The sequence below is a fragment of the Acomys minous genome (assembly GCF_964271855.1).
Source record: "Acomys minous genome assembly, chromosome: 2".
Classification (NCBI taxonomy): Eukaryota; Metazoa; Chordata; class Mammalia; order Rodentia; family Muridae; genus Acomys; species Acomys minous.
In genome coordinates, this window is record NC_140484.1 from 45,886,887 (window position 1) to 45,951,201 (window position 64,315).

Sequence of the window (64,315 nt, forward strand, 5' to 3'; positions counted from 1 at the left end):
TTCATATTCTACATATGTCTAAATGAGAACCAGTAGAAAAATTATGTGACATGGTTTTAAATAATACTCTCCTAGTTAGCAGTTAAGGTCAACTTGACTCAGTCTGGCATCATCTTAAAAAAAATGTCTTCATCAAATTCTCTGGGGTTGAGTCTAGCAACCAAAGATTTGTGTTCCTAACAAGTTCCCAGGTAACACTGATGCTATTGGTCAGAAGCAAGCTATAAAAACCAGTAGCCTCACTTCCAGCTGTGTGCAGCTGCACTGCATTTTCTCACTGTGCAATGCAATTACCTGGGCCACATCTGCATATACAGAATCCATTCTGACCCAAGGATACAAGAGAACAAAAGTGTGCCAATGGCGTACTAATTCTGGCTCTGATATAAACCACCCCGCAATGCAGCTGATTCTGTGAAAGTAGTATTAATAACCTCTAACAGTTACTGATTAGCTGGTCTATGCCAAGAATATACCAAGTATCTAACCTAGATTGTTTTGAGGTGTACGTATTAATGTTATGCCTTTTTATAAATGTAGACTCTGAACCTCATTAGGCTAAACCTATGGTCACTTGACCAGAGATGGAGTAGTTAGCAATAAACTCATGCCTCTCTGATTTAAAAAAAAAAAAAATCATAAAAATGAAAGTCTCAAATGTTTAATTGTCTTTATTAAATTGGCCTGAGGGCATGTTTGTGAGGGATTGTGTCTTTATTATTGAAGAGTCTAGTTCACTATAGGTACTGTAGGCGATACCATTCCCTAGGCATGTGGTCACGGGTATGGAGAAAAGGAAGCTTGCAAAGCATGAGATTCAGAGAGAGTCAACAAGCAGTGTTTGCCTTGGCTTTTACTTCAAGTTCCTGCTCTGACTTTCCTCAGTGGATGGACTGTGCCCTGGATGCGCAAGCCAAATAACCTCTTTCATTCGCTAAGTTGCTTTTGTTTAGAGTGTTCATCATAGAAACAGAAAGAAAACTGGAACACATACCATAAAGAGAAAGACACTTCCTTTAGTAGAAACACAATGATATTGACTGACTGTATGTTTTAAACATTATTTTGGAAATGCAGACAGAGTCAATGGCCCAACTCTGCTAAGACAGGGTAAGCAAGTCCTCAACAGTTCCTGCCTCACAAATATGTCTGTCAGATATACTAGGCCAGAAGGCTGAAGATGATGCTCCAACGTTATAGAGAGTTTTTGGGTGACTATTGAGGCAGCAAACTGTCGCTGTCACTCTTTTTCACTTTGGAAGCTGCTAACCTGTACTTCCTGTCTACTCAGGTAATTAATTTTATTCCTTCTCAAGTCTCTGATGGGGTTGAAGACCAGATAATTTAGATTTACAATTAAGCTTAGTTGTTTGTTTAGGGGTTAAGATGTTTTTAGGTATAGATAGATGTCTTAAGTTGATAGAGATGAAATATGACATATATTGATTTACATTCAGAATTTTAGACTCACCAAGATAGGAAAGATGTTTACTTCAAAGCTGCCAAATACAAATAGCAAACCACCACGAATGTAACATATGTATAATTCCTGATTGTTTCATGGTTCTTCATGCTGTATGTAGTTTATTACACATAATATGTAGTATATATAAAATATGTGTGTGATAATATAATTGTATATGTAAAAAAAGAATTAATTTAAAAAATTAAAAAAACAAAAAGAAAAAAATTATTTGGGGTTTGGAGAAAGGTGAAGAAAAGGCATCAAGAAGAAAGAAGCTGAAAGGAAGAGTTTGGAAGAGTGATATGGAATAGAGCTCTGACCTTGGTGGCTTTAAGTCTTGTAAAAGGGAGCTAACCGCCCTGTCCCCTCTGTTTTTCCTGCAGACACCTATATATGTGATGCGGACAAAGATATCAAAGAGTAATTTAACCAGAATCATACCAGTTAAGATAGGTTGAGGTATTTGAGGAGCCTTTGAGTTAACCTCTCCATGATTCTTTTTCCTTCTGTGTTCACCCACCACCACCACCTACAGCATACCATATATAGGACAACACTGACTAAACCAAAGAAGCTAGAGAGGGAAAAAAAAAGTGGTTAACAGTAATTAACTGGCTGTTTCAGAATACCTAGCAAAGTGCACAAAGAAACAATCTGTCTGAGGAGATAGGCAGATCAGTTACTCGGCTGTGATCACCATATATTGTACACATGAAGAGGAATGTCACACAGTATCATGTAAGTATATGTAATTGTTAGGTGTTGGATAAAAATAAAAAATTTTTAAAAATAATCAAACCATTTCTTTTCTTTCTAAAGGCATCAGGAAATCCTGTTTCCTGGAGTCTCCTGGCCTTTGTTGTGATAATTCCCCTTAAAGATAAGTACTCATGGAGGTTAAAGAGATAACTCAGTTGCTACAGTGCTTGCCAACACACAAAAATAGGCTGCCTGTGATCGCATGCATTAGTAATCCCAGCATGGGAAAGGCAGAGACCTGAGGATCCATGGAGCTTACTAGATAACCAGCTCAGCCTTGTTGAGCTCAAGAGTATGATAGACCCTGACTCCAGGCATGACACCTGTGGTAGTGCTTGGGGCAATGTTTATGTGTACATAACACCCACATGTGCATGTGCACCCACAGGAACATACATTTACACTTGAGAAGATTAATCATAGGTCTAATTCACCTGATCTCGATCTCTCTCTTCTCTCTCTCTCTCTCTCTCTCTCTCTCTCTCTCTCTCTCTCTCTCTCTCACACACACACACACACACACACACACACACACACACACACACACGCACACGCACAAGCACATGCACAGATTGCTCATCGACTTACTGTTATTCCCACTGGGTAAGAATAAGACCACTATCATAGTAATTTTTTAGGCAAGTGTTATTCAAGATCCATGAACACTAGCCAAACTTGTACCCAGGATGCCCAGAGTATGGTGGTGAATTACATTAATCAGGGGCCTTATAAAGGCAAAACCCACAAGACTACAGACTTCGCACCTTCGTCCAATCAGGGATGAGTATACATCCTGATGTGCTTTCTGCCTATGTACCTCCTGCTTATATGTGATGAAGCACACATCCTGCGCAGTTTGTGGAATCAAACTTGTTAAGAGAAGAAAAAGCATTTGCCTTGATATCTTACTTGAATAGCCCCCAGCATTCCAGAAAGTTCTTTGTTCTTGGGCAGGTAGGGCTTATAGATTAGAAGCATTTTTTTAATAGCTCTCCTTTTTTTTTCTTTTGAGTTTTTTATTGCTTCTTTTTTAACATATACATTTATATTATTACATATGGATAAAATAAACTACATACATCAGGAAAAACCATGAGACAATCAGGAATTATATAAATGTTGCATTCATAGTGACTTGGCTATTTGCATTTTGCAAACTTAAAGTAAGCATCTTTCCTATCTTGTTGCGTCAATTTCTAAATAAAAAACAATATCTATCATATCTCATCTCTATTAACTTAAAACATCTATCTTGATCCAAAACATCTTTTTTAATTAAACATTTTTATTTCTTACATATACATTTATATTATTACACATATATTCAATAAACTGCCTATAGCAAGAAGAACCATGACACAATTTGGAATTATATAAATGTTACATTCTTAGTGTTTTGGCCATTTGCATTTGACAGCCTTGAGGAAAACATCTTTTCTATCTTGATGTGTCTGAAATTCTATATGTAAGTCAATATCCATTATATCTCATCAATATCAACTTAAAAACCTATCTCTTAAGCACAGTAATTTAAAGTTAAAACTTAATGCTAGCCCTCACATTACCTCGTCATCAACCAATACACATTTTCTCCATGGTTTAGCTTTGAGAAGACCATAGGTCATCAAAGTGAGAAGAGCTGGGAGAGAAGGAGTCAAAGGAGAGGCCTGACCAGCATGTCTGATTTAGTCTGTGCCCTGCAAAATCACATCTCATAGTATCACGGAGGATTATTAACATGGAGAACTATTTTTTTTTACACATTTTTATTGAAAATTAAAAATAATTCCTATTACATCTCATTTTCTATCCCATCCCATGCATCCTCCCATTCCTCCCTCCCTCCCACTTTCACCCCAATCCCCCTTCCCTATGACTGTGTCTGTGGGGGACCTCCTCCCCCTGAATATGATGCTAGGGTATCAAGTCTTTTCTTGGTAGTCCTCTATCCTTCTTCCGAGTGCCATTGGGCCTCCCCCACAAAGGGACATGGCCAAATATGGGGCACCAGAGATCCTGTGAAAGTCAGTCCCCAGTCTCCACTTAGCTGTGGAGAATGTTCTGTCCCTTGGCTAGATCTGGGTAGGGGTTTGATGATGACTGCCCGTTTTGTCCATGGTTGGTGCCTTAGATCAAGCAGAATCCCTGGGCTCAGATCTAGCCATCATAATGTTCTTCTTGTAGGTTTCTAGGACCCTCTGGGTCCCCCTACTTGCCTATCCTCTATATTTTCCTCATCTAGAGTCTCAATAGGATGTCCTCACCTCTATCCCCGTTTCCTGGTAGGTGCAGACTTTCATGGGACCTGTCCCTTGGGCTAGTGTCCGGTAATAAGTGAGTATATACCATTTGACTTTTTCTGCTTCTGGGTTAGCTCACTCATTATGATCATTTCTAGTTCAATCCATTTGTCCACAAATTTTGGAAAATCCTTGTTTTTAATAGCTGAGTAATATTCCATCGTGTATATGTACCACAGTTTCTTTATCCATTCTTCTACTGAGGAGCACTTAGGCTGTTTCCATGTTCTGGCGATTATGAATAAGGCTGCTATGAACATGGTTGAGCAAATTTTCTTGTTGTGTGCTGGAGCATCTTCTGGGTATACTCCTAGGAGTGGAATAGCTGGGTCTTGAGGAAGCCCTATTCCCATTTTTCTGAGATAGCACCAGATAGATTTCCAAAGTGGCTGTACTAGTTTGCATTCCCACCAGCAATGAAGGAGTGTTCCTCTCTCTCCACATCCTCGCCAGCATGTGTTGTCACTTGAATGTTTGATTTTAGCCATTCTGATGGGTGTAAGATGGAATCTCAGAGTTGTTTTGATTTGCATTTCTCTGATGACTAGAGATGTTGAGCATTTCTTTAAGTGTGTCTCAGCCATTTGATATTCCTCTGTTGAGAATTCTCCCCCCCCCCCCACCCCCCAGTCAGTGTCCCAGCCTGAGGGACATTTGGAATCTTGGCAACCCCAGAACAAAAACCTGCCTTGGATCCTTGCTGATGACATTGATTGTAAACTAAGCCTGTTCATAACACAGTTTCTTAGGCTTTCCTGAACTAAACCTTCAAAAACAAAATTGTGCCAACCAAACTAACCATGCCCAAAAGAGCTCAGGCCACAGACATCACTCTTCCATTTCACACCCACATATCATCAAACTCCCTTGCTTTCATAAGCCTACTAGTTCCTGAGAACAAAGAGAATATTGAAATTAAAAGTGTCTCTTGAGGTGTTACAGATAATTTTTCAGAAAAGGAATGGTCTGTAACTGCCAGTACCAAGACTTGAGGGAAATCAGGACTGAGGCCACTGGTTCTAAGAGATGGAAGCACTTGGGGAAGTGCAGTGTAACTCATTTCCACTGAATCTATACTGGCTTTTAGTCAAAAGGATAGGACAAGGCAGGCCTAGAAAAGCATCAGGGCAGGACAGTTCCCAGGCTTATTACTTCTGAGTTACTTGGTGTTTGCTTCATCTGAGTTACTTGATGTTTGCATCTAGGAAAATCACTGTGATTGGATCTGGTGGGACCAGAGGAGTTGACTCTGGAACTTGAGACAAGGCTTCAAAACACATTCAGGAGTGTGGAGCCAACTTGTTCACTAATGCTCCTGACCCTTTCCTTTCTCGACCTGCACCCTTTTGGCTTTGTAATTAAATAGGGACATCTAAACCTTTTCTTTTATCAAGCATCATTTCACAGTCACAAGAGACTCTCACCCAGCCAGTGTCTTGATACTCATTATAGGACCTTTCCAAAATATCCATCAAGTCATCAGCAGAAATCCCTGAGACAGCTTTTTCCCTAAGAGAATGTCAATTCCCTTAACTTGCTTTTTCCTCCAGCCTTAGACATCGATGTTGTGTTGTGCAATCAAAGCAAAGCCTTCTCTTTCTCTCCTGTCAGAATTGCCTTAAAGAGTTTCCAGTTCCCCATAATTTTTCATCCTTTGGGCTGAGACATTATCGAATCCCTGTTAAGGTGTGCTTTCCTGTCTCCAAACAGTTTCTATTCATGTCAGCCCCTAGGCACTGTCTGTAGTACAGTTAGATTTTAAAAAATACTGAATGAAGATAAACCAAGTTGCTGGGCCTGATGGTCAAGGTTCTTGGTGAACATGCGCTTACTTTCAGATCAGTTGCTCATCTATTTTCTTTTACAAGCCTGGTTCTTGAAACTATCCCAGTCTCTTAAATTTTATCTGCTTTGTACTTTTATCCATTCTTTATGCTTTATTGTCTTTAAAACTTTATTTGTTGAGAATGTCATACATATGTACAATGTATTTTAATTGTATCCATCCCACTCCTCCCCTTCTAATTTTCTCCAGATCTCCAATCCAACTTTATTCTCCTTCCATCTCTCTCTCTCTCTCCCTCTCCCTTTCTCTCTCTCTCTCTCTCTCTCTCTCTCTCTCTCTCTCTCTCTCTCTCTCTCTCTCTCTCTCTCTCTCTCTCACACACACACACACACACACACACACACAGAGAGAGAGAGAGAGAAGGAGGGAGAGGGAGAGGGAGAGGGAGAGAGAGAGAGAGAGAGAGAGAGAGAGAGAGAGAGAGAGAGAGTCCGATTAGTACTGTCTGCATGGCATGGGTATAGTGAAAGCCTCTGGAGCATGAGAAACCATCAAGAAAACCTATCCCCTCTCCCCCAGCAGCTACCAACTGCCAATATCTCTTCACTATGGGTGCAGCCTCATGATTCCCGTCCTCCATCTATGCTGGAATGTTGAGTGACTTGATCTTGTGCAGATCTCACGCAGGCAACCATCACTGTTGTGAATTCATGAGTACAATGGCTCTGTTGTATCCAGATGGCACAATTTTGCGACATTCCCCCTTGATCTATGACTCATAATCTTTCTGCCCCCTATTCCATGATATTTCCCGAACCTTCGGGAAAAGGGGTGATATTGATATTTAGTTTGGGAGTTATTGTGCTCTCTTCTTTCTTCTATAGCTAAACACATTTTACTTTTTTAAAAAATTTAAATTAGCTTTATCTATTTGTGCATACATGTGCTAGTGCCCACAGAGGCCAGAGTCATTGGATCCCCATGGAACTGGAATTATAGTTGACTGTCAGCTGCCTAATGTGTGTCCTGGGAATCTAGTCTTCTGGAAGAGCATTATGTGCTCTTGACACTAACCACACTGGTTTCCAAAACATCAACACCTTAGTCATCCTCTGTTCCACAACAAACCTTATCTGGTCCTGCAATTCACATTCACCAATTCAATATGGTAGACATGAAGCCATCTCTACACTTAAAAACATCTGGAAGCGTCTACTTCTGGGAAGCTGAGCCATCCAACTACTCCATGAGGAGGAAGAGATCATAGGTTATTTACAAAAGGGATCCCAGCTCTGCACATACCTAGCTTATCTCATCTCTCATACTTCCTTCACACAGGAATTCAACACATAAGGGCCATTTGGACACCTGGACCCAGCAGAGCTCCTGGCTAACACCACGGCTCAGAGTTGCTATCTAGGTGAATAGACTTAGACCATTGCATCATCAGCTTTTGATTGCTTGTCTATTCTTGTGCTCTGAGGATCATATTCAGGGCCTTGCACATGCTAAATACATGTTTATACTTGGTTATACTCTGAGACCCCAGCCAACCAAATTTTACCATGATCTAATAAGCAACAATAAATAGTTATCTTGTTACCCTGTCCCACTACCTCCCCACACTACAGCTGGAAGAAGAAATAGTTTAGTTCATCTCCTGCTTAAGTCACACTTACGTCATACTTCCTGACATGAAACCTTCTATCATTTCCTGGCCTCCTGGCAAACTCTCTATGAACTCAACATATGTGGCCAATAGACTTGTACAAGTCTGAATGAGATGTCTTCCATAGTCTGAGCATTTGAATACAAGGATCCCAACTGGTGTATGTTTGGGGAGGCTTAGTAGGTATGGCCTCACTGGAGGAATTATGTGACCATGGGTGGGTTTTGAGAGCATAAAGAACTTGTGTTCTTTTGAATTTCCTCTCTGCTTCCTTTTTATGGTTTGAGATAGGAGCTCTTGGCTTTCACCTTCCAGCTCCAGCACCCTGCCAGCTGCCACACTTCCTGGCCATAATGGTGGTGGACTCTGATCCCCCCACCCCTGGAACTATAGGTCTCAAATAAGTTCTTTCTTCTATAAGATGCCTTGGTCATGGTGTTTTATCACAGCAATAGAAAAGTAACTAACATGGGTGGTGAGAGCCCTTAGAAAGTCTTCTTTGTTGAGGATCAGAATTAGTGATGCAAAATTTCTGTCAGTGAAATGTGTCACATAGTTAGCTATGATTGCTATCTAGCCTTGTGTGGCTACCTGGATTGGACTTTATCTAGTAGAGACAAGGGTTGTAATTAAAAAAGGATTACTTTTCTCCCAGATAATCCAACTTCAGTTTACTGATGTCAGGACTCAGAGTTGCCTGTAACTTTAGCTCCAGGAAATATTTTAATATAAAACATTTAAAATAAGTCTTTTAAAAAGAGCATACAATAGTACCCGCATGAGTGAAACTTCATGAGAAGCCATTTAATCTTCTTGGCTTACGACAATTTTTAAAAAACTTTTTACCAAGTTATTACCCATAGCCACACTTACTGTCAGTTTTTCAAAACAATGAGGTCCTAGGAAAAAAGACTCCTCTCTTAGTGAGCAGTTCATTTTATTTTAGAGGCTTACAACATCCACTGTTGGCCTCACCCACCAGCAGAGGGCAGTGTCAACGAAAGCGTTATCAACCTAAAATACTTTCTCCTGGAAGCAATGTTTATTTGTTGGTTGGTTGGTTGGTTGGATGGATGTGTGTGTGTGTGTGTGTGTGTGTGTGTGTGTGTGTGTGTGTGTGTGTGTGTGTGTGTGTCTGTGTGTGTGTCAGTGTCTGCGTCTGTGTGTGTGTCTGTGTGTGTCTGTGTGTCTGTGTGTCTGTGTGTGTGTCTGTGTCTGTGTGTGGGTGTATGTAGAGGGCTGCCCACTAAGGCCAGGAGAAGGCATTAGATCCCCTGGAGCTGGAGTTAGAGTTTATGAACCCCCAGATGTGACTGCGGGAAACTGAATTTGAGTCCTCAGAAAGAACAGCAAGTGTTCTTAACTGCTGTGCCATCCATCCAGCTCCCCATCCAGAGAGGCATCACTATGTCAGCTGTTTTATAACCCAAGTTATTAGCTTCATATAGAAAATGATGATCAGAGCACTTCTTCTCACCACTCTCTGGCTTTTGTAATTAAAGTGAGGCATCTTAACCTGAGTATTTTATCAAGCATAACTCTACTGTCCCAAGAGACTCTTGCCCATATGTGGGTTTATAAGTGGTAGCATTCCTAAGTCCCTTCAGTTTCTTCTGGCACCTGCTGCATGTACATCTTTGAAGTTACAGCGTATTGTTTTATGCCTTGGGCTAATTAAAGAATGGGGGAGGAACACAGAAACTTCATTCACTGGGCAAAGTCCCCAAGAGGGGCAATTCAGCTGCCTATGAAAGAGTTTTGGCTATCAAGTCTCATCTTGGCAGCCTCCTTATTCTTTCTTTGAGTGCCATCAGGTCTCCCCACCAAGAGGAAGTGGTCAAATATGGGGCACCAGAGTTCATATCATAGTCAATTCCTGCTCTCCACATAACTTGATAGCCTATGACCATATAGTGGGGGACAAAGTCCCTCTCGGTCATAGACCTAGGGGAGGTGAATAGGGTGAAAGCAGGAGGGAAGGAGGAATGAGAGGATACAAGTGATGGGATAACAGTTGAGTTGTAATCTGAATAAAATAAAATAAAATAAAATAACAAAATTTAAAAAAGGAAGAAAGAACTTTAGCCATTCATGCTCTTCCTTCAATTAAATGTTGTTTTGTGTGGGAATCCTTCCACAAGACTGACTCACAGGACCTCCCAAGTTAAGTGTGGTACACTGTACACACCTCTGCAGGAAAGAGGAATGCAGTCAGTGCTCAGCTTCTAGCCACTCCCCAGCCAGCCTCTGTAAGACTTCCAAGAAACCTCAAAGGACATGGAGGCTTCTGACTATAATCCCAGCACCAGGGAGGCAGAGACCTATAGCAGCCCAATAGATAAGGAACATAAAAATACAGGAACAGGGTAGCAGAGCATTTTTTTTTTTAACAAATAAATCCAGACTTTCAGGAAGCTAGGACTAGAGAACAGACCCAATATGTCTACCACCAGCTGGTGTCCTCTTGGACATCTTGAGTAGAGAAAACTCTGTCTTCACAGGAAAATTAATCATAGAAAATATAAATCAGTCTCCATAACAACATAGGATCCTGGTAAAAATGGAGCTTGTGGTGGTTTGAATGAGAAATGTCTACATCAGTTCATATGTTTGAACACTTGGTTGCCCGTTATTTTTGTGTGTGCTTCAGGAGAAGGTGAAGGGACTTTTAAGAAGTGGAGCTTTGCTGGAGAATCTAGGTCACTAGGAGGTGCATTTTGTGGGTGCAGCCTGCCTCCTACTTCCCCTTCTCGCTTTGCTTCATGTTTGATTCCTGCTCCAACAACTATTTACTTCCGTGCTTTCCCTGCCATGACATACTCTGACCCTCTGGAAAAGTAAGCCAAAATAATCCCTTTCTTCCCTAAGCTATTTTTAGTCAAGGTGGTTTTCCCACACCAGGGAAAAGTAATACAGATCCATTTTCATCTGACAAGGTTTCAGGTAGTTGAATATCTAATCGCCATGTAAGAATTATAATTAATACTACAATAATTACTTGTTAACCAGTCTCTATTACATGTGAAATATTGCCATGTAGTTATGGTAGAATACAAGTTAATTTTTATAATCATGGGGGTGACAAGGGTCCCATTTTTCTCCTTTTAGAGTTGATGGCACTCAGGCAGAAAAAAAAAAAGATGAACTTTCTAGAAATTATTGGAACGAGAGTTCCACACAGATTTGTGCATTTTTCAACTTTGTACTCTTTCTACCACTGTCCTGCACCCCAGATCTAGGGTAGCTAAATTGAGTAAAAGTGGGACATGGTGGAGAAATATTGATGGAATGAAAGAGCACATACTAAGACTTTAAGTTGTAGAGAGTATGCAAGGTTGTTAAAAAACTGATTCTGTGAGGGCTCGAGACATAACTGTGATGGTGAAGTGTTTGCCTTGTAGGCATGAGGATTGAGTTCAATCCCCAGAAACCATGTTAAGGACCCCAGGCATGAAGAGCATTTTAGTTCCAGCACAGGGAAGCCAGAGACAGGCTGATTCCTGGGTGCTGTGGCCAGTAAGTCTATCCTTTTTTGCAGAGTTATAACAACAATTGTAGGCATTCATAATACAGAGGAATAAAAATGATCAATAATCAAGATAACAGAAGAGAACCATTACATAATATGGTACAAGCTTGAAGCTAGAAACTGTTATAAAATACTGAAGAATAAATTAAGAAAATTATATTTAAGGTTGAAGATGCACACACACACACACACACACACACACACACACACACACACACACACACACACACATCCAAAAACAGGAGAAAAGGATTTCTTTAAAGTAACCACCAATTATAAGCTTGTTTGAAAATATGAAAAACCAGGAAATAAAAGGAGCATTTAGTTGTGACAATACTTGTAATTAGAAGGAGCTGAACAAAGTTAAAAGAAATGTTACATCAGGAATCCCCAGTAATTTGACAATTCCCTATGAGAATCCACAGAGCAAATGTCCTGTCCATGATGATTACAGTGCAAGGACACAGGCTATTAAAATTAACAATAACAACAACAATGGTATACAGGCAACAGGACAATTCTGTTCTCCCAGGGATGTCACACAGTAGATGGTTCATTCCCCTGCCTTAAGTATGTGACAACACACCAGAACTGTAGTTGGGCAGAGACTCTCACCTGAAACTAGGCATCTAGAGTTTTTATTGGAGTCAGTCACAGAGGCGTAGAATGAACATATGACTAATATAAGTTCACCAGTTTCAGCTCCGCCCTACAAGTCAAAATAGTCTAGTATGACTCAAAGTCTTAGGTGATAGAAATGACAACTCAACCATAAATTGTATTGTTAGCATAAACCATCTGGTGAGGATCAACTTTTCAGGTCAATAAACACATTCTTCTCAGTCAGCGTATTCCAAGAATTTAGTGGGATGTGGTAGAGAGATGAGAATTATTTTTGCTTCATTCACTCTTTGCTCTGGTTGTGTTTTACCTGCCATGGAGTACAGAGGCTTGGAGTCCCCAAAGAGCTGCAGGTCTATAGATCCAAGAGAAGAGAATGTGTGGTCACTCTTGAAGAGATGGAATGAAGAGAACGTTTTAGCAATTAGAGGGAAACAGACTAAGGACACCACGGTTGAAACCTACATCATCAATTGGGCAAGACTTTACAGTATTGTAGTCATTCGATATGTACAAATGATAGTCAGTAAGAGCACAGTAAGAACTCACTTTAACTAGAATGATAAATCCCACAGTGGTTTGAATGAGAAAATCCCCCATCCTCCATAGGTTCGTATGTTTGAAAGTTTGGTCTCCAGCTGGTAGAACAGTTTGGGAAGGGTTAGTGTAGCAGAACTTTAACAGAACCATTACATCTGGCATGAATTCTGGGGTGAAGGTACCTCCTATGCCTTGAAACAGCCCTTTGTAAATAGCCAATGATTGTTATCTGATGTTTATGAAGTTGGTCTTCTGAAGGATTCACAGAGCCTTTGCATAATTTAGGACCAAGACATACCTGGCAAACCAGTAAGTCTGTTGTGGCTGAGAATTGCTTGAGTAATGGCTCATAGATCAGATAGGAGGTTTTGGCATGTGGAAATTGACTTGCTAAAAGTTCCTTTTTTGTAACAAAGAGGCTATGTGAAACAAGTTTGGAGTTCATCCCACTGCTTAGAAGCCTAATTCATCCTGAAGTATCTATAATTCTTTGATCAACACTCCTGCATAACCCAGAACACCAACACATTAGTTGTGGCCTTGATGGAGTAGGTGTGACCTTGGAGAACATAGGTCATTGGCACTGGGCTTTGGGGTTTCTGTGCTCATGAAAGGCCTGGTCTTTCTATGCAGATCATTATCTGAGAACTCATATCTTATTCAGAAGCAAGAGGCATCAGGGGAGAAAGAGAGAGAGAGAGAACAGCAGGTGTCAGCTTTTGAAACCTCAAATCCCACCCTTAGTGACACACATTATTGAAAATGAATAAATAATTTTAAATTGTACTAAAATTATGAATATTAAAACCAGTGAAATACAGATTTAGCTCCAATAAAGCACCAAGTATGAAAATAAGGTAGAAAGGATAACAAAAATGCAAATCTTGCTTCATCAGATGCATTGGAGAAATCATATTACAATAACAATCCAAAATCCTGTACTTGAATTTCATGGAATAGATGGACATGAGGTTGCATGAATTGTGTTGAGTTTCTGGCATTACGTGGAAGACTGGCTAGATATTCCAATTCTTACTTTGATAATAAAAACCACACCCTTAAATACATTTTTAAAATGTATCAGTGAATATACTCCAGCACAGCTAAGTTTCTGTCTATGAGAACCATCCCCAAGATAGACCCTGGACTGCATTTGAGTTAAAACTTATTAGGGTGAAGGATTTTTAGAAAGAAGCATGGTCCTGGGTAGGAGCAAGACAAGGGAGGAACAGATTTAAGTCTGAAGTAAGAAAGTATAGATATAAGTTAAGATGAAAGTCAGCTCCTCTAACCTGAGCTATACCTGCTTTATGCAAGCTAATATGAAAGAGCAGGTATATGCTGGGTGCCAGTATCTGGTCATGGAGCTACACATATTACTCAGCAATATTGTCTGTCTTTACTATGCTGGAAAACTATGTAAGCAAAATAGGTCATTGTGACTTGGGGTATTCATTGCATTTACAACTCAGCATGGCTGTAGGCATGCCAAGCAGAGTCCCTACAGAATATCAGTTACAAATTGAACTCTCTGTAACTTCCAAATTGCCTAAGGAAAAGAATTCTAGGGAAAAAGCACACTTAGCTTTATCTCATTTGCTGCAATTGCTAAAATTTTTAAAAATTATTTTATTATATTATATATGTAAATAATCATATATTTATTATATATGAATATACATATATTTATATCTCTGTGAGGTATACATACATGTGCATGCAGGTGCTTGTGGGGGTCAGTAGGGGATATCATAGCTTGTAGTTAGAGTTACAGGTGTTTGTGAGCCACCTCCAGTCTTTATGGCTTAGCAAAAAGCTCTCTACCAACCCATCTCTCTAGCCTGTGGTTTTATTGTTTGTTTTGTCCTGTCTTTGTGTGTGTGTGTGTGTGTGTGTGTGTGTGTGTGTGTGTGTGTGTGTGTGTGTGTGTGTACATGTGTGTGTGTGCATGTGTGTGTGTGTTGTACTTCTGAGTTCTGCTTTTTGTTTGTTTCCTTCCTGAGACTTTGTTGACATAATTTTAAACTAGCTACTTAACTCTTCCCTGGAAGTCTATTCAGAGTACTCTTTGGAAATCCAGTGAGGCTTCTGGACCCTGTTTCAGGATAAGGGATGGACTACTAAAACATATGGTTTATAGAGAGAACAAAATTGAGCTAAAATACAGCTAAAAAAGAAACACAACTCTAAATAGAAAATGTTGATTAACTTATTAGCTGACAAAGTCTAATGGCAAAGTTTAGTAGTGGGTGTGATTATTTCTTACATGACTGTAAGTTATTACTTTCAATATGGTAAGAAATGATGCTTCTTTTGAAATATCAAAAGAAATCAGACATAAAATTACCCAGTAACCACTCGCTGCACAGCCAGGCAGAATCATAATAGAATGCGAATGTGTGGCTAGGAGTTAATGAAAAAAAAATCTATCTATCTATCTATCTATCTATCTATCTATCTATCTATCTACTTTATTTATTTATTTATTTATTTATTTATTTATTTATTTCCCCTGAGTTTAAACAAACCTCTGGGAACTCTACTGACCCAGATCAAAAGTTCTCTTTCTGAAAAGTCTTTCAAAAGCCACAGCAGAGCTTCTTCCTGTCAAAACATGGCTTCTAACACCACCTCCTAAGAACTACAGAAACGTACATTCCTTCTAAAAATGGAAAGCACAACTCACTTCATCACCCTTTTTTTCCAGTCCAAGTCTTCACAGGATCAACCCTACTTGGTTTCCAAGATCAGAGAAGAACAGATGCCGTCAGGGTGGTGTGTCTAGACAGCGTGTTCTCTTCTCGATAGCAGATATTATTAAATGGATTGATACAAAGCTACGATAATGTATAAGTCTGGTGATTTGAGTGAGAAGGGCCTCTATAGGCTCATATATTTGAGTGTTTGATTGGGAATGACTTAGAAGCGTGGTTTAACGTTATTTATTTATTATTTTTTGAGAGGTGTGGTGTGCCATTGGAGCAGACTTTAAGATTTCAAAGCCTCAAGTCATTCCCAGGTTAGTTCTCTTTCTGCCTCCTACTTGCCAGTCAGGATGGAAGCCCTCACTGCTGCTCCAGCAGCATGCCTTGTTGTCCCTGAATCTACATCCTCTAACACGATGGATGCTCATAGACTGGCCCTCTGAAACTGGTAGCCTTAGAAAAAAACTCGCTTTTCTGTAATTTGCCTTAGTCATGGTGATTTGCCATGGCAATAAAAAAGTAACTAAAACAGTGGGGGAAAGCACGCCATTGCAGCTTTCTTTTTTCCTTTTTTTTTTTTTCCCTTTTTTCTTTTTTTTTCCTTTAAAAAAAAAAACCTTTTTTCATTATTATTCTCTCATATGTTGCATCCTGACCACAGTTTCCTCTCCCTCCCCTCCCCATAGCCTGCTCCCAAACTCCCCTCAATTTCCATTCTTATTCTTTTATTTTTAATTTTTATGGACATATATTTTACTTATTCTTTGATAATTTTATACGTGTATATAATATATTTTGATCACATCCACCATTCACTTCCTCTAGACCCGACTCATAATGTCTCTCTCAACTTCTTATGCCCCGTGCGTGTGTGTGTGTGTGTGTGTGTGTGTGTGTGTGTGCGCGCACGCGCACGCGCGCATGCAAAACCCATTGAGCTCAACTAGTGCTGCCCCCAGATGCACATGGATAGGAAGCCATCCTCTGGAGCATGAACACCTACCAGTGGTCCACCCTCCAAAGAAAATTGACTAAAGCCACCTGGAATTTATCCCAAGGACTTGACTACTGCTGTTGCTCCCTGCTGGCATACCAGAATCTGCAATGATCAGGCCATCTTTTTGGACTATCCTTCATCCTTTCTCAATCTGGTCAACTGAAAAATTGTCAGTTTCTGCTGAACTTATGTAAATGGCCATTCTCTTCTCTATAACTTCATATTCTTTAGTTTATTCACTTTAAACTGTTTAAGAAAAGTGTGGTTTCCCATGTCTTCAATTCCAGCACTTGAGAGGCAAAGGCAGCTAGATCTCTCGGGGTTCAAGGTCAGCCTGGTCAGCATAGTGAGACTTTGTCTCAAAAAGCATTCTTATTTGTTTGTTTGTTTGTTTGTTTGTTTGTTTAAAAGCCCTTTAATAGATTTTTTAATGAGTTTTACATTATTCACCCCAGTTACACTCATCTGCCTATGCTCTCATATCTGCCCTTTACCCTTTTAAAAATAACATACCAAGTCAAATTTGTGATGCTTGGATCCTCACGGGTGTGGTTCATCTGTTGGAGTGTGGTCAAAAGTGGCTTTCCCTCTCCTAAAGCCATCTATTGTCAATACCTCCCCAATAAAAGATGGAGGCTTGCAAATCCTATCCTGTCCCTATGCTAGAATGTTGTCTGGCTTAATCTTGTGTGGATCTTGTGACAGCTGGTGTGACCTCATAAGGACACTTTTCTTCGAGTGTCCAGAAGGTACTGTTTTGCTCCAGCATTTTGTATTTTTACAGTATTTCGCTCACCCTCCTGTGATTGCTCCTGAGTCTTGATGCAGAGGAGGGGGAAGTATACTATATATGTCGCATCTGTGACTTATTCTCTGCAGTTGAGTAGTTGTGAGTTTCTGTGTTAACTACCATCTAATGCACAAAGAAATGTCTCTGATAAGGTCTGAGAGCTACACTGATTCTATGTCTTACAAAAGTAGAAAAAAACGCATATTTGTAAGAGGTCTTACCATCACCTGTTAGTGAAACTGTTGATATCAGATATATAAAAACAGGTTTGCTATTTTATGTTACTTGGCCTTTCTCCCATGCTGCTTTAAATTTTTTTCTTTGTTCTGTACATTTAGTGTTTTGATTATTATGTGGCAGAAGGATTTTTTGTTTTTCTGGTCTACTCTATTTGGTGTTCTGTAGGCTTCTTGTATGTTTATAGGCATTTTTTTTTAATTTGAGAAAATTTCTATGATTTTTGTTGAAAATATTTTCTGGGCCTTGAAGCTGGATTAGCTGGGTGAAACACCTATTAGGTACCAACTTAAACAACTGCAGCAGGGCCTGGAGAGAAGAACTCAAAGTGAGGCGCCTTCTGTCTGTGGGAGCTATAAGTGTTTCTGGCAACATATTCTGGAAAACTTATTTGAGCTCAGCTCACTACAGTTGCAAACACAGCATTTATCCTTTCTACTCTACAGCCTAATCTCTCTCTCCTCTCCTTCCCCCCTCTCTCTCTTCCTCCCTCCCTCCCTCTCTCTCTCTCTCTCTCTCTCTCTCTCTCTCTCTCTCTCTCTCTCTCTTTCTCACCCCTCTCTTCCTACCCGCCTCTCTCCCTCTCCTTCTCTTCCTCTTTCCTCCCTCCTCTTCCTCCCAGTCCTCCAGTCCTGCTTCCTATCTTTCCTTCCTTTCCCATATCTTCCTCTCTCCTACATAATATAGGCATCCATTTTCTTGTTTTGTGTGCTGTTGTTTTCTCCTCTCCCTACAGCTCTTTGCCTTCTAGAGTTTAAGTCCCAATAAATTAAGAATGGATTTATTAAACATAAACATTAGAATGAAGTAATGAAGCTCAGCCTCTAGAACAATGTTTATTTCTCTTTCCTGGCCCTGGGACCTAATAGTGGAAACTCACTAAAAATACACAAAATTAGTCTCAAAGTTATTACCAGTCAGCCCTTTTAATTTTTTTAAAATTACATTTATTTATTTGTATGTGCATGTGTTGCAGTACACCTGTGGAGGTCAGAGGACAACTTGATGAAATTGATTATCTCCTTTTACAATGTGGGTCCCAGAAATTAAACTCAGGTTACCAGGCTTGGCTACAATCACCTTTACTTGCTGAGTCCTAGTCTTTGTCCTAATAATTCTTACAGTTACACTACACGTTATGCGTCTGTATGTGGGTATACAGTAGTTTTTACATATTAACAATACAATGCCTAGGAAGTGACCTGGGGAAGAATGATTTTTAATAGACCTTTTTTAGATGACAGACTACTTTTTCAGTCTGTCAAAGAAAAACTACAGAAAATCAGAGGAGGTATGCCTGTGCATAGAGGGGGCAGGTCACAGAACAAACCTACTGGCTAATGGGTATAGATTCATGAGCCAGCAAAACAAGTAGAAAATAATACAATGTAGCTAAATGTGTTAGAGGGATCCTGAGGTTTGGGGGCTGTAACAGAATTGGAGCAAGAGAAGGTAGCCTTGTGCATGCCAAGGAAACGGAGTTTAAGTACATGAGAATTGTGAGGGCGCAGTGTGCAGTTCTTTCATCCTAGAGACACACAGCCACCTACTCACAGTTTATTATTTCATTCAGCTCACTCAGCCATTTCTCCATCTACAAGCACAGACCCCTTATCTCTCTTCCAGCTTTATAGAGGTACACAGTTCCACTGGTTCCAGGTACAGGGCATGGGGACATGCCTCAGCAGGGCAACCATTCTCTGAATGGTGAAGTTAGCCTTATCCACATGTGCATACATGGGAAAGCCAAGATTTCCTAGAGTCTGGATCTGGTGACAAGCAAGATGGTAAATGAGACCCTGGCGCCGGTACTTAGGCAAGGTGCCTCCCATTCTTAGTTCTCCAGTGTGGTCCATCAGGCCCCAGGACACTGGGGTCCCCTCCGGCCCCATAATACAGGAGCTTGGGAAGGTGAGAATACAGCGCTCAATGAACTTCTGGCTTTTTTCATTGCCACCAAAATGCCAGACGCTATTCACCAATGCAGCATGTGTAACATCCAGGGAAGCAAATTTAAACAACTTGTGGTCACTATTGGGAACAAGAGAAAAGAGTAATCCTTAATTACATAGGCTGTGAATAATTTTCCTTATTCCCCACTAAACTGACCCAAGAGGCAAAAAAAAAAAAAAAAAAAAAAAAACCAGAATATCTAAGATTGCATGTTCTGTCATCAAACTACCTGGGTTCCCATCAACAGTGTGTGTTTGAGTCTGATTAGTTACTCTTCACTTGTTGAATTTCCTCATCTAGCGAGCATGTGTAATAAGCAATTTTCATTGTAGACTAAGAGCCAGTGAGGAAGGGGCTGAGATTCAGTGCCCACCAGGTAGTAACACTTGTCCAGGCAATACTTCCAGTTTTTATTTGCCTGTGACCATTGGCACAGAGAGTTCAAATATGATCAATATTGTTTTATGTAAAAGCAAAAAAAAAAAATTACAGGTGAACAAATTTCCTAAAGCACGTGTTCCAAACAGAAAAGACAAAAGTTTGTAATCATAGAATTTGGTCTTGAGGTCCTTAGGCACTATGATGAGCAAAAGAAAAACTCAAGTGCAAAGAAAGACAGAAATGTGGAAGGAAGATGGCCCTTGTCACTAAGTCCTGATGTCTGAAGACCCGTGCAATGGTGTGAAGGGGCTTCAGGGGCCATCTTGGAGCTCTGGAGGTAGAGCTAAACACTCTATTTCAACTCTAGCTACACATCCCATCACCCATGTGTTGAGCAAGCAAATACATCATCAGATTCTGCTTTCTGTCAAAAGATTATCCCGCTCTCCTGTCTCACAGCAGGATGAAACTTTGCAGTAGATTCTAGATGGGGATGATCTCTGGGTTGTCATGTGGTCCCGTGACTGAGCATCCTTCAATCACACACTCCGTGCCAACTTTCAGCTCTACTCAGCATCACATTAAACATAAATGGAGACAATGTGAAATGTGCTCAGGACCTTTTCAATAGAATCCAATTCTGTGCAGAGAATTCACTGGACACATTTGTTTAAAACCTACTGTGTTCCAGCTACTAAGGACTCCAGCTCTTGAGGGTTCACATTATTTTTGGAAGCTGACTCGCTCATTAAATCTGTAGAATAAATTAACTATCTTTAAATACTCAGGAGTGCTATGAGTAAAACAAAGCTAGGTCCTGTGTGGAGATGACTTTTATTGAGGTGCTTTACCCAGGACTCTGATGAGGTAATTCATGAGTAGATCTGGATAACAAAGTAAGTGGTTAGTGTAAAGGTTGATCTACATAGGAGAGAGATATTTTAGACAGAGAGGAGTTAATCTTAGAAGCCTGAGCTCTTTAAGATCAAGTAGAAATGGTAGTAAAATTACATTACATAAGCATAAATGTCCATTAATGTCTGCCCTTAGCTTCAACACTAGAAATAACATGAAATAATTCACACACATGCTTCAGGTCACTGGACCAATATTAGATTGTTAATTAACTTTCTGGGAGAGAAGAGAAAGCAAGAAAGTGAGTAAATGAAATTGAGAGATAATATGAATGAGATTCCCTCTGCTTTAATCCTTAACAAAATGATTAACTTCAAGTAACTTGATGTGAACCAATTTGTCAAATTCTAATGAGCATCTTCCTCTATTTTACATAGGAAATAACATTGAAATGGTTTGTTTGTTATTTTAGCCTTTCTCAGTCTATAAAGTCAACCTCCTCCTCTTCAGACTACCTCCACTGGAACACTTTGACTGAATGTCTCAATCTCTGAGTTTAGACTCATATGTAATAGACGGTTGATGTTTTAATTAATCACTTAATATTTTCCACAAAGGCTACAAGTTTTGGAGGGAAGAAATAAGAGAAAAAGCAAGGCTTGAGAGGTAGATAAAAATCCCCTCTTAAAGGGCTGAGGACTCCAGAAATATTCAAACGTGTGGCAGGAAGCCTTGAAATTTTGTAAGGAGGAGAAAGACATGGCCTTTATTTAGATTTTACTGTGAGTAGACGACTACTCTGCAGGATAATGGTTGGCTAGTTACCAGGACAAAAGCTAGCAGAGGCAGTGAGGACATGGCAGGTTAAATAGTGACCCACATTCAATTTGTATAGGCAATTACAATTTTAAATTGTATTTATATCTGTGGGTGTTACATGCTCCAATGTGAAGATCAGAGGAAAATTTTGGGGAGTTGATTCTCATCATTGTGTAGATCCAGGGATTGACTTTGGTAATCAAACTTGTGGGCATGTGCTTTTAGTAGCTGCATCATCTTGCCAGCCCTTTATGCTTTATTAGAAAAAGGACCTTTGAAGATATGCTTAGAACTTCAATATAAAGTCATTCCAATTATTTTGTGAGTCCCAGATCCATTGTCCTCACAACAACAACAACAGAAGAAAGAAAAAAAGACACAAACGAGAAAGAAAGTCATGTAAAAGTGTTTTTAGAAAGTGAAGCAATGCATCCCAAAGTGAAGGCACTCCTGGAACGTCACTAGGGGTGGAGGAGGTCAGAATGTACTCCGTCCGGCAGATTCCATTGCAACACAGCCCTGCCCACATTTTTATTTTTACCTCATAGACTACAAGGCAATGATAGATCACGTGTGTACTAATTTTAGGAAATCTACCAAAATAGGCATATCATTAATTAAGAGACTGATGATGCAGAGCAGCTTCTTTCACACTCACATGGGCTTGGGCTTGTCACTGCTGACTACGAAATTCTTCTCATCTGCCAAGGAAGGACTCAGTTTCTTTGCTGTTTGAAATATCATATAGAGAAAGCACTGCGTATGCTTGACTTTGCCCAAATTAATGGCTCCAAGATTTTCTATCACTTTGCCCAGGCTTGGCTGTGTACCTTGATAAGGAAAATGAAGAAGTAAACAATATACATTATTCATATTAAAGTTTGAGAAAGGCTACTCAGTAGGGTCAAAAGACTTTTGAACATAGAATCAGCAAGTCTTATGTTAAATCATGACAGACTTTATGTGATAAAGATTATATGCCTCCCATGTTTCTTCCTCCCATTTTTCTAAATTTAAGTTTTAGATAGTATCACAAATGCTGACTATGTACAAGTATAGTTATACCTACCAAAGAAGATGAGTTAGAGGCATAGTAACTGAAATTGAGTGGACAATTTCTATGTACTCCACCCATTAAATTGTTACTATATGATTCTCAATTCCTTTTTTTATTACACCAATATTATTCTATTCACCCTGAATGGCTTTTGTTCATTTATAAAATTTGCTTAGGACCATGGAAAATGTGATTTAGTAAATGTGTTTCAAAGAGTACACTGGGGTTAACTTTCACATTCTGTTCCTGATCCTGTGACATTTACATGTCACCCAATCTACTTCCAACCTTGTAGTTAAGAGCTGACAATGTTATTATGAAATGCCAGACTTGGGATCATGATGAGCCTAATCCTACTAGCCTACAGATAACCATCTGGATGACTGAGCCCATATGTGTGAACCTAGGTGATGCCTAGAGAGAAGCTTAGCTGAACCTGATCCAAATTTCCTACCCATACAATTGTAAGCTAAAATAATTGTCATTTTGAATTGATATTGAGAAGGTTTGAAATTCTAGAAAACTAAATAGAATATTCTTAAGATGTTTCCATTAAATGTCTCATTTTGTCCTTAAGGGTTCTATGTTTAGAATATGATTAAAATCATTTTCCCATTTTTTAATTTCCATAGCAGAAGTGACTTGCCCTTCACCACCCAGCTAATAACTCATTCATCCAGGTTTCAATACTCGATTATACAACTCCAGAAGGCATAGGCTTATTTACTAAAACATTCCTTTTGACAATGTAATAAATCAAAGATGAAATGGTAGGATACTCTGCTCCTATATTTAGATTCTTTAATAAAATATGGGCACACTAAAGAATAAGTTATAAGTCCTAAGGTAGTAAGAAATTACATCAGAACTTTCTGTGTAAATTTTATACACTGGGGCTCTTATGATTTCCCTTTGGAGGAGGTAGATGCTGAGCCAAGGAACAACCAGCAGCATGCTGTGTCTGTGGCCTGCAAAAAATGTGTGTGGGGTGTGAGGTGCTTGTTCAAAAGGAACAGTGATGTGTTCATGTGTACACAGGAGGTCACACCCAGTTTTCTTACTTTGAATCTGCAAATGTTGCTTCCAGTTAATGACTTCTGATGAGCCAAGGAATTCCTGACAGTGCTTGGGATCCTTGGAGTAGATTAGGTAAGTGTTGGTGTAATGGTCAAAGTCATCTGTCATGTCCTGTTTCAGAAAAGAAGAATCAAACAAAATGTTTGTGTGTAGTGTAGTGTTTGTTATATTGGTATTCAGTATTTAGCTCATTGTGATATTTAAAAATATCAAAATTAATAGTTCCTGTGGGTTTAAGTTGTAGTTATTTACAATGTGAAGTCAAGAGAAAAAGCTTCAGATCAATTCAAAGATAAAAGAAAACACTCTAAAAAGTATTATCCCAAACCCAAGAGAAAACTAGAGTATTATAAAAATTCATGTAGAAGAGTCAAAATAACAAATTAAGTCAAAACATTTATAAAAACAAATATTCCTTGCTCTGGGCTATGAATGCTTTGGTATTAAAATCTATACTGAAAACAGATTCAGAATATGCATCTACAAATAGATAACCAAAGATAAATCTAATCAACTAAATATTCCTTCAAAAAACAGCTTATCATTTTCAAGTGAATGACAACCTCTCAGAGCAAATAAATTGTGAGCTAGGGAGCTCTGAGCCCAAGAGGAGCTGGTTTGGAGGAAGAGTAAGGTAATGGCATGTCACAGTCCCGAAAATGTCATCTTGAGACTGACAGAAGTAGAACTGCTCCCTCCCTGCCCTAGGCCTGCATGTCTTGGTGCGTGTGGTCTTACATTCCCCATCTCTGTCGTCACCTTATCTTGTAGCCTAATGGCCAGGTTACAGGTTAAACTTCCTCTCTCCTTAGAAGTTCATGTTCAGCCCGCACCTAGAATTCCTCTTCATGCAGATAAAGCATTCCCAGACCTTGGCCTTGGCTAATGATGTATACTACCCACTCTACCCACTCCTCAAAGGTGTAAATAGACTTTATTTCCTCCAATTAAACAAGCTGTCTCCTTAGAAGGCTGCTTCTCAAGCACTTACCAACAACCAAGACTGAATTGCACCCACCTGCTCCGGCTAAGCCTCCCTCCCTACAGTCAGCTTGGTGTGTAATGAGCCTGGATACTCCACTGAGGAAGCAGACCAGGGGTGGCAATAAGTGTGTGCATGCACGCGCACATGTGCACGGGGGCACACACACACACACACACACACACACACACACACACACACACACGAATGCATGCCCATATATAATCATTCTTTATATTTTATCTGATTAATGCTCAAAATATGTTTTGTTAGAATAAGCAACTAGCACCAAAAACCATTTGAGAGATTCATTTACTACATTTTTTCAACAAAAATTTTATAATTTTATGAGAATTTACATATGTCCTTGTTAAATATGGTGCATTTTCCCATCTCTTTGTGTAGTGCTGACATTCCAATTAAGATACAAATTATATATATATATATATATATATATATATATATATATATATATATATATATGGAACAAGTTTACAAACCCTTTAATGGGACTATTTAATATGAAAGAACATATCACAGAAGCATGACTTCCATTAATGTATAATCTGAACGCTTTTATTACTCCAATTTTAATGAAATCTTTTTAAAATTGTATAACATACAATGATGCTGTTGAAAATAGTTTGAAAATCAGACTATTGATTTTCTTGCTCTGCCTTATAAAATATTGAAATCATCTTCAAAGTTTACGTTGGCAAAATTTTCCACTTGGAATGGAGAATAAACTGTTTGTCTTCCTGTAGCATCAACCGCCTGTACCTCTCTCTTTCTCCTGCCTTGTTTTACTGACTTTGTTGTAGATGACTGATGTAAAGGCAGTGCAACATCTAGGAGGAAAGCTGATAGTAAAATAAGTTTTGATAGAGTGAGAACGAGTTGGATTGTTTTAAGTCCAGTGATTTTTAAAGACAGGAAATACATTTTTCCTTAGGATAATAATAGTTGATCATGGAACTAAGAACCTGCTCATTACAATAGACAAGCCAAGCTCAGGAAAATGTCCTTTTCTCTAAGGACTTGTTTATTTTATTTTGTGGCTATGAAGATTTTGCCTGCATGTATGCATGTGTGTGACATGTGTGCAATGCCTGCAGAGACCAAAAGAGGGCACCAGATTCCACGTAACTGGAGTTACTGACAGTTGAGGGCAGCCACGTGAATGCTGGGAACCAAACTCTGCTCCTCTACAAGAGCAGGATGTGGTCTTAATCACTGAGCAATCTCTGCTGCCCTCAGGAACGCTGTTTTAACGTTTATAATAAAAGATCACACCATACTTACAGAAACATTCTAGGAATGCAACAAATGTAAAGATATAGACATATTTCTTCTATATTGTAACTTACCTGTTCCTGGGGTCGGATAACAACAGTATTAAAATCAGGCCACTTGTCCACCAGAGCCTTGAGATTGAATAGGTTTCCCTGGTTCATGTGGAAGACGGTCCCATAAACCTAAATATTTTAACATGATAGGAATATCAGCACATTACAGAGAGATGAAAAATATAATATATTTGACAAGAACAAGGATAATTCCTGTGAAATTTTTGTTGAAAATATGTAATAAATGAATCTTTCAAATGGTTCCTAGTGTCTAGTTGCTTATTCTAACAAAAATATCTTTTAAACATTAATAAGATAAAATATAAAGAATGACTCAATTTATAAATAAACTCATGCACTTCCCTGTTGTAGAATTTAATAGAACTTTTCATGGTTTTCAAATTTCTTTCTTTTCATGCCTCTAACAAATTTTGTGAAGCTGAAACATTCCAGAAATGGTTTCCACTCACTACAAGTGTTTTTCTTATTATTCCTTGTAGTATTTTTATGATTACTGCTTCAATATCCATATCATATAATTCTTATATCTACGTCATCTGGCTCTTGATCTGCTTATGATCTAAATTAAAATTTTTATCATCTAAGTTAAGATTTAGCCAGGCTTAGTGATACAGATCTGTTATTTCAGCTAATAGGGAGGCTGAGACAGTTGTGTTGAAAGTTCAAGGGACACCTGGGATATATAGTGAGTCCTAGGCCAACTTATAAATATTTGGCTTCAATGGCATATCTATATTTTATGACAGGTAATTTTGCCTCATCTCTTCTGGAAATATGTAATAGGTCAAATCCTAGTTCATAGCAAATTGTGTGTTAGGAGACCTAGAAATTCTTGTCCATTAAATCTTATTTCATTGAAATAATATGTGCTACAACAGCATCTGATGATATACATTTTAATGTATTTTATTCCTTAAAAAATCTTCTCCTAATACAGCCACATCAGGGACATAAATTTTAAAAACATCAGACTCCTTATTATTTAATATATAAAATGACTTCAACTAAGTAGTGATTTACTATTTAAGACTCAGGAAAATTCTTTTTCCCTTCTGCCAAAACTTAGAATCCTGCACATACTAGGCAAACACCCTATCACTGAATTTTCAACTTTATTTTGAGTTTTTATTTTGTGGCACAGTATTACAAAAATTGTGAAATATCCTTTGGAAGTAAATAGTAACATGTTTTAGACAGTGGGGAGCAGCACTTTGCTTTTTAAAATATTGGCAAATGGCATTGTTGAGACTTCTTTGTGCTTTGGGAACATAAGCACAGGTGAGAGAAATGCCATGGTGTCAGTCAGTTTTCTGTGGGTCTTGACTTCTTTCCCTCTTCTGCCATAGCAAGGTGCACCCCTTAGTTACTCTGAGAATGTTCTCATCTCACCTTTAGGGACTCTGGAAGGTGCTTCCTCAGGGAGTTCTCCAGAACATGCAGTGCTTGGGAACCCTGTAAGTAGAACATCTCTTCCAATACCTTAATGAAAAAGAGCAAAAACAACAGCAAGTTAGGGGTGAAGAGATTCTTGTTTGTTTGTTTTTAATTTTGTTAATTAACATTTTTATTTTTATATATACATTTATATTATTACATACACACACACATACACACACACACATGCGCGCGCACACATATATATATTAGACTACCTATAGAAAGAAGAACCATGACACAATCAAGAATTATATAAATGTTATGTTCTTAGGGTTTTTGCTATTTCTACTTGACAGCCTTGAAAAAACATCTCTTCTATCTTGTTGGGTTTAAAATTCTGAACATAACTCAATCCCTATCACATATTGTTCTTATCAAATTAAAACATCTTTCTAGACCTAAAAACATCTTAACCCCTAAACAACTAAGCTACCTGGTCTTCAACTCCATCAGAGATCTTAGGTGTGGCAGACAGATACGATTCTATAGAAAGATAAGCCAGGATAGTTAGATGAGGTCTTCAAAAACCTTGGAGACATGCAGAATATGGCATTTAAAAATGTTTTTACTATTTTAAATATTCACTGACAATGAGACAGGTTAACTCCTGGCAACACCAGCCTAACTCAAAGAGGATGATGAGCATCAAAGAACCTCCTTATGGAGATGGCTTCAAATGTGGCAAACAAGCCACTGGGCAAAATGTCCTCATTTCTACCACAGACAGAATTCTGTCCTCCCAAAAAAGGGCAAATTTGGATGTAGGCAGAGTCAATAGCCAAACTCTACCAAGACAGGGTAAGCAAGTCCTCAATAGTTCCTGCCTCACTAACATGATGGCTGAAGAAGATGCTCCAACGTTATAGAGAGTTTTGGGTGACTATTGAGGTAGCAAACTGTCTCTGTCATCTACTCATTTGGAAAGCCACTAAGCTACACTCCCAGCACACTCAGGTAATCAAGTTTATTCCTTCTTAAGGGGTGAAGAGATTCTTACACAGTGTGTCTGGACTGCCTCTGAAGATTATGAGCCATAGGATTATAGACAGCCATAGCCTTATAAGCACCCAGAATTTATTTCTCTCAGGTCTGGGAAGTCCATGATTAAGGGACTGGTGTGTGTCTTGTCTTAGGGAACTCTGCTTTTTATCTGTTGGGTACACCCTCTATTGCCTCAGCATGAAAGGAATAAGCTTTTGCTCTGGAACGTAATCTACAAAGGCACTCACAACATCCAAAAAGGGGATGCAACCATCTCCCAGGACCCCCAGGGGCCCCAGGCCCCATTTATTACCTGTCGTATTGGCAAAACTTCTACATGACTCTTGGAGATACACACAACCATAGCAATCTTGAGCCAGCTGGACCCACAAAAGCTTTTCCTCATATCATCTTTTAAAGTCTTATGACTTTGACTCCTATTGTGAGTTTCTAATAATGTTGATTTTTTTCTGCAACTGAAGAGCTAACTTTTCTTGTATTAGTATCTAGTTGCTCAATCAACAGTTATTGAAAAAGTCCTTCCTGCTTTATTAAACTTTGCTCAATAGCCATTGAAAACAAGTTGAATATAGTTTTCAAATTTTTCTTTGGCTTCATTCACATTTGTTTTTTCTTATGTAAATACTTTTTGATCTACACTAAATCCTCAGATCTGGTAGCGCCATAGTCTTTTTCCTATTGCCATGACAAAATGCTCTGACAAAAGCAGTTTAAGGGAGAAAGGATTTATTTTGGCGCAGAGGTGCCTGTTACAGGGCATCACGGTATCATGAGCTTGAAGCAGCCGGTGTCATCACCACTAGGGTGAAAGATATCAATGAAGCAATACACACTAGTGCTCATATCACTTTCTTCATTTTATACAATCCAGGATCTTGTCCAGGGAATGGAATGTCCTACCTGCAGCGAATCATGAGTTGGACTCTTCTAGCTGCCTTGACAAGCATGTATCATTGTGTTGTTTTTGAGGTTTGAGCCTATGGCTTCTGGGGTACTTTGTGTACCTGTCAGTTCCTGAGAACCCAAGGCACTCCCTTAGGCAGTGACATATACATGCACACGTTTGTCTCTGGATTTCTTAGAAGCTGGCAAAGCAAGCAGAACGTGGCTGAACACTTAACATTAGACATTATTGTACCTTGTCTGGCTTTCATATCCTATTAGACCCTATTATGAAGAGGTCCTAGATAGAATTTTTGGGTTCACTCATGTATACCATCATATCATCCTTGGATAGTGATAATTTGATTTCTTTCTTTCCAATTTGTATCCTTTTGATCTCCTTTAGTTGTCTTATTGCTCTAGCTAGGACTTTAAGTACTATATTGAAGAGATAACAAAGAGAGTAGACAGCCTTGTCTTATCCATGATTTCAGTGGAATTGATTTCAGTTTCTCTCCATTTAGTTTGATGTTGGATATGGCCTTACTGTATATTGCCTTTACTATGTTTAGTCATGTGCCTTGTATTCCTGCTCTCTCTAGGATTTTTTAACACAAATGGGTTTTGAATTTTGTCAAATGATTTTTTGGCATCTAGGGAGATGATCATGGTTTTTTTTCTCTGAGTGCCACCAGGCCTCCCCATCCAGGGGACATGGCCAAATATGGGGCACCAGAGTTCGTGTGAAAGTCAGATGCGACTCTCCACTCAACTGTGAAGAATGTCCTGTTCATTGGCTGGATCTGGGTAGAGGTTCGAAGTTTACTGCACGTGTTGTCCTTAGCTGGTGCCATAGTTTGAGTAGGACCCCTGGGCCCAGATCCGCCAATCATAATGTTCTTCTTGTAGGTTTCTAGGACCCTCTATGTCCTTCTATTTCCCCATTCTTCCATGCTTCTCTCACCTAAAGTCCCAATAGGATGTCCTCTCCTCTGTCCCAGTTTTCTGGTAAGTGAAGACTTTCATAGGACATGCCCCTTGGGCTGGTGTCCCGATATAAGTGAGTATATACCATTTGAGTCTTTCTGCTTCTGGGTTAACTCACTCAATATGATTATTTCTAGTTCAATCCATTTGACCACAAATTTTGGGAAATCCTTATTTTTAATAGCTGAATAGTATTCCATAGTGTATATGTACCACAGTTTCTTTATCTATTCTTCTACTGAGGGATACTTAGACTGTTTCCATGATCTGTCTATTATGAATAAGGCTGCTATGAACATGGTTGAGCAAGGTTTCTTGTTGTGTGCTGGAGCATCTTCTGGGTATATTCCAAGCAGTGGAATAGCTGGGTCTTGAGGAAGCCCTATTCCCAGTTTTCTGAGATAGCACCAGATAGATTTCCAAAGTGGCTGTACTAGTTTGCATTCCCACCAGCAATGAAGGAGTGTTCTTCTCTCTCCACATCCTTGCTAGCATGTGGTGTCGCTTGAATTTTTTATCTTAGCCATTCTGATGGGTGTAAGATGGAATCTCGGAGTTGTTTTGATTTGAATTTCTCTGATTACTAAGGAGGTTGAGCATTTCTTTAAGTGTTTCTCAGCCATTTGATATTCCTCTGTTGAGAATTTTCTGTTTAGTTCCAAGCCCCATTTCTCAATTGGGTTATTTGGTTTGGTGGTGTTTAATTTCTTGAGTTCTTTATATATTTTGGATATTAGACCTTTGTCAGATGTAGGGTTGGTGAAGATCCTTTCCCAGTCTGTAGGCTGTCACTTTGTTCTCTTGACAGTGTCTCCAGCCTTACAGAAGCTTCTCAGCCTCATGAGGTCCCATTTATTAATTGTTGACCTTAAGGCCTGGGCTGTTGGTGTTCTGTTCAGGAAGTTGTCTCCTGTGCCAATGTGTTCCAGGTTCTTCCCCACTTTTTCTTCTATCTGACTTAGTGTCTCTGGTTTTACATTGAGGTCTTTGATCCACTTAGATTTGAGTTTTGTGCAAGGTGACAAATATGGGTCCAGTTGCATTTTTTTTGCACATAGACATCCAGTTAGACCAGCACCATTTGTTGAAGATGCTATCCTTTTTCCATTGAATGGATTTGGCTTCTTTGTCAAAAATCAAGTGACCATATGTGTGTGGATTCATCTCTGGGTCTTCTATTCGATTCCACTGATCAACCAGCCAGTTGCTATGCCAGTCCCATGCTGTTTTAATTACTGTTGCTCTATAGTACAGCTTGAGATCAGGTATGGAGGTGCCTCCGGAGGATCTTTTATTGTACAAGATTGTTTTAGCTACTCTGGGTTTTTTGTTTTTCCATAAGAAGTTCAGAATTGAATTTTCAATGTCTTTAAAAAAAGTGTGTAGGTATTTTGATAGGGATTGCATTGAATCTGTAGATTGCTTTTGGTAGGATGGCCATTTTTACTATGTTAATTCTCCCGATCCATGAGCAAGGAAGATCATTCCATGTCATCTTCAATCTCTTTCTTCAGAGTTTTCAAATTTTTTCAAACAAGTCCTTCACTTGCTTGGTTAGAGTAATTCCTAAGTACTTTATATTGCTTGTGGCTAATGTGAAGGGTGTGGTTTTCCTAATTTCTTCCTCTGCAAGCTTGTCATTTGTGTATAGGAAGGCTACAGACTTTTTTGAGTTAATTTTGTATCCAGCCAATATGCTGAAGGTGTTTATCAGCTGTAGGAGTTCTCTGGTGGAATTTTGAGGGTCACTTATGTACACTGTCATATCATCTGCAAATAGGGATAATTTGACTTCCTCCTTTCCCATTTGGATACTCTTGATCTCCTTTTGTTGTCTAATTCTCTGGCTAGAACTTCGAGTACTATATTGAAGAGATATGGAGAGAGTGGGCAGCCTTGCCTTGTTCCCAATTTTAGAGGAATTTCTTGAGTATCTCACCATTTACTTTGATTTTGGCTATTGGCTTGCTGTATATAGCCTTTATTATGTTCAGGAAAGTGCCTTGTATCCCCAATCTCTCTAAAACTTTAAACATGAATGGGTGTTGGGTTTTATCAAATGCTTTCTCTGCATCTAAGGAGATGATCATGTGGTTTTTTTTTTTTTTCAGTTTGTTTATATGGTAGATTACATTCATGGATTTCCATATATTAAATCATCCCTACATGCCTAGAATTAAGCCTACCTGGTCATGGTGAATGATATATTTGGTGTGTTCTTGTATTTGTTTTGCAAGTATTTTATTGAGTATTTTTGCATTATTGTTCATAAGAGAAATTGGTCTAAAATTCTCTTTCTTTGTGGGGTTTTTGTGAGGTTTAGGTATCAATGTGACTATGGCCTCATAGAATGAATTTAGTAATGTTCCATCCATTTCTATCTTTTGGAGTAGCTTGAAGAGTACCAGTATTAGCACACCCTTGAAGGTCTGGTAGAATTCTGCACTGAAATAATCTGGCCCTGGGCTTTTTTTTAGTTGGAAGACTATCAATGATTCCTTCTATTTCTGTAGGGGAAATGGGACTATTTAGCTTGTTTATCTGTTCTTCACTCAATTTTGGCAAGTGAAATTGATCAAGAAAATCGTCCATTTCCCTTAGATTTTCAAATTTTGTGGCATATATGCTTTTCAAGTAGGATCTTATGATTCTTTGTATTTCTTCAGTGTCTGTTGTTATGTCTTCCTTCTCATTTCTGATTTTGTTGATTTGGATACTGTCTCTCTGTCTTTTAGTTAGTTTGGCTAATGGTCTGTCTATCTTGTTGATTTTCTCAAAGAACCAGCTCTTGGTTTTGTTGATTCTTTGGATTGTTTTCTTAGTTTCTAATTTATTAATTTCAGCCCTGAGTTTGATTATTTCCAGACATCTGCTTCTTTTGGGTGTTCTGCTTCTTTTTTTTTCTTTGGGGTTTTAGCTGTCATTAATTAAATTGCTTATGTGCGATGTTTCCAATTTCTTTTTTTTTTATTAACTTATTTTTGTTACATCTCAATGGTGATCCCATCCCTTTTATCCTCCCATTCTTTCCTCCCTCCTATTTTCCCCTTATTCCCCTCCCCTATGACTGTTCCTGAGGGGGATTTCCTCCCCCTGTATATGCTCATAGGATATCAAGTCTCTTCTTGGTAACCTGCTATTTTTCCTCTGAGTGCCACCAGGTCTCCCCCTCTAGGGGACTTGGTCAAATATGAGGCACCAGAGTTCGTGTGAAAGTCATACCTCACTCTCCACTCAACTGTGGAGAATGTTCTGTCCATTGGCTAGATCTGGGTAGGGGTTTAAAGTTTACCACCTGTATTGTCCTTGGCTGGTGCCTTAGTTTGAGCGGGACCCCTGGGCCCAAATCTGCCTATCATAATGTTCTTCTTGTAGTCCAATTTCTTTTTAAAGGCACTTAGTGCTATGAATTTTCCTCTTAGCACTGCTTTCAATGTATCCCACAAATTTGGGTATGTTGTTCCTTCATTTTCATTGAATTTCAGGAACTCCTTGAATTCTTTCTTTCTTTCTTCCCTGACCCAGGTGTCATTTAGCAGGGAGTTGTTTAGCTTCCACGTATGTGTAGGCTTTTTGTTATTTCTGTTGTAGTTGAATTGCAGCCTAAGACCATGGTGATCTGATAGGATACAAGGTATTATTTCAATCTTCTTGTATCTGTTGAGGCTTGCTTTATGACCTACTGTGTGATCAATTTTGGAGAAGGTTCTATGGGATGCAGAGAAGGTATATTCCTTCTTGTTTGGGTGAAAGGTTCTATAGATATCTGTTAGATCCATTTGATTCATGGCATTGGTTAATGATGTTATTTCCTGGCTTACCTTCTGTTTCAATGACCTATCCTTCCATGAGAGTGGGGTGCTGAAGTCTCCCACTATTATTGTATGGGGATCGATGTGTGATTTAAGCTTCATTAACAGCTCTTTTACAAATGTGGGTGTCCTTGTATTGGGAGCATAGATGTTCAGAATTGTGATGCTCAAATCCTGCCCAGAGTCCCCTCTCCCGAAGCAACTCCCACCAGCCACCACACCAGTCGCCTCCGCCAGAGGGCTGCGAGCTACAAACCTCAGCCACTGTTGCCGCTGCTACTGCTGCCACCGCTGCTGCCACCGCTGCCACTCCAGTCCGAGAAAATCTGTGCTCCTCCCATGTGCAGGGGCATGCAGGTCCTCTGCTCCCTGGTCCCTTTGAACTGTGGAGCACTCCTGCTGCAGTGGTGCGGGGACCTTGGTGTTTCTGGTTCAGAATTCTGTGCAGTTCCTTGAATTGTTTACTGGAGCTTCTAAGCATGGTCCACACTGCTCGCCGCCATCTTGGATCCCCAAAACTGCTTTCTTAAACCATTCTTGTGAACATGTAAAGCTGCAGTAAGAAGTGTATTGCCACACTTTGCCCCACAATCATCGTCAAATCTCTCTGTTCCATTTTATTAGTGTTTCCTTCAGAGAATAATTTTCAATCATGAGTTTTTAAGGTCACAGATTGTTCTTTTATTTGTAAATTGTAGTTATTGAATCTTGAGAAGACAACATACGTTCTACCTAAGTTGTTGAATGTATGGCACCAATTGTTAATGCTATTTTCTTATCATTCTTTTGTTGTCTGTAGTTTCTGTGTGGAATTCCATTCCTCATTCCAGATACTGCCTTCGAGTTTTATTTCTTGATACGTTTAGAGCAGAGATGCTCAAACTGGGTTATATTCTATTTTGATCAAGACAATTCTTTGTTTTTGAAGACAATCATGAATACGGCAAACTATATAATATAGTTGTATCTTGCCGTTAGTAGATGCCAATAGCAACACTTTGTATCTCAGTATAAGAAACAAAACTGTTTTTGACATTCACTCTACTAGTCTAGAGAGTATCAAAATAATGAGTGTCTAATATAGGCAATCTGATTTTTTTTCTCCAGAAACATTTTAAGAGTGTGTCACAAACACAAAAGACAAAACATATTTGATACAAAGTCGTAGGCATTGCTATAATGCCTGCAAACTGGATAACATGGGAGTGTTTGACAAATGTGAAGACAATGCACGCACACACATACAAACACACACATACACACACACACACACACACACAATTGAGCAACTATAATGATAACAACCACAAAAGCAAGATTTCCAGTTAATTAGGCATACTGAAACCTGAAGAGACTGAAAAAACTGTAAAGTTTCAGCATTGTTAATAGATAAGGTCCATCGTGGTTTTTAGGCGCTTGAGACTGATTTTTCAAATTTCTGAAAATATATGCAGGTACAACAATTCAGAGAAGGTGAATAAAAAGAATAATTTTTATAATGACTTTAAAGAATAAAAGAAAATACATGCAGTGTTTGTGGCTAAACTATGATATGATTATATTAGCATAATATACTACTGTCACTACTCTGAGGAACTATTAACATAAAGATTACAATACACGTGTAAAATGGAAAAGTACTAAGTTAAGAGGATAAAACATATAAAATAGAATATTACATTGGATTTTGATTGATATTTATTATGTATGATTTTATGCACATTTAATATGTAATATGCATAAGAATACGGAAAAATACAGAAAGGTAAGTTTGAAGGAAATGAAAATTTTAGAAATAAATCATCATGTGAGAAATATAAATCAAATCTCTTAAATTAGCTTTCTTTTTTAGGTGATTTCAATTAGAAGTGAAACCACTTAATATTCTTCTTCATATTTCTCAGCATATTCTATTTTGGATTTGTATGACACACTTCACTCAACTGGTAAGTATTTTCCCAATGAAAGAGCTGCCCCCCGAGGAACTAAAGAAATTATTAACAGTCTGGAACCCCTGTACTGAATTAATATTAACTGGAACAGCATGTTACTTTGCAAATATTGCTAACCAAATGTACTGGCCAGCTTTCACAATTTCTCCCTAGTTTATCTGTTTGTAATGGAAATTTGCCATAATTCTCTCAAAAGTTTTGATACCAATGAACACACTAAGCTGGGTGGAGAAAAGCCCACAAGACTTCAGAACTACACAGAGAACTAGAGGCAACAGAGAAAAGATGAGAACAGGAGAGGCTTCCTTCCCCAAGGAAGAGCACAACAACTGGTTGTTCAGTGCCATATGGTCAACCCTAAAACACACACATACAGGTAGCATTTTACAGATGAAACAGGCTATATTTAGGAATATGTATGTATATAAAATATATGTATACAATAACAGTTTTAAAAGAGGCCATGAATTTGAAAGAAAGCAGGGAGGGTGACATGGGAGGTTCGGAGTGAGGAAAATGAAGAGAGAAATATTGTAATCAAATTATAATCTTACAAACACAAAAGTATTTTTTTCTCATCATGCATATTAGTAGGTACACATGCTTCTCAAGTTAAATAAACTCCCCCTTTATCACTACTTCCTATCTAAAACCAACAACATTTGATTTTTCCCACAGGGAATCACCACTCTTCTAAGATGAGCCCTTACCTATAAACCCGTATCCACACAGAGAGCTTCCTCAGAACTAATGACAAGCAGCAGATCTTTCTTGAAATACCAGCCTTCACAGCATTTTGGTGAATGTTTTACAGAAATCTTTAGACTGAGGATGTACTGTGGACCTTGCTTTTTATTAAAAAGCAGGAAAACAAAATGTTGGCTACCTGATGGTGTCCACCCTCTTCATATTTTATTACATTATTTTCTCAGGCCACAGAAAAATATCAGACTAGGACAAGAAAGGATGTGTGATTGCCCAGAAAAAAATATATATATTTCCTCATTCCTCCTTTTCCAGTTGCTTGCTATAGTAGCAAGATGGAAGCCAGAGACAGTGGATGAGATCAGGTCTGTAAAAATTAGATTTGCTTATCTCTACACACATAGAGCAGGCATCCTCCTGTGTAGAGCACCTTGAAAATTTACTTCAAATCTCTGTCTCTCACCTGTATGTGCTACAAACATTCCATAGTGATGCCAACTAAACCATCATCAATAACACTCTTTCAACAAATATTAATTTTATTTTATGCGTTCAAGTGGTTTTGCCTACATGTATCTGTGTGATTCACATGAGTCCCTGACGCCTCTTGAAGCCACAGAGGTGTTGGATCTCCAAGAACTGAAGATGCTTGTGAGATGCTGTGTGGATGCTGCAAACTGGATCGGGGTCTTCTGGAAGAGCAGGAAGTACTCCTAACCTCTGAGCCATCCATATACCCTAGTAAAGGAAGTTTTAGCACAGAGAGACTGAATATCTCCCTGTTGATCATAGCCTATTAGATACTTAGATATTTAATATACTTATTAATCAAACTCTGGCCATCTTTTTCTCTTCTCAGCATACAAGTTGAATTTACAGTAAAAAAGTCCTCTGATGTAAACACTATCCTGCTATCCTGCTATCCTGCTTCTTATAAATGATTAACTGTACTGTTCACCTTCACTGATCCATCAAAATCAAGTTTCTGTTAACTAACTTGACCAACGTTAGGGCCAAATGAACTTTGAACCTCCCTCAGCCAGAGCCAAGAGGACAAGCAGAAAAGTATTCCCTTGTACATGAAAGACAAATGTACCTACTGATTTTTCTTCCCACTTTTCAAGTGTTGCAGATAATCTGTTCAGAAATGTCACCTTAGTAAAAGTCAACTCCCTCTAAGTTGTAATAGTTCCTCATTTCCCCATCTTTCAACAGCCATTTTAACAAGATATCTCCTTTTATAAATCTGTAAGTTGCTTTAATTTTAAAAATATTTAGCTTTAATTGTGGCTAACCTAACTCTCACAGTTATCCTGGAGCCAGATTACCAACCTACTCTTGTTACAGTTTTTTTAATGATTTTATTTTTTACTTAAAATATTTTAATTGATTGTTTAATTTTTACTCTATGCTTCTTTTTCAAAAAATATTTTTATTATGTTTCTTTTTAACACATACACATGAGTAAATTAAACCACATACAGCAGGAAGAACCATGAGACAATCAGGAATTATATAAATGTTATATTCATAGTGATTTGGCTATTTGTATTTGACAGCCTTGAAGTAAACATCTTTCCTATCTTGTTGGGTCTAAATTTTTGAATGGAGATTAATATCTATCATATCTCACCTCTACTAACTTAAAACATCTATTTTGATCTAAAAACATCTTAACCCCTAACCTACTAAGCTTAATTGAAAGACTAAACTATCTGGTCTTCAAACCCATCAGAGACTTGAGAAGAGATAAAACTTAAACACCTGAGTGAACCCGGAGTGCAGATTAGCAGCTTCCAAAATGAAAAAATGACTGAGGCAGTCACCCAACACTCTCTAACACGTTGGAGCATCATCTTCAGCCTTCTGGCCCATTATATCTGACGTACGTATTTGTGAGGCAGGAACTATTGAGGCCTTGCTTACTCTGTCTTAGCAGAGTTTGGCAATTGACTCTGCCTGCGTCTGAACTGGCCCACTTTTAGGCAGAATTCTGTCTGTGGCAGACATGAGGACATTCGCCCAGTGGCTTGTTTGTCACGTTTGAAGCCACCTCCGTAAGGAGGTTCTTTGATCCTCATCTTCTTTGAGAAATGGAGTGGAATTTCCCGGCGAAAAGACTGGCTTAACAAAACCCAAATGAACAATGTGCTATCCCCCAAGAAACCCCTCCAGCAAAAATATACAGATTGAAAGGAAAAATAAGAAAAGTTCATGCATGCAGAGATAGTTTAGTATAGTACAGAATTATAGTTATCCAAACAGGATGGTACTACAGCTAATACACAGTGCACCTTAGCTTTTGAGGGGTGGGAGTGGAAAGACCAAGAGTTTAAAGCAAGCCTTAATTTATAAAAAATCAAGAAAAAAGATTCTAGGTGCTAGAGAGATGGCTCAGAGGTTAAAGCCACTGACTGCTCTTTCAGAGGTTCTGAGTTCAACACCCAGCAACCACATGATGGCTTACAACCGTTTATAATGTGATCTGATGCTCTCTTCTGGCCTGCAGGTGTACATGCAGGGAAGCACTGTATACATAATAAATAAATGTTTTAAAAAAGAAAATATTTTTAAAACACTTTAGTGACTCAAGAATAAGTGTACACATATTCTACCAACTAATTACTGAAAAACAAACAAATAACAAGACAACAACAAAACCAGCCAAACAAAAGCCTCTTCAGGAAATGGTTCTGCAATACTGGATACATTTATGCAAAAGATAGAATTTAACTCCTATTTCTCATCCTATATGAAAATCAAGTAAAAATGGAGCAAAAAAACCCACCATAACTGTAAGATCTTAAGTAATTAAAGTCTTAGATAAAAATGTAAGTGACTTTAAACAACATAATGGTATTTTGTATATGAACACAACATACCAACAAAAGGAATCACACCCAACTAAAGAACTTATTCACAACATAAAAAAAAAAAAAAAGAAAGAAACTGAGTGAAAAGTCAACATGTAGAGTTGGAGAAAACATTAAAAACCCATTAATGTAATAAGTAATTAGTATCTAGAATATGTAAGGTTTCAAAAACTAAACAATAAAAATTAAATTAAAGTTTTGGGTTGATGAGGGGGCACAGTGGGTAGATATGCTTGGTTATAAGCCTGAAGTAGATGCCTAGGACATGTATATGTGCTCTCTTTATATATGTTACAGTTGTGTAGCTTGGTCCTCTTGTGGGACTTCTAGCAGTGGGATCAAGGGCTGTCTTGGACTCTTTTGCCTGCTCTAGGGACCACTTCCTCCTACTGGATTGCCTAGGGAAGCCTCAATATGGTGGAAGTTCTTTGTTTTATTGAAATTTTATTGGTTGATTGATACCCATGGAAGGCCTGTCCTTTTCTGAAGAGAAACAGAAAGGGATGGGGGAGCAGAAGAAGGTTGAGGAATAGCCTGGGGGGAAGAGAAGAAATGGGAAACTGGAATGGAAGAGAAGGAAGGAAGGAAGGAAGGAAGGAAGGAAGGAAGGAAGGAAGGAAAAAAGGAAGGAAGGAAGGAAGGAAGGAAGGAAGGAAATGTATATAAAAAGATTTATTTTATTTTTCTGTGTATTAGAGTTTTGCCTTTGTGTGTGTGTGTGTATGTGTGTGTGTGTGTGTGTGTGTGTGTGTGTGTGTGTGTGTGTGTGTGTACTGTCTGTGTTTTGTGCCTGGTGTCAGTGGTAGGCCAGAAGAAGATATCAGATACCCTGGTACTGGAGTTACAAATGGTTGTAGGCCACCATGTGGGTACTTGGACAAGGGGGGTTGCTGCCAGACAGGGCTGCATCATTGGTACCAGATCACAGATAGATGAAGGAATCAGTTCTAGTGCTCTACTGCAGTCTCAATCACTTTTCCACTGCTTCCAAACTTCCCTGGTATCAGGTAGGAACTCAGAGCCTCTGTGAGGCAGACTTGGTTTTCAGTTCACATCACCACTGGCCACCTTTTATAGCTTTGTTTTGTCTTTTGGTTGCTTTAGCTTTTTATTGGTTCTTTGTGAATTTCACATCATGCATCCCAATCCCACCCGTCTCCCCCTCCCCTGTACCAGCCCTCCACGCTTGCAACCTTTCCCCCACAGAGAAAAACAAAATCTCATTGTGGAAGCTGTAGTGTGTTCCGCCATATATCATTTTGTCCATATTCCTTTGTTGGCAAGTGTTTATTGCAAAGAGTCACTGGTCTGGTTCGAGGCTTCTGGGTTCTGCTACTCTACCAATAAAGTAACCCCACTGGGACTCAGTCTGATATCCTGTTGTTGCCCTGTGTCATGGATATCCTGTAGGTTTGGATCTTTAGGACCTGCCTTTCTGTACTCCAGCAGTTAGTTCATTCATCAATGGTTTAGATGTTGGGGCGAGCCAGTTCAAAGCCCTGCGTATGGGCCTGAGGGGGGGGTCTGATCTGGTCTTTGCACTGGCTTTCCTGCTGTCACATCATTAGGGCCAGCTACCAGCACACACACACACACACACACACACACACACACACACACACACACCTGAAACCAGGACAAACTCTATCCTGCCATCCAGGCAAGGTGCAGTTCCCAATCTCCCAAATGCTGCAGCAGATGAGAAACAGGGACACCTCTCCTGTTTTCATGATTCCAGGGCCAGCTCTTCAGCCTAGTGTAGACGGCAAGAAATAAGGAGTGGGGAGGGCATCTGTTCCTCACCCATGCTGCCACATGGCAGACAGTTGTGAGGAAAGCTCACCCACACTCCTGACATCAGGTTCAGCTCTACTGTGCAACTCAGGTGAGGTACAGGGCCTATTTTCCAGAACGTTGTGGCAGAGGAGGGGTAGGGACAGCTCTCCTGCACTCATGACCCCAATGGGGCCACCTCTCCCACCCATCAACAGTAGAGAAGGCAAAAGGGAGGGGACAAGATCTCTCTCTCACCTATGACATCACACAGGAGACAAGAGGCAGGACTGTCTCTCCAACACTCACGCATCCACAACCTCCACATGCAGGTGCCAGGCCATCTCTCCCACTCTGTTGACTTCAGAAAAAGTGAGCCTGAGATGACCACCAGTCTGGCACTACATGGGCTCAGATGAGCTTCCAGGGCAGGGAGCAAGCTGGAGTCCAGAAGAAGAGCCTTACCTGGGACTGCCAACCCCAGGTACAAGTGAGCCTGAGATAGGCAACCGTCTCATGGGGTCACTTGGATGGATCAGGAAAGAAATGAGCCTTAGATGACCACCAGACCAACACCATGAGGCCCAGACAGGGAGCTAACCGGAAATGACAACCAAACTAGTGCCATGCCGGCATGGGGGTAGGGAAGACTTTGCCTGAGATGACCTCTGCCCAAGTGCCATAATGCAAGAGTGCTGCACAGCATTCCTGAAACTACTCCATAGATGACTCCAGCCACTCAGAGACCCTGGGTGCCACAAAGAGGAGCATGGAAGTGTTGGAGAAATGGAAGAGAAACATAAACGGAAAGATTTGGGCACAGTGGAGATTGGCAGAACTGGAGACATTAAGGTAGTGAAGAGCAGCAGGCTGATGTGGGTAGCCAGTGATGCCACCTGGGACCACGATGGGGTTCGGTCCCGTGCTGCCACCAAGGGCCATGTCTGGAAAAATGGTCCTGCAGCAGCAGGGGTCTATTATCACCAAAGGCTAGGCAAATGTTCCTAGTCTGGGCTGCTGCCTGGGGATATGTCAATAGCGGAGGGCTACGCAGAGCTGACTTCACCTTTTACCTAGGCTTACTGGCCCTGGGGGAGTGAAAGCAGGACAGCTGACTCTATCTTTCCCAGCTGCAATACTCAGTAGGGTGGGCCTGCATGTTTCTGGAGTTGTGTGTAAGCTAGCCCTGAGTGTGGGAGAGCTGGCCCTACCGCTTGTCTCCTGTGTGGTGGCGTAGACAAGGGAGAGATACCCTCCTCCCTATCCTACCTCAACAACTGCAGCAGGATGGAGACCTGAAAGCAGGAGAGCTGTCCCTACCCTTCACAAGCTGCAACACTCAGGGGAGTGGTCCCTGTACCTCTTCTGGGCAGCACAGTAGAGCTGACCCTGGTGGTCAGATGTAGGTGAACTTCCCCAAAGGCATGAGTATGGGTGAGCTGGTCCTGCCACTCGTCTGCCACGTGGTGACATGGATGAGAAAGAGCTGAGCCAACCTCTCACCACTTTCCACATATGGCAGGCAGGAGAGTGCTATAATCTTTTGTTCTTGACAAAACACTAGCAGAAGGTAAGCCTCGATGACCTAAAGCTTTCAGGCTTTGGGTGTGCCTCAGCGTGGCAATATTCTCGGTGGCCACAGAGATTGCACACTTTACACCACCAATTCCATCAATAGGAGCATGAGGGTGCTGTAATAGTCACTGTGGAACCTGAGGTACTGAGCCTACAACAGTCTGTTCAGATCCCCAGATAGGCTTGCTCTTGAAGTGCACTGACAGATAAGTCCATTTCATAAAAATTGAAGTAAGTACCTACTTTTTTTTTTTATCTCTACAGATAGCAAAGCATGGTCTCAAAGTCAAGGACAATCAAGGAAGGAAGCCACCAACAGATACCCAAAATAAAGTAGCAGTCGCTTACCAGAAGTGTGACTTATAAAGGAGTGTATGAGATTCCAGGCAAGGAATTCAAAATATCTGCCTTAAGAAAGCTCAATGAACCTTTACAAAGTAGTAAAACTTCAAATAAGGTAGAAATACAATAATCGACCCAAAATGAAAGAAATTTAAAGACATATCAAAATAAAAACTTTCTTTAATTTTTAAAATGTATTTACTCATTCACTGCACATCCCAATAACATCCCTCCCTCCTCTTCTCCCAGCGCCATTCTCCCTCCCTCTTCCCCCATACCGCATTCCCTGTTCCTCAGAAAAGAGGAGCCCAAGCCACTGACCCCAACTCATCAAGTTGCATCAAGACTGAGCACCTCCTCTTCCTCTGTGGTGAGTGAGGCAGGCCCGCTCCTCCTCCGCAGCAGTGAGGACTGATTAAAAAAAGCAGGCAATAGAGTCCATGTCAGAGACAGCCCCTGCTCCCCTTACTAGAAGACCCACATGAAGCCTGAGCTGCTCATTGGCTGCATCTGTGTGTAGGGGGGTCTTAGTCTAGTTCATGCCTGATCCTTGGTTGGTGCTCCAGTCTCTGCAAGCCCCCTCTGGGCCCTGGTTAGTTGGCTCTGTTGGTCTTCTTGTGGAGTTCTTGTCCCTTCCGGGTCCTTCTATCTATCCTCCAACTTTTCCACAAGACTCCTTACACTTTGCCCAATATTTGGCTGCGAGTCTTAGCTAAGTTTCAATCCATGCTATGCTAGGACTGACAGGTGTCTGTGAGCACAGCAGAGTATTGTTAATAGTGTCGGAGCTTGGCTCTCTCTCATGGGCTGGGTCTCAGGGTGGGTCAGGCATGGGTTGGACATTCCCTCAATCTGCTCTATCTTTTTTTTTATTTTAATTTTGTTAATTTATTCAGATTACAACTCAATTGTTATCCCATCACTTGTATGTTCCCGTTCCTCCCTCCCTCCCGCTTTCATCCTATTCCCCCCCTCCCCCCAAGATGAGACTCTGCCCTATCTTTATCCCTGCACATCTTGTATGGAGGGTAAAAGGGTCTGCCAAGAGAAAAGAAACTGTGGGAGGAGGCATCTCTCTAACAAGATGGAGACCGAGGACAAGATAGCCTTCTGGGAGAATATACGGATAACTCTACCTGAGACGCCCTGTAGCAGGGGTCACGGAGACTAAAAAGGATACCCTCTAACTAGACAGGGTTCCTAATGGAGGAAGGGGAACACCAACCAATCCACAAAACCTTCAACCTGAAATTTAAAAAAAAAAAGCATTTTAAAATTTCATTTATTCACTTTACATCTTGGTCATAACCCCCTGCCTCCTTTCCTCTCAGCCCCCTCCCCCTCCTCTATTCCTCAGAAAATAGGAGTCCCACCCACCAACCCCAGATCACAAAATCACATCCTATTCTCCTGTGGCCTGGCACGTCAGTCCAGTCAGGGGGAAGTGACTGAAGTGCAGGCAACAGAGTCCATGTCGGAGACAGCCCTGACTCTCCTTAGTAGGTGGACCCACATGAAGCCTGCGCTGCCCATCAGCTACACCTATGTAGAGGACCTAGGTCCAATCCATGCACGGCCCTTGGTTGTTGCTTCAGACTCCACAGGATCCTCTGGGCCCTGGTTAGTTGGCTCTGCTGGTCTTCCTGTGGCACTCTCATCACCTTTAGGTCCTTTAATACATTTCCCCTAGACTCCTAACATTTTTAAATCAACCAAATCCTAAAGTTGAAACACAATAGATAGATTAAAAATATAATGGAGAACATTAACAGTAGAATAGATCAAGAAAAAAAAAAGAATCCCTACTCTTAAAGATAAAATGTTTAAAAATATCAATTTAAAGGAGGAAAAGAAAAAATGAATGAAATGGGGCAAAAGGGTTTTTTTAAGGGACAACATTATAAGCTCAAATGGTTCAAGTCATTGGAATTTTCTTACCCTCTTTTTGCCTTTCAGCCATGGATGACTCAGCATAAAGACCCTCCCCAGACTTTGATATTTTTATCATGGACTTTCTATTCTCCAGAACTATGAGACAAAAAAATTCTGTGGATTACAAATTAGTATCTTTGATATTCTGCTGTAGTGGCACAAACATATTGAGATAAAAATGTATTTTTCAATAAACTCCACTACCAGAGTTGAGTATCTATATCCAAAGAGTATAAATGTCACATATAAACTGAAACCACATATCCCACAAACAAATCTCCATGCAAACATGTCCAAAAGCATTGTATTGTTATTTTTACTGATTTTTATTGAAAAAATTCAGACAATATATTTTGATCACATTTTCTCCTACCCCAATTCCTTCCAGATTCTCTCTATCTAACGAGCCTTATGTTCTCTCTGTCTCTGTCTGCATCTGTGTCTAGCTAGCTAGACTAGCAGGTCTGCGTTCACTTGCCTATCACAATGAGTAATGTGGAGAACCATTGAGAAAGAAGTCCAGACTCTGGCCTTGACAGATATACCAACATCCACACATACACCCACACATATGAAAACACGCATACATACAAGCATACATACCACACAGATGCAAAAGAGCCAACAAATCCCAAAACATCCAAAAAGCAATATTCCTTTTATGCCTCAATATTTTTCTACCTCTGTGTATATGTGCCCATGTGTTTCGCAAGCAGACACTTCTTCTCATGGACTTTCCTTTACCTCTTGTTTTACATATATGTTACTAGTGGCATGTAGAAAATGCTTGTAGAAATGGTGAATAAACACTCTGATCCATGAATGTTTAGAAAAATATAACCAACACATGTTAAACTTCCCATTAACCGTTTAAAAATAGACATTGCATTTGCATCATTGTGTACCTTTTCCAAAATGAATAAACAAACATTTGATAATAGAAGGGTATTGTTTCTTCTACTTAACATCTTCTACTTAACATGTCACTTAGTCATATACAGAAGATCTGAGAGGCATGAAGCTTCATTACAGTGCACCATACAACATTAAACTCAAAATCCTAGGGAATATTTTGTTTTCTCCACAACTTTCTTGAATGCACTTTTCACCTCTTTGTTCCTCAGGCTGTAGACCACAGGGTTCAGCATGGGTATGACCATGGTGTAGAACACAGACACAATTTTGTCAGTATCCATGGAGTGGTTTGAGCTGGGTTGTAAGTACATGAAAATAAGAGTCCCATAGAAAATGGAGACAGCAGTGAAGTGAGAAACACAGGTGGACATGGCCTTCTGGTATCCTGCAGCTGAACGCATCTTGAAGATGGTGATGAAAATGAATATGTAGGATATCAAAATAACAAGGAGTGCAGAACAGATGACAAAGCTTGCTCCATAAAGAAGGATCATCTCGCTGATATGCCTATCAGAGCAGGAGAGAACCATGACTGCTGGGACATCACAGAAAAAGTGATGGACCACATTGGACTTACAGAAGTAGAGTCTGAATGTGTCCCCAGTGTGGATGGAGGAATTCACGAAACCGCCAGCATAGCAGGCTACGGTCAGACATGCGCATGTAGTTGGAGTCATGGTGGTGGTGTAATGCAGGGGCTTACACACTGCTGCATAGCGATCATAGGCCATTGCAGCCAAGAGAAAATTTTCTGCAGTAGCAAAGACTACAAATAGGAACATCTGAGCAGCACAAGCATTGTAGGAAATGGCTTGGTTTCCAACAAGAAGTCCAGCAACAGCGGTTGGAGTGACAGCTGAGGAGTAAAAGACATCCACCAGAGACAAGTTACCAAGAAAAATGTACATGGGAGTGTGGAGTCTGGAGTCCCAGAGAATCAGCACAAGCATCCCCAAGTTGCCAGCCATGTTGACAAAGTAGATGAGAGTGAACATGACAAAGAGGGGGGCCTGCAGTTCTGGGGCATCGGTTAGTCCTAGAAGGATGAACTCTGTCACCTCTGTCCTGTTCTCCATCAGTGTTGTCTGGGAATCAGGAGATACCCTGAGAAGCAAGAAAAGCTTATTAAGTATAGAGGATATTACCAAGAAATTAATGTGTCATTATACCAAATGAAGAGATTATTTCACTATAATAAAAATATGTATTTCAAATGTCTTTATAACCAGGGCCAGTGGGATGACTCATTGGGTAAAAGTGCTTGCCACAAAGCCTGATGGCCTGAATTCAACATTCAGATTTTACCATGTGAAATATGAGAACTAAGTCTCAAGAGCTACCCACTGGTCTTCACATGCTCACTGAGGCACACACACCCACACCACTCCTAGACACACACTCTCAACACCTCTATACCTAAAGCATAAGCCTAAGAAAAATTTGCCTAAAGGACTTCAGCCAACTGAAAGAAGTATTTTTAGAGGTTATCATTTCCGTTGTGTAAGTCTTACATATGTGTGAACTGATACTTTGAAAATGAATTACTGAACATAACATTTCTGAAGGTTGTAAAATCAGCCAGTTCATCTTTTTGCCATCCCCATGCATTTCTGTGTGAAATGTGCCAGGGGTTGCTTTCTAGACCCTTCTACACATCCTCCCATATTTCTGATCAAACCTGAACAATGGCTACTTTCTCTTAGATTTCAGAACACTGGAGGCTAATATTTATATACATGCTGATAAAAACTAATTTGCAAGCCAAATTTTAATCCCAGACAAAATGATTATCAAGTTCAGTGGTATATCCTAAGTTTAAATCATAATTAACCATTGATTTTTTTTTCTGGACCACCTCAGACTTAGAGCTTCTTCTGGTCAACTCAGTGACAGATACATGCACGCAGATCGAGTGATATGGCTGCAGCAGAAAGAGCTTCCATAAACACAGAGTTAACTACAACAAAGTAGGACAGGATGCTAGGCAGTACTGGGTAGAGAACTTTGGATCTGGGAAGAATTGCATGTTAGTCTTACATTTGCAGCCTAAGAACCACTGACCCTGGCTCAACTCTAAGTCAAATTTTCTACATCTATAAAATAAAGATGGCAATGTGTTCAGTGTTGAGGTATTGTTGTCTAAATTGAATGAGATAATTTCTAAGTGCACAAAATGCTGATTTCTAGCCAAGTTGCATGATTTCTAGCTATGCCGTCATTGTCAACATCAACATCATCATCATCATCACCACCACCACCACCACCACCACCACCATCACCTCACCATCACTAAAACCAGATATTAGAATCAAACTCTGACCTTTTTGAGATCTGAGAGATGTTTGCAGCAACATGTAGAGCATCAGATGTGGCTGAGTGTTGAAGTCTGGAAATCTCACTCCCAAATTTCCCTTTTTAGAAAGTCATTCCAGTGTATGTTTAGGTGAACCCCAGTTACTCATGTTCTGCTCATCGGATTGATTGTTCTGTGTAATCCACTTGAGTGTAAAACACTCTTCTGTTTAATATTTTCTCGCATGGTTTTATTTCAGCTGGAGTTAATTTTCCTTCTTTTGCTTAAGGTTGCTCTAACTTGATTGAATCACAAATATCAAGATTTAGAAGGTTTTAGATTGTGAGCTATGCAGAAATTCATTACTTGTTTTGGTGAAAAAATCTGTTTGAAGTTTTTAATCTTTTGAAATATAAACACAATATGTTTTAATCATTTTGTTGGAATTTTAACCCCTTAGAAGTATATCCATCTTCTACCAATGGCAACGTCTTCTGAGGTTTCTTTAACTCCTTCACAGCTCACCTAACAAATTTAACCAACAAGATTTTATGCAAACCTTATCACACATGACAACTTTAATACATACTAGATGCTACAGATACTACAAGAGCCTTATGAAGAAGGATAGAGTGTGTGTGAGTTCATGTGTATGTAACTTATGCTTATGTGTGTAAATATGTATGTGTGTGTAAATAAAACATATTACCATGCTTTGTTCACCATTCCTTGTTTTTTAAATTAACTGATATTCTAGTTTTCCACAACTAGTTCAAAGAGTGATGATTCCAAATTTAAGTAGTTTTATCCTTACTAAATATCTGGTCTATGAGCAAATGTTTGTGGTTAAATTTAAAATAAGATTATGTGATTTGAGTGCAGAATCACTAAAATGAAGATTAGCTACTTTTCTCATTAAGTTATAATCCTTCCTCTAGTTTAAAGAATGTTCATTTTAGTTTATTTTTTAATTGCCAATGAGAGATCAACAGATAACAAATAAAATCAAATAAGTACCTGACCAGCCAGCACCTCATCTCTACTGGTTGACCTAGGACTCTTAGAAAGCAAAACATTGGTACTTCATAACCATCATTCAACTCAGAAGTCATAAGATTTTAATACTTGTAAGGCAGATTTGACTCTGCATTTTAGAAAAGGAGCCATGAAACTCTGTGCTCAAATGACTCGCAGTGGTCCTACAAGGGTTACTTTTGTGTGAGCTGCACTGTTCACCAAATGCCAAAGATGAATACAGAAACTTACTTTGCTCCTCGAACAAGAGTGACAGCCTGAGCAGTGTGTTTGCAGTGAGAAGTAACACACGGGTATCATCAGAGGGGCTGTCTGGCAAGGAATAAAAAGAAATTGAGCTTTCTAAAGCAACAAAACATAAACAAACAAAAAAAGACACCCAAACATGCCCAGTATGAGTTTACTGTGCATTCCCTGTGTCCCTAGGAGGGTCTCTTATTCTTCCTTACTTGTAAAAGAAAGATTATAACATTGCTCCTCTGGTAGAATCCACAGAGATGTGTCTGTAGAGCACACGCGGAGGAAGAAGGTACACAGAAGAGCTTGCTAACTGGTCACTTCTCTGAGGCTGTTCAATATGGTATTTATTTTGGAATTTTTTAAAGCCATGGTTGAAGATTCCTTGAAAAATATCCAGTTCAGAAAAAAAAAAAAAACAGTGTGTATGGGAAAATATCAACATTCAGATGACTTAGTGATAACCAACCATGGTTAGCTTGCCATCGGGATCTTCTAAAGTGGATCACCAGGATTAACTTCAACAGGCAGTGCGCAAGAGTTAGCCAGGCATTGTGGAGACACTGAGCTCTCTGGGGATGTTTCCCTCGAGATCACCTTCATAAGGAAAAAGCAATTAAACTCTTTCTGGGTCTAAGTTAGATGGTTTAAATGTATTTATATCATCAGTAATTTCATCATTTTTCTAATTAATGTATAACGTGTAAACATCAATCAATAAAAATTTTAGTATATATCCTTCAGAATTTGGTTAAAGGTATATTCATGCTACCATTAATCTCATGGCAATCATTTATTAATTTTTTTCAAGTGCTTGGAGGGTCAGCTCTTCTCTCATATAGTAGACCATAAAAAAACACCAAACTGTTTTTGTGTGTATAATTTTACCTTTCTGGTGATGGCGTTAACCAGCCCCTCAGGAATATAATCACAGCTTTTGGTTCTTTTTACATAGATATTTACACTTGAGGTCCATTTGTAGTTTTGTCTTCTTGGTAATAGAGCTTTTTCTATTTGTATTTATATTGCATTATAAGAGCTTGTAACATTGTTTATACCCCAGTTAAGGAACATTTGTGCCATTTTTATTGTTATTCATTTCTTTATTTGTGATTTGAGATAGGGTGTGTCTATATACCAGACCAGCCTTAGCCTTCTCAGAGCTGGGATTATAGACATGTACGACTTTGCTCAGCTGTTTCCGCTGACTACAAATAAAGCTAGCCTGACTTCTGTTTTCATAAAGTTTTTCTTATGATCATAGGCAATACTGGAAAACACTTTGTAGCTTATTCTATGAAGTTGATATTTCTTAGGGCCAAAGCTAGACAAAGTATTAAAGAAAGAAAATTAGAGGCAATATTCCAAAGTTCTCGTTCATTACAAAGCCTCTCAGACAGCTAGGGCTAGAAACGAATTTCATAGGATAAACAATTATTAAAACCCATAGTAAATGGGACGTCCAAGAGAGAAAGGAAGAAGACTTCTCATTTAAGATCAGGTAGAAAGCAAATATTTTGTTTTCATCAGCTTTGCTGAAAAGTAGCAGAAGGTCTAGCTAGAACAATAGTCAAGAAAACTAAATTAAAACAACTATCTGAGTCTGTTTAGTTGTTTTAAGATAATAGGATCTTATAACAAATTTTAGTGCTCAAATTACATAAACTAAAATGCCTTAGAAAGAGCATCCTCATCAGTCATTTCGGCATGCTATCAGTAAACAATGCAAAAAGGAAGTTATTCGTTGACAACAAAAGAAATCTGTGTTCCTATTCAGTGTGGTGCTTTTATTCCATAATTTGTTTCTCATTAAGATGTGACTGCGTGATTATGGAATTTCTTTATTTGTTTAGTGAAGATGAAGGAACAGATCTATGAATAGGAGACGGTGACTCTCACATTTCTAAGGAGCCAGAGGAGGCGGTCACCAATGTGAAGGAGCCGATTCAATACACAACCAGGTCAAAGCAAGATATTAGCAAGCGTTTGTATTTTGCTTAACATCAACAAGCTCATGAGATACAGAAATAAATATAGCGGTGTTATATATACATATAAATGTGCACAGTAAATTAATTAGATATCTCTGCATGTATTCAGTTCACAAAATCTCTCCCTATAAGTAACAAGTGACAGCAATTCAGTAATGCTGAATGGTCAATAGCTGTTTTTTATCTGCCAATGGCTGACAGAAATCATCTTTGAATCACCTTGTTAAAATGTGTGTGTGTTTGTGTGGTGTGTGTGTAAGAGAAAGAGAGAGAGACAGACAGACAGACAGACAGAGACAGAGACACAGAGACAGACAGACAGACAGACAGACAGACAGACAGACAGAGGGAAGATTCACTTGAAAGGAGACTTGTTTAAAAGAATAAGCCAAGTAGTCTACAAATGGAGCCTGCAATTACTGAATGAGAATGCAGATTACAATGCCTTAACAATGCATAAAACAGCCTGTGCCTTTTCAATAAAACCTTACGAAGTTTTATACTATGCCTATTGGCCTTCTAAGCATTTCATGACACATCTGGACTCAACTCATTAATTTATTTATTCATTTGGTAAATAAGTATGAAGCGTATATAGTGGGTCAAAATTCTATTCAGGTACAAAGCAGAAGTGTGTAATTAAAACAGATCAAGCTAATGCTCTTGTTTAGATTTAGATTCTACCTGACGTGCATACAAGGCACAGTGGAGAGGAACAACGTAAACTAGGAGGAAAGTGACTGTCTTGTAGGGGCGCCATGGAAGGCTCCCACGATGCCTACTATCTAAGCAGAGAGCTGAATGTAGTGAAGGAAACTTCCATGCAGGGGAGCAGCAAGCTCAAGCACACGGAGGTAGGAACATGCTAGAAGTTGAGAACATCAAGGAGATGGGTGTGAGTGGAGTGAGGAGACAGACTGTGTGAGTGACAAGATATGATGCAACTATGTTGGGGATAAATGAGCATCACTGAGCATTCAGAAGCACTTGCAGAGGAATACATGGAAAACGTGAATGTGGCAAGGCACTTTTAAAGCAGTGCATATGTGGGTAGTCAATTAAATAAATGGATAATCCCTTTGTTTTCCATCCATTTTAATGATACCTAGGATAATTTTTCTTCCAAATTCTATAATGAAAAAAGTAAGTTTCTATAAAATAACCTGGACACAAAGAAATATTAGTTCATTTAAGATATCTCAAAAAATACATCAAGTATATTAGCACATATGTTTAAACTTACATCACTTGAAGCACTCAAAGTAGTACCTCAACTGAAGAGAAATACTCATAAGTTGGTATTCTATTACCCCAGTAAGTTATTTAAATTATGTTTGCTTAAAACTCATGGTGAATTTGGAAGAGGTGATCTAGTGGATAAAACAAATACCGTGCAAACATGAAGACCAGCGTTTGGATTCTCAGAGCCCCCATAAATCCTGGGAGGGTGTGAGGTCCCACCTATAATTTATAATTGGGGAAGCAGACACAAGGAATCACAAGAGAAACCTAACTAGCTAGGCCAGCTGCTTGAAGACATCTTGCTTTAATTGAGAGATTCTTTCTCAATCAGTAAGGTAGACAGCCAATCACTAAGAAAGACTTCCATATCACCTGTAGGTCTCTGTACATACACACAGATACATATACACAGAGAGACATGCACACTTGAACACACATGTGCTTAATCACATATAAATATCATATATATATACATATATATATATATATATATCCAGAATATGAATACTTATGCCTTTGAAAGAGAATAGTACCTGAATGCCATTATACTATGTGTATGTTTCTACACCCATATATGCCTGTGCCCATGTATGTCACAGGCAGAAACTTCTTCTCATGAGCTCTTCTTTGTCTCTTGCTTTACATGTATGTTACTAGTGGCATATAAAAAGTGCTTGTAGAAATAGTGAATAAACAGACTCATCCATGAATATTTAAGAAGACTTAACCAACACATATTAAACAATTCTAAAACAATTACTGCATTTACTTCATTGTTTCCGTTTTCTAAAAAACAAAAATATGAAAAGATAAAAGTATTGCTTCTTCTACTTAAATCAGTGCAGACCTGAATTGTTGCAAGGTACCTAGAGAAGATCTGAGAGGCATGAAGCTTCATTACAGTGCACCATACAATGCTAAACTCAAAATGCTAGGGAATATTTTGTTTTCTCCACAACTTTCTTGAATGCACTTTTCACCTCTTTGTTTCTCAGGCTGTAGACCACAGGGTTCAGCATGGGGATGACCATGGTGTAGAACACAGACACAGTTTTGTCATTATCCATGGAGTGGCTGGAACTGGGTTGTAAGTACATGAAAATAAGAGTCCCATAGAAAATGGAGACAGCAGTGAAGTGAGAAACACAGGTGGACATGGCCTTCTGGTATCCTGCAGTTGAACGCATCTTGAAGATAGTGATGAAGATAAATGTGTAGGATATCAAAATGAGGAGCAGTGCAGAACAGATGACAAAGCTTGCTCCATAAACAAGCACCATCTCACTGATATGCCTATCAGAGCAGGAGAGAACCATGACTGCTGGGACATCACAGAAAAAGTGATGGACCACATTGGACCCACAGAAGGAAAGACTGAAAGTGTCCCCAGTGTGTATGGAGGAATTCACGAAACCGCCAGCATAGCAGGCCATGGTCAGACATATGCACACAGTTGGAGTCATGGTGGTGGTGTAATGCAGGGGCTTACACACTGCTGCATAGCGATCATAGGCCATTGCAGCCAAAAGGAAATCTTCTGTAGTGACAAAGGCTGCAAATAAGAACATCTGAGCAACACAGGCATTGTAGGAGACAACCTTGCTTCCTACTAGAAGTCCAGCCAAAACAGTTGGAGTGACAGCTGAGGAGTAAAAGACATCCACCAGAGACAAGTTAGCAAGGAAACAATACATGGGAGTGTGGAGTCGAGAGTCCCAGAGAATCAGCACAATCATTCCTAAGTTTCCAATCACATTGATGAAATAGATAAGGCTGATTATAATAAATAGAGGGACCTGCAGTTCTGGGGCATTGGTTAATCCTAGGAGGATAAACTCTGTCACTTCTGTCCTGTTCTCCATCAGTGTTATTTGGTAATCAGGAGATGCCCTGTAGTTAAAAAAAAAAAAAAAGTGGGTCGAGGAAAAGTATATCTAATGTAGAATGATTGCTAAGACATTGAAATGTTTTGTAGCACTGTCAGGTACTATTCAATTATAATAAAAACACAAATTCTGAAGATTATTAATATGAATATGTAGGTCCAGTGAGATGATGCACTGGCTAAAAGTACTTGCCTCAAGACAGGTGACTTGAGCTCAGTCTTCAGATTTCATAGTGAAAGGAGAGAAGGTAACACATCAAAGTTGTCCTCTGGCAGCGATACGAGTGCCATAACATGTATGCACCCCCACACTTATATCATCCACAAGACACACACACCACACACACACACACACACACACACACACACACACACACACACACACACACACACACACACCATAATTACAGAAACAGCAATAATAGAAGTATAACCTTCATGCTAATTGGTTGAGGGGCAGAGTCTCAATTTGGATCCCTGGATCGATCGCCTGGAACTTGCTATGTGGACCAGGCTTACCTCAGACTTCTTGAGATCTGTCTGCTTCTGCCTCCTGGATTCTGGGATTAAAGGCATTTCCAACACATCCAACTAATGATTAAATTTTTTTATTTCTATAAGAATTCAGGCAATTGAATTAAATGCTGTCAAAGCTCAAAACTCCAGTTTTTAAATCGTACATATTTGTGAACAAATGTTTTGAAATTTTAATAATTTTCAAGACTTGTTTCTATGTATGTGAATGTGTCTAAGTCTGTGTGTGGATATGTGCATGTGCACGTTAGTGCCTGTGGAGTTCGGTGTTCGGTTCCCCTGGAGTTGGAGTTACAGATGGTTGAGAACCACCTGATGTGGGTACTGATAATAGAACTCAAATCCTCGGCAAGAGCAGGGTGTGGTCCTTATGGCTGAGCCGTTTCTCCTGGGCCGTTTTGAAATCTTGGGTGTTTTTTCAAAAACAGGGTTTCTCTGTGTAGCCTTGGCTGTCCTGGACTCGCTTTGTAGACCATGCTGGCCTTGAACTCACAGTGATCCACCTGCCTCTGCCTCCCAGAGTGCTGGGATTACAGGCATGCACCATGGCTCCTAGCTACCATTTTGAAATTTTAATAGATCATCTATTGTGATATTTCTGAAACTAATAAGCCAATCATTTTCTTTTCCCATCCTGAAGCACTGGCACACTTTCCTCTGGGCAATGTTCGAGGGACTGCCCTGTGGACATTTGCATATATTTCCCTGATTTCTTAACAAATTTAAATATCAGATACTACTTCCTGGATGACAGAACATCAGTGACTGAGTATTATAATATTGTTGAAAGTATACTAATTTTAAAAGCAAACTTTGGTTCCAGGCAAAATGGCTGTCAAGTTCAGAGGTGAAACCTAAGTTTAAATCAAGTTGCAATTCCTAATTAGCCATTGTCTTTGCTGGTTCACCTCAGTCCTAGGGCTTCACCCAGTGAACTCAGTGACAGTGAACCCAGTGGCAGATGCATACACACAGATCCAGTGAGATGACTGCAGCAGAAAGGGCTTCTATAAACACAGAGTTAACTACATCAAAGAATAGCAGGAGGCCAGGTGGCATTGGGTAGAGAACTTTGGGTCTGGGGAGAATTGCATGTCAGTCTTACATTTGCAGCCTAAGAACCACTGCCCCTAGCCCAATTTTCCTAAGCCGTATTTTCTATTACTACAATATAAATATTATAATGTATTCAGTGTTGAGGTGTTATTGTCCAAATTAAATGAGAAAATCTATTTTCTAAGTGCACAAAACACTGATGTCTAGCCAAGTTGAATGATTGATATCTATGTCATCATCATTGTCACCAACACCAACACCACCATTATCACCACCATCACCACCATCATCATCATCATCATCATCATCACCACTACCACCACCACCATCATCATCATCACCATTAGAATGGAACTCTGCCTTTCTTAAGATCTGGGAAAAGTTGTGGCAACATGTCAGGCATCAGATGTAGATGAGTGTTGAAGTCTGGAAATCTCATTCAGCCATTTCCTTTTCTGCACGTGCATTCCTGTAGGTCCTTACGTGACACCCAGTAACCCATGCTGTGCTCATCTGACTCATTTATGTATTCCATGTAAGTCACCCTTTTGTTCATATTTGTTTGAAATTTCTTCTTGAGGATCTGTATTTCAGGTTGAGTTTATTCTCTTATGTTTATGTCAGCCATGGCTTGATTGAAACACAAACATCATCAGAACTTGAAAATTCATACATAGATTGTGTGCTATAATTAAATTCACAAGCTGTTTTAGTGAAAGAAAAAAAACCTTGCTTGAATTTTTGTTTGACTCCTTTCTAATGTAAACACAATATTATTGAATCCTTTTATTTGACTGTAAAGCCCTTAGAGATTTATCTGTCCTCTACCAACTATGTCTTCTTATTGTTCATCTCTTATACCTTTTAACAGCTCACCTGACAAGCTTAGCCCTGGAGAGAATGCCAGACTTAACAGCACGATCATTTTCTGAATATATTAGGTACTGCAGCATATAGTAAGGAACTGATAGGAGTGTAACTTGTGAGCATGTAAGTATGCTTGTATAAACAGATGTTAGCATTCTTTACCATGAAGGCAATTGATTATTTTTAAAAATCAAGCAGTATTTCTACAGCTGTCACAAAATGCCAAGATTCAATACAAAAACAGTTTCATCCTATTTGCTTTTCCTTATACAAATGGTCTGTGAATAAATGTCTACAGATAGGTGAATAATAAAACTATAGCATTAAGAGAAAAATTTTCAAAGTTAAAATGAAGGTCAGATCTTTTGTTTATTCATTTGTAATCCTTTTAGCTTAAAGAGATAACCATTTTAGCTTACTCTTTTAGTCTACAGTGTGAAGATGGCACTGGAGAATTAGCTCAGTGGTTAAGAGTATCCAGTATTCTTCCAGATTACGTAAGTGCGAATACCAGCACCCAGCTGGCAGCACATAGTCTTCTGCAACTCCAGCCTCAAGTGTTTCCAGTGACTTTCCTGGCTTTGACCAGCACTGCTCATACACAGTCCACAGACATATGTACAAGCAAACTATCCATATACTTAAAAATAAATAAATCTCCAAAAATAGGTCTCCAATGAGACAGATAACAAATAAGACCAAATTAATACCTGACCAGCCAGCACCTCCTCTCTAGGAGTCTTAGAAAGCAAAGCATTGGTATTTCTTAACCACCATTCAGCTCTCCAGTGACAGCATTTTAATATTTACAAGACAGATTTAACCTGCATTTCAGAAAATGGTTCCATTTCTTGAACTTTGTGCTCAAATGGCTCTCAGTAGACAACTAATGTTACTTTTGTGAAAGCTGCATTTTTCACTAAAAGATGATGGTGAATACAGAACCTTACCTTGCTCCTTGAACAAGCGTGACAGCCAGTTCTGAGCAGTGTGTTTGCAATGAAAAATCCTCCCGTAGAGTAATGCACTGGTATCATCAGAGACATTCTCTGGCAGGGAATAGTCGAAAGGTGTTGAGCTTTCTAAAGCAGCAAAAAAAAACAAAAACAAAAAACAAACAAACAAACAAACAAAACACAACAATAACAAAAACGAAAGACAGAAAAGACTCTTTAAAAAGCTCAGCTATGAGATTACCATGCATCCCCTGTGTTTTTAGAGGGCTCTCTTACTTCCTCTTTGCCTAAAAAGAAAGATTATAACATTGCCTCTCCTGTATGATCCATAGAGTTGTGTCTGTGGAGCTCAAGTGGAGGAAGGCACACAGAACAGCTTGCTAACTGGTCACTTCTCCGAGGTGGTCCAGTACCATTTCTATCTTAGGTGTTTTTCTCAACCATGGTTCAAGATTCCTAGGAAATCTCTAGATCAGAAGAAGGTTGGTCTGTATGGATGAATATGGACATTCAGATGACTAAATAATAACTAAATATTATTGTGCAGTTTGGTGTTCTAAACTATTGTTGGACTTCAGAGAACAATGCATGTGAACTAGTTGGGCATTATTGACTCAGCGAGCTCTCAGGAGATGTTTGTTCCTCATGAGAACATTTATCTGTAGGTGTTCCTTTAACCTTCCTCAGAAAGAAAAAAGCTCCCAGCTGGGACCAAGATAGAGGAATTAAGTTTGTCTATATATGTTTGTATCATCTATCATTTCTTCTTTTTTTCTAATTAATGTAAAATTTATAAACAGCACTAAATAAATGTTTTTAGTATATGCAGTATACAATTGGTGAAAGGATTTACTCGTGTTACCCTACTAAGACTATCCTTGTTACTTGTTCTCAACATGGTCATGTTCTTTCACCTGCCTGACCTGGAAAACACTAAACTCTTTTTGTCCGCACAATTTAATCCTTGTTGCAATGCTTTACTTAAGCCTGAGTATGTCCTTTCACTTATAATGTTATATTTGAAGTTTATTTGTATTATTCTTTATCAGTAGTAGAATCTATTTTGTAATAAATTTATATTTTGTAACATAAAGTTTGCACATTGTTTTTCCATTCATCAGTTAAGGAAACTTTGTGTTCTCTTTAATGGTGTGTGTGTGTGTGTGTGTGTGTGTGTGTGTGTGTGTGTGTGTGTGTGTGTGTTTAGGGCATAGTATAGCCCAAACCACTTTGCCATCTGAGTGCTTGAACTATAGATTTACACCAGATTTCTTATCTGTTTCTTCTGATTGCTGATTGCAAATGAAGCTAGCATGACCTTTCACTTTTTCTTATGGACAGAGACACTACTAGGAAGTCCCTCTTTGCTATTCTGTGAAGTCAACATTTCATGATACCAGCTCTGGCCAAAAATATCAGGGAAATAAAATTAGACATCTCTCTTTAATATATACTTAGCAGTACAAAAATAAAATGAAATTCATCAGTGCTTAAACATAGTTTCCCTAGTAGTTTGAATAATAATGGACTCCCATAGGCTCCAATATTTTAATGCTTAATCACTAGATAGTAAAACTGCTTGGTAAGATTAGGAGGTATGGCCTTGTTGGAGAAAGTGTCAGTGGGCTTAAGGATTCAAAGGCCTAAGCTCTCAGCTACTGCGTCATCACCATGCCTGTCTGCTTTCTACAATAATGATCAGAGACTAACTCTATAAAATTGTAAGTCTCCAATTAAATGCTTTCTTTTATAAGTGTTGCCTTCATCATGGTATCTCTTCATAGAAACAAAACAGTAACTAAGACTATTATAAACCACTAATATTTTATTCCAAGAAATATATATACATATATATGTACTTCAATATATAAAAGTCAATCATGTAATGAAACAAATTAATACAATGTAGAGAAAAGAAAATAGAGTAATATGATTAATTCATGATTAATAAAGCTGTGTAAATATTTTCTTTGATGATAACATTGGTCAGACACCTAGTAATAGAAGTAAATTTCACAAACTAGAAAAATAATGACTAAATCTCATAGTTAATGCTACACTCAAGAGAGAACTTGGATCCTCTATAAAGTATAAAATGTGCACATAGGCACTGCTCCATCTCTCTAGGCCCATTTGGAAACATAATGAATCGTCTAATGTGACATTCCTGAAAATAGTAAGCAAGAGGGGAAGAAAAACAATTATGTGAGTTTGCCCACAAGTGTTCTTATTTTCATCTGATCTGCTCAAAATTGCTCCAGAGGCATCTATCCAGGGCAAATAGTCAAAAAACAAATTAAAACACTCAATAGAGAAGAAAGAAATAAAATTATAGCTATTCTTTTAAAAATAATTTTTATATTTAGTTCAATTTCTTTTTAAACGTTTGTATATACACATTTTTAAATTTTGTTCACTTTACATCCCTCCCTCGTAGCCCCCTCCCTCAGTTCCTCCCAGGCCCACCCTCCCTCCTCCCTGCTCTAGTCCTCAGAAAGGAGGAGCCCTCCTCCCCTATCATCTGACCCCAGCCTATCAAGTCTCAATCTGGACAGCCTGCATCCTCTTCCTTTGTAGCCTGGTAAGGCCAACCCCCCCCTCCAGGGGGGAAGTGATCAAGGAGTGGGTACCAGGGTCCATGTCAGAGGTAGCCCCTACTCTCCATATTATGGAATGCACAAGCAGACTGTGCTGCCTATCGACTGCATCTGAGCAGGGGGTTTAGGTCCTCATGATTCATGATCCTTGGTTGGTGCATCAGTCTCTGCAGCAACCCCCCTTGGCCTGATTTGTTCACTCCATTAGTCTCCTTGAGGAACTCTTGTCCCCTCCAATTCCTTCTTTCCCACAACTCTTCCATAAGACTCCCTGTGTTCTACCCCAAAGATTAGCTGTGTGTCTCAGCATTTTCTTCGATTCCTCACTGGATGGAGTCATTCAGAGGACCTCTATCATTGACTCCCATGCTGTTCCTTCTATTCAACTGCTTCTGACGTCTATTCTATTTGCCTTTCTGAATGAGAATTAAGCATTCCTCCTAGGGTCTTCCTTGTTATTTAGTTTCTTTAGGTCTGTGTATTATAGTGTGATTATCCTGTATTATGTGGCTAATATCCACTTATAAGTAGGTACATACCACCAGTGTCTTTCTGGGTCTGGGTTACCTCACTCAGGATGATCTTTTCTAGTTCCATTCAAGTCCCTGAAGTTTTCAAGATTTCCTCATTTTTAATAGCTGAATAGTAATGCACTGTGTAAATGTACCACAGTTTCTTTATCCATTCTTCAGTTAAGGAACATCTAGGTTGCTTCCAGATTCTGGCTATTACTACTAAAATTGCTATGAACATAGTTGAGCAAATGTGCGTGTTATGTGGTGGAGCATCTTTCCAGCATATGCCCAAGAATGGTATAGCTGGGTCTTAAGGTAAAACTATTGCCAGTTTTTCAGAGAAAGTACCAGATTTATTTCCAAAGTAGTCATAAAAGTTTGCACTCCTACCAGAAATGAAAGAATGTTCCATTTCTCCATATCCTTGCCAGCATGTACTGTCACTTGAATTTTTGATCTTAGCCATTCTGATAAGTGTAAGATGGAATCCCAGAGTTGTTTTGATTTACATTTCTCTGATGATTAGGGATATTGAGCATTTCTTTACATGTTTCTTGGCCATATGATATTCCTCTGTTGAGAATTCCCTGTTTAGTTCTGTATCCCATTTTTATTGTATTATTTGGGTTTGTGGTATGTAATCTCTTGAGCTATTTACATAGTGTGAATATTAGCCCTCTGCAAGATGTAGGGTTGGTGAAGATCTTTTCCAAGTCTGTAGGCTGTTGTTTTGTTCTGTTGACAGTGTCCTTTACTTTACAGAAGCTTTTCAGTTTTGTGTGGTCTCATTTACTAATTGTTGATCTTAGAGCCTGAGCTATTGGTGTTCTGTTCAGGAAGTTGTCTCCTGTGTTACTGAGCTCAAGGCTCTTCCCTGCTCTTTCTTCTAACAGATTTAGTGTGCCTGGTTTTATATTGAGGTCTTTAGTCCACTTTGACTTTAGTTTTGTGGAGGGTTATAAATAAGGGTCTATTTGCATTTTTCTACAAGTAGACATCCAGTTTGACCAGTTGTTGAAGATGCTTTTCTCCATTGCATGGTTTTGGCATCTTTGTCAAAAATCAAGTGTCCACAGGTGTGTGGGTTTATTTCTGGGTCTTCAATTCATTTCCATTGATCCATCCATGTGTTTCCATGCCAGGACCATGCAGGTTATATTACTGTTGCTCTATAGTACAGCTTCAGATCAAGGATGGAGATACCTCCAGAAGACCGTTTATTGTATAAGATTGTCTTAGCTATTCAGGGTTTTTTGTTTTTCCATATGAAGTTAAGAATTGTTCTTTCAAGGTCTATAAAAATATTGTGTTGGCATTCTGATAGGAATTGCATTGACGGTGTGGATTGCCTTTGGTAGGATGGTGTTTTATGTTTGTGATGGGTGGGTGTGTGTGTGTGTGTGTGTGTGTGTGTGTGTGTGTGTGTGTGTGTGTGTGTTTCCTTTCTTTTGGTTTTGCAAGTGTGGGGTTATTTACTCCCTGTGTTTCCCTGGGCGTAGTTAGCCTCCCTGGGTTAGAGTTTTCCTTCTAGTATCTTCTGTAGTGCTAGATTTGCGGCAAGGCACTCTTTAACTTGCTTTGTCATAGCATATGTTGTTTTCTCCATCTAAGGTGATTGAAAGTTTTGCTGGGTAAAGTAGTCTGAGATGGCATGTGTGGTCTCTTAGTGTCTGCATGAAATCAGTCCAGGCCCTTCTCGCGCTCATAGTCTCTGTCACGTGTAATTCTAATTAGTTTGCCATTATATTTGGCTTGGCCTTTTTCTCTTGGAGCTGTTAATATTCTTTCTTTGTTCTGTTCATTTAGTGTTTTGATAATTATGTGGCAGGAGGATTTTCTTTTCTGGTCCAATCTATTTGGAGTTCTGTAAGCTTCTTGTATGTTTGTGGGCATTTCTTTCTTTAGGTTGGGGAAGCTTTCTTCTATGATTTTATTGAAAATGTTTTCTGGGCTGTGGAGTTTAGAGTCTTCTCCTTCTTCTATTCTTCTTATCATTAGATCTCATCTCTTTATAGTGTCCCATATTGCTCGGGTGTTTATGGTTTTAGTTTTATCATTTTCTTTTAGTGATGCATTGATAGCTTCAACTATATAGCCTACACTTGAGATTTTTCTCTTCCGTCTCTTATATTCTGTCTGCAGTTCATATTCTTTTCCCTAGGTTTCCCAATGCCAGGATTTCCTCAGATTGTGGTTTTGTTGTTGTTGTTGCTTCTAATTCCCTTTTTAGATCTTGAATACTTTTATTTATTTCTCCCATTTGATTTAATTTTCCTGGAATTCTTTATAGGATTCATTAAAATCATTCATCTGTTTGAATGTATTTTCCTGTGTTTCTCCTTCAAGGCTTCTATCATTTTCATCACCTCAAATTTAAAATTCTTTTCTTACACTTTCTGGGTGTTAGTATCTCCAGAGCTTGCAGAAGGGGGACCACTGGTTTCTGGTGGTGCCATATGGCTTTGAGTTTTGTTGCTTATGTTCTCCCACTGACCTCTAGCCATCTTGTTGTCTCTAGTGTTAGCAGGCCTTGAGGTTCCTTCAATAGCATCAGTGTCTACGTCTCACATGGTCCTGGCAGATCAGAAGCAGGCAAAGAGTGCTTCAAGCCAAAGGCTGTTTGCTAGGACTCACCAGAGGCCTCCTCATGATTGTAGACAATTAATATTGGAGCCTGCACCCAGCTCAGCTCTGCTGGGTTCCCTGTCTGTGTCCTAGTTGGGTCAGGCAGAAGAGGAGCAGGCTGATAGGGCTTCAAGCCGAAAGCTGCTCGGATGCTCCTCAGGTTTCCTTGGTATGGTGGACAAGGTGGGTTGTGGCTGCAGCACTACTCACCTGTGCTGGTTCACTTTCTGTGACCCAGATGGGACAAGTGGGCAGCAGTGGGCAGAGAGAGATCCAAGCCGAAAGCTGCTTGGGTGCCCCTCAGGCCTCTTTGGGATAGCAGATAATGTTACAATTAGCATTTTAAAATAATGTATAATGAAGTAACAATCTAAGAAATTCCAGGTATAAAGCATACAGGAATAAA

The 64,315-nt window shown here is 39.3% G+C and overlaps 2 protein-coding genes across 7 annotated transcripts; both read right to left on the reverse strand.

Annotated features, from left to right (window-relative positions):
- Positions 1 to 18,305: 18,305 nt before the first annotated feature.
- On the reverse strand, positions 18,306 to 36,772 carry GLYAT (glycine-N-acyltransferase). Of its 2 annotated transcripts, XM_084771772.1 has the most exons (7): positions 36,672 to 36,723; positions 34,266 to 34,562; positions 27,279 to 27,368; positions 25,890 to 25,997; positions 23,525 to 23,651; positions 22,065 to 22,236; positions 18,306 to 19,429 (listed from the first exon to the last, which is right to left on the reverse strand). In XM_084771772.1, exons 2-7 carry the CDS (start codon positions 34,488 to 34,490, stop codon positions 19,027 to 19,029), a joined length of 1,125 nt encoding a protein of 374 aa, XP_084627898.1. In that variant the 5' UTR covers positions 34,491 to 34,562; positions 36,672 to 36,723; the 3' UTR covers positions 18,306 to 19,026. The 2 variants fall into 2 exon arrangements, with proteins under 2 accessions (XP_084627898.1, XP_084627899.1); XM_084771773.1 differs by lacking the exon at positions 34,266 to 34,562 and having other exon boundaries at positions 36,672 to 36,772.
- An 8,238-nt stretch (positions 36,773 to 45,010) lies between these two features.
- LOC311591936 (olfactory receptor 5B3-like) lies at positions 45,011 to 58,292 on the reverse strand. Of its 5 annotated transcripts, none has more exons than XM_084771778.1 (5): positions 58,167 to 58,292; positions 53,855 to 54,764; positions 50,111 to 50,238; positions 49,636 to 49,716; positions 45,011 to 45,257 (listed from the first exon to the last, which is right to left on the reverse strand). In XM_084771778.1, exons 2-3 carry the CDS (start codon positions 54,734 to 54,736, stop codon positions 50,137 to 50,139), a joined length of 984 nt encoding a protein of 327 aa, XP_084627904.1. In that variant the 5' UTR covers positions 54,737 to 54,764; positions 58,167 to 58,292; the 3' UTR covers positions 45,011 to 45,257; positions 49,636 to 49,716; positions 50,111 to 50,136. The 5 variants fall into 5 exon arrangements, with proteins under 5 accessions (XP_084627904.1, XP_084627906.1, XP_084627905.1 ...); XM_084771779.1 differs by lacking the exon at positions 45,011 to 45,257 and adding an exon at positions 47,164 to 47,180; XM_084771777.1 differs by lacking the exon at positions 45,011 to 45,257 and adding an exon at positions 48,403 to 48,668.
- Between the last annotated feature and the right edge of the window lie 6,023 nt (positions 58,293 to 64,315).

What these genes read in the sequence shown, in the direction of transcription:
- GLYAT (XM_084771772.1), bottom strand. Translation starts at nt 34,490, where the DNA reads ATGCTTAGAAGCTCCAGTAAACAATTCAAGGAACTGCACAGAATTCTG. An exon ending in ACCTTCCAGAGTCCCTAAAG is followed by an intron (nt 25,998 to 27,278) that starts GTGAGATGAGAA and finishes TAAAATATTTAG; the next exon opens with GTTTATGGGACCGTCTTCCA. An exon ending in TTATCCGACCCCAGGAACAG is followed by an intron (nt 23,652 to 25,889) that starts GTAAGTTACAAT and finishes TTTCTGAAACAG; the next exon opens with GACATGACAGATGACTTTGA.
- LOC311591936 (XM_084771778.1), bottom strand. Translation starts at nt 54,736, where the DNA reads ATGGAGAACAGGACAGAAGTGACAGAGTTTATCCTCCTAGGATTAACC. An exon ending in ACAGCCTGAGAAACAAAGAG is followed by an intron (nt 50,239 to 53,854) that starts GTGAAAAGTGCA and finishes TTCCTTATGAAG; the next exon opens with GTGATCTCGAGGGAAACATC.